The sequence below is a fragment of the Carcharhinus amblyrhynchos genome, unplaced genomic scaffold, assembly GCF_965287045.1.
Source record: "Carcharhinus amblyrhynchos unplaced genomic scaffold, sCarAmb.v2.hapA scaffold_587, whole genome shotgun sequence".
In the NCBI taxonomy this organism is placed as follows: Eukaryota; Metazoa; Chordata; class Chondrichthyes; order Carcharhiniformes; family Carcharhinidae; genus Carcharhinus; species Carcharhinus amblyrhynchos.
The window spans coordinates 28671-100401 of record NW_027650327.1 but is presented as its reverse complement, the minus strand read 5'-3'; the positions used below and the strand labels follow the sequence as shown (position 1 = coordinate 100401).

At 50.4% G+C, this 71731-nt stretch overlaps 1 protein-coding gene and 1 long non-coding RNA gene across 2 annotated transcripts; both read left to right on the top strand.

The window, feature by feature from the left end:
- Positions 1 to 15064: 15064 nt before the first annotated feature.
- LOC145339650 (phosphatidylinositol 4,5-bisphosphate 3-kinase catalytic subunit gamma isoform) lies at positions 15065 to 47405 on the top strand. Its single transcript, XM_080184164.1, has 11 exons — positions 15065 to 15282; positions 16484 to 18455; positions 24451 to 24516; positions 26804 to 27029; positions 29455 to 29549; positions 31028 to 31174; positions 34872 to 34962; positions 38843 to 38973; positions 39958 to 40069; positions 43057 to 43214; positions 46116 to 47405. Exons 2-11 carry the CDS (start codon positions 16494 to 16496, stop codon positions 46377 to 46379), a joined length of 3252 nt encoding a protein of 1083 aa, XP_080040290.1. The 5' UTR covers positions 15065 to 15282; positions 16484 to 16493; the 3' UTR covers positions 46380 to 47405.
- Positions 47406 to 61971: 14566 nt separating this feature from the next.
- On the top strand, positions 61972 to 66586 carry LOC145339652 (uncharacterized). The gene is made up of 3 exons (XR_013886049.1): positions 61972 to 62133; positions 63323 to 63408; positions 66377 to 66586. It is a non-coding gene; the product is annotated as an uncharacterized LOC145339652 (long non-coding RNA).
- Positions 66587 to 71731: the final 5145 nt, after the last annotated feature.

The window sequence follows — 71731 nt, the reverse complement described above, 5'->3', positions numbered from 1 at the left end:
AAAGTTAATGCGTGGAAAGCGACTGGCCTGAATGTGGTACCCTGATGAACTGGTGAGGGTATTCACAGATGTCTAACCTCCCTTGACACCAATGTGAGGTCCTTGCCAGCTTCATCTATGTGACCATCATCCCCATACCAAATAAAAGCCAGCCAGCTTGCCTTAATGACTACCACCCCATGGCTCTGACATCCATCATTATGAAGTGCTTCAAAAGGTTAGTCAAGACATGCATCAATCCCAGTCTCCCCAATTGCCTGGATCCACTACAGTTCACCCACTGCCGTAACAGGTCAAACCTGGAACACCTAGATAACAAGGACATCTATATCAGATTCCTTTTTATTGACTACAGCTCAGCCTTCAACACCATTATTCCCACAAAACTCATCTCCAAACTCTGGGGCTTGGCTCCTCCTTCTGCAACGAGATGAGACTTCCTAACACAGACCACCATCAGTGAGGATAGGCAACAACACCTCCTCCACGATCATCCTCAACACCAGTGTCCCACAAGGCTGTGTCCTCAGCCCCTTACTATACTCCTTATACATCCACAGCCAAATTTCCCTCCAACTCGATTTTCAAGTTTGCTGATGACACCCCCAATGGGTCATATCTCAAACAACGATAAGATGGACTACAGGAAAGAGAGAATCTGGTTAACTGGTCCAATGACAATAATCTCTCAATGTCAACAAAAGGAAGGAGATAGTCATCAACCTCAGGAAGCATAATGGAGGATATGCCCCTGTTAGCGTTAACGAGGATAAAGTGGAAATGGACAAGAGATTCAAGTTTTTAGGTGTCCAGATCACCAACAACCTGTTCTCGGCTCCCACCCCCAACTCCCCCACCCCCATGTCTAAACTATAGTTAAGAAAGCCCAATAACATCTCTACTTTCTGAGGAGACGAGGGAAATTTGGCGCGTCCGTTGCGACTCATCAAGTTTTACAGATGCACCATAGAAAGCATTCTTTCTGGCTGTATCACTAGCTATGACTCTAATACTATGTTCTGCACCCTATACTTTTCCCTTATGTACTCTGGTATGTTTTTGACTGCATATCATGTACAAAATACTTTTCATGTATCCCAATACATGGGGCAATAAATCAAATTAAATACAACATACTGCTGTTGATAGTGTGGGTACACCCACAGTGCAGTTAGGGAATTCCAGGTTTTTGACCCAGTAACTGCAGTGGAATGGCCATATATTTCTAAGTAAGGATGGTGAGTGTCTTGGAGGGAAACATGATGATGGTGTTCCCATGTGTCTGCTGCCCTTGTCCAAAATGATCAAGGCCATGGGTTTGGAAGGTGCTGTCTAAGGAGGCTTGGCTGCTGTAGCGCATCTTGTATAATAGAGATGGCAGCTGTCGTATGCTGATTGTGAAAGGAGTCCGTATTAAAGAATCACTCCTCTACAATTATATACCATTCTGCAGCTTGTTACTGTGCTGTTTAATATCCTCCCCCAGTTTGATTATGAAGTTATTAGTTGCCGTGTTTCCAGCTCCTGACTCAAGGTTATTAACAGGGTTCAGAAATGATTTGGAAATCTCAATGGCAACAGGTGTTCATAGAATAGAATCCGTTGTTCAGAGCCTGGTGGGAATAAGCTGGAGGCTCTGTTAATTAGCTCAGAAGTTCAGTCTAAGCTGTTTTCATTATGCACACAGACCAAAGTCCTTCTAATCACAACTTCCACTCAAGCTGGATTATAATACCTTTCTCCCTCAGCCTGACATTGGCCTTGCCTGTTGCACAAAGCATATTGTTAGCATTCTTTACAGCACTGAATAACAAGAGCAGGGTGCGTGCACTAGCCTTGTACTTCTTTGAGCATAGAACACTAGCTGGATCCACCACATTTCACCTACCGCCGCAACAAGTCCACAGCAGACGCCACTTCCCTGGCCCTGCATCAACCCTGGAACACCTCGACAGTAAGGACACCTATGTCAGAATTCTATTTATTGACTACAGCTCAGCCTTCAACACCATTATTCCCACAAAACTCATCTCCAAACTCCATGGCCTGGGCCTCGGCACCTCCCTCTGTGACTGGATCCTGAACTTCCTAACTCACAGACCACAATCAGTAAGGATAGGCAACAACACCTCCTCCGTGTTCATCCTCAACACTGGTGCCCCACAAGGCTGTGTTCTCAGCCCCCTACTATACTCCTTATACACCTATAACTGTGTGGCCAAATTCCCCTCTAATTCGATTTTCCGGTTTGCTGATGACACCACCGTTGTGGGTCGGATTTCAAACAATGAGGAGACAGAGAACAGGAATGAGATAGAGAATCTGGTGAACTGGTGCGGCGACAATAATCTCTCCCTCAATGTCAATAAAACGAAGGAGATTGTCATCAACTTCAGGAAGCGTAAAGGAGAACATGCCCCTGTCTACTTCAATGGGGATGAAGTAGAAAGAGTCAAGAACTCCAAGTTTTTAGGTGTCTAGATCACCAACAACCTGTCCTGGTCCCCCCACGCTGACACTGTAGTTAAGAAAGCCCATCAACGCCTCTACTTTCTCAGAAGACTAAGGAAATTTGACATATCAGCTACGACTCTCATCGACTTTTACAGATGCACCATAGGAAGCATTCTTTCTGGTTGTATCGCAACTTGGTATGGGCTCCTGCTCTGCCTAAAACCGCAAGAAACTACAAAAGGTTGTGAATGTGGCCTGATCCATCACACAAGCCAACCTCCCATCCATTGTCTCTGTCTACACCCTCCCACTGCCTTGGCAAAGCAGCCAGCACCCAATGAAGGGTCAAATGCACCCTGGACATTCTCTCTTCCACCTTCTTTAGGAAAAAGATACAAAAGCCTAAGGTCACGTACCAACCGACTCAAGAATAGCTTCTTCCCTGCTGCTGTCAGACTTTTGAATGGACCTACCTCGCATTAAGTTGATCTTTCTCTACACCCTAGCTATGACTGTAACACTGCATTCTGCACTCTCTCCTTTCCTTCTCTATGAATGGTATGTTTTGTCCATATAGCACACAAGAAACAATACTTTTCACTGTATGTTAATACATGTCATGATGTGGATATGCCGGCGTTGGACTGGGGTAAACACAGTAGAAAGTCTGACAACACCAGGTTTATGTCCAACCGATTTATTTGATAGTAAACTCACCAGCTTTCCGGAGTCTTCAACATATCATTGATGAAGACGAACATCTCGCTAGGGCCATCCCCACACCCCCACTTCTTGCCTTCAGACAACCACACAACCTCAAACAGACCATTGTTTGCAGCAAACTACCCAGCCTTCAGGAGAACAGTGACCACAACACCACACAACCCTGCCACAGCAACCTCTGTAAGACATGCCGGATCATCGACATGGATACCATCATCACACGTGAGAATACCATCCACCAGGTACACGTCACATACTCTTGCAACTCGGCCAACGTTGTCTACCTGATACGTTGCAAGAAAGGATGCCCCGAAGCATGGTACATTGGGGAGACCATGCAGACGCTACGACAACAGATGAATGAACATCGCTCGACAATCACCAGGCAAGACTGTTTCCTTCCTGTTGGCGAACACTCCAGTGGTCACGGGCATTCAGCCTCTGACCTTCGGGTAAACGTTCTCCAAGGCGGCCTTCACGACACACGACAGCGCAGAGTCGCTGAACAGAGACTGATAGCCAAGTTCCACACGCATGAGGACGGTCTCAACACGGATCTTGGGTTCATGTCGCACTATCTGTAACCCCCGTGACTTGCCTGTGTTGGCAAAACCTCACTTACTGTACTGTCTGGAGACAATACACATCTCTTTAACCTGTGATCAGTGCTCCTTCCACTCACATTATCAGCCACTTCAGGACTTGAACAGCAGGCTAGGTGTAAAGATTCACATTCTAATCAGTAATCTGTAAACTGTCTGTGCTTTATATGCTCTGTCTGAGGCCAGAACTCTCCATTCACCTGACGAAGAGGGAAACCCCTCGAAAGCTTGTGAGTTTACTATCAAATAAATCAGTTGGACTAAAACCTGGTGTTGTCAGACTTTTTACTATTAATACATGTGACAGTAATAAATCAAAGAAATCAAAACCAAAGGGGTGATTTAATTGGGGTGTTTAGGATGTGAAAAGATTTGATAAGGTCGATAGTGATGAGCAGTCCAAAACAATGCCGACTAGCCTTAAAATGGAACCAGACTATCCTGGGGTGGCAGCACTTCCTCTCTCACACAGGAACACCCACCCCTACCCGCCTCCCCTCAATTTAATCTTATTTTTATTTAAGGCAACTAAAGTATATAACCAAGGCAGCTTGAGGGACACAGAGCTTGATCAAGATAGAGATGACTGAATGACAACTGGTTTGAGGGGCCTAATGGCCTCCCCATCCCATTCCAATGCTCCTAAACCCAGTACAAGTGTCACACCCGTGTATTTACATTTGCTTGAGTGTTATTCTAAAATTCAGCAAAGCGCTGGACATGCTGTTAGTGAGGTTTCTCGGGTGTGAGGCAGCACTAATGTAGAACCGAGCCCTGAGACAATGGAGAGTTTGAGGCCTGGCCAACTTTAAATGCCTGCTGGCTGCCATCCAGCCTGGAGTGTGCAGTCTGGGGGAGAGGGGGCACAGACAGAGACCCTGGCCATCAGGTTATTGGCAAGGCGAAGGAGAGAAGACTCGCTCTCTATCGCTCACTCACTCTCACCCACCCTCTCGTTCTCACTCTCTCTCACTTGCTTTTACTTGTTCTCTCCCCCTCTTATTCTCACCCTCACACACACACAGATACACACGTATATTTAATCAGTAAAGGAATCAAAGGTTATGGGTTAATGTGGAATCATAGAATCTCTATGGTGCAGAAGGAGGCCAATCGGCCCATCAAGTCTGCACTGACAAAAATCACACCCAAGCAAATCCCCATAACCCCACATATTTACTCTGTTAATCCCCTTGATGAGCAATTTAGCAAGGCCAATTCACCTAACCTGCACATCTTTGGTGTGTGGGAGGCACAGTAGCACAGTGGTTAGCACTGCTGCTTCACAGCTCTATGGACCTGTGTTCGATTCCCAGCTTGGGTCACTGTCTGTGTAGAGTTTGCACATTCTCCTCGTGTCTGCATGGGTTTTCTCCGGGTGCTCCGGTTTCCTCCCACCGGATGTGTGAGTTAGGTTGACTGGCTACGCTAAAATTACCCCTTAGTGCCCTGAGATGGGATTAGCGTGTAAAATATGTAGGGTTATGAGGGTAGGCCCTAGGTGGGGTTGTGGTCGGTGCATAATCGATGGGCCAAATGGCCTCTTTCTGCACTGTGATTCACCCGGAGGAAACCCAAGCAGACATAGGGAGAATGTACAAATTCCACACAAACAATGACACAGGAGTCTGACACTGTGGGGCAGCAGTGCTAACCACTGTGCTGCCCCAGGGAATGTGGGGTTGCCATTTAGGATCAGTCATGATCTCATTGACTGGCGGAGCAGACTTGATAGGCCAAAAGGCCTCCTTGTGCTCCTATGTCTGATGGTTTTATGGGCAGGAAGTGAGGAGAACTATAAAATTCCATATCCACTTACGAAGAAATCTAAAGACTCACCTGAGCCTGCCCTAGAAATCAAAGCCCCTCCCAGTAGATCTGTACTTGGCGGTAGATAAAGGATGGTGGGGGGGGGGAGGTGATGATGAATCTATCATTGCTCCCTCACTCTAAATTTGGTTTAAATTGTAATCTGAGCTCCATGACATCACTAGCCCTCATTCTGCATCAATTGTGTGCCACCTTGCCCCATAGATTTATATGCAATACTTTATTCACAAAATATCTGGAAGAAACATTACAAAACATTTCAATTTGTTATAAAAGTAATGTGCAGTGATATTCATGTTTTCTCCAGAGATCGAGATGCACTCTGAGGTTCTTCAGGTCGGCAACGAGAATATTAACAGAAATATTGAAGTATCTGTACAGGGAATCCAACTCGGTTCGAACTGTATCCATCAGTCCACTCTGCGCTGATTCAATGCGGTTACATACCAAAGAACAAAGAAAGTTACAGCACAGGAACAGGCCCTTCAGCCCTTCAAGCCTGCACCAACCATGCTAGAAACTATCATTATCACAAAAGAGGTAGCACTGGGCAAGCTAATGGAGCAAAAGGTAGACAAATCTCCTGGCCCTGATGGAATGCATTCCAGGGTACCAAAAGAGATGGCGGGAGACATAGCAAATGCATTAGTGTTAATTTACCAAAATTCACTGGATTCTGGGGTGGTTCCCGCAGATTGGAAAAAGGCAAATGTGATGCCACTGTTTAAAAAAGGAGGTAGACAAAAGGCAGGAAACTATAGGCCGGTTAGCTTAACTTCTGTAGTAGGGAAAATACTTGAACCGGTCGTCAAGGAAGAAATAGTGAGACATCTGGATATAAATTGTCCCACTGGTAAGATGCAGCATGGGTTCATGAAAGGCATGTTTGACTAATTTGGTGGAATTCTTTGAGAACATTATACATTCTGTGGACAACGGGGAACCTGTGGATGTGGCGTATCTGGGTTTCCAGAAGGCATTTGATAAGGTGCCGCACCAAAGACTGCTACATAAGATAAAGGTGCACAGAGTTACAGGTAATGTATTAGCACGGATAGAGGATCGGTTAACTAGCAGAAAGCAAAGATGGTGGCAGATGCCCCTGAGTGCGTCCCTTAGCACGTAGCCCTGACCCAACAGATAGTTAGGTCCAGCCGCATGGGGACAGAAAGAGGTTAAACCACTGCCTTCCAATTGTCTGCCACATCCTCTCCTGAACTGCTTTCTCTCAGGCTTGGCTGCAATGGGTTAAAATTAACCCAACTTCTCTCCAAAATTGCAGCAGGATTTCAAAAATAAGATAGACTGGTAAATGCCAAAAGAAAATGACCAAAATTGTGAGACTTTTTAGAGGAGCATGTTTAGTATTAGTAAAGAAATGTTAACTTGTCCTGAACTCAGAAGCACGATTAATGTCCAGCTCCAAGTAGTTATAGATTTAGAACTTTGGGTTGCAAATTTAAAGATCCAAAAATATCCTCCACTCAATGCGATTTATTTAGTTAACAAAGTTCTTCAAATATTTGTGCACAATTACCATGTTAATGATTAATTCAATGATTTATCTTGTTACCACTTTTAGAGTAACAGAGTTAGTCACTCATTACCAATTGTAGAGTAACAGTGTTAAGGCGTCATTACAACAAAAGGGACCATTCGCGTATCAAGTTCACATCAAGAATCCAACCAGCCGAGTTCCCTCACTCTATCCCCCTGGACCTGCAGGTTTATTTCCCCCAAGTGACCTTTCATTTTGAAATCATTGGCTGTCTCCCTTGTAGGCAACAAATTCCAAACGCAGCATAAAAATGTTCTTCCTCATTTTGCTCTCCTGCATCTCTTGACCAGAGCTTTTATTTTGTCTTCCCCGGTCCTTGTGCTATCAGCCAATGGGAACATTGTCTATCTGATTTAACCCTGTCATTATCTTGGTCATTTCGATCGAATCTCCCTTCAATCTCCTTTGCTCCAAGGAGAACAACCCCAGCTTCTCCAACCCAAGTTTGGAACTAAAATCCCTCATTACTGGAACCAATCGCCCCCTGCACTCTCTCAAGGACATTCACATCCTTCCTGAAGTGTACTGACCAGAACTGGACACAATTCTCTAGTTGTGACCTAACCAGAGATTTATAAAGGTTCAGCGTAACTTCCCTGTCTTCCTACTCAATGCCCCTATTTATGGCAGGCAAGATCCCATTTTCTTTACTAACCACTCAATGTCTTACCACCTTCAATATCGATACACACAAACCCCCCAAACCCTCTGTTCTTACACACTCTTAAGTGTTATTAAGTCCATATTACCTCTTCCCTTCCCTTTTGTCAAAATAAATCACCTCATTCTTCTCTATGGTGGTGCAGTGTTTAGCACTGCTGCCTCACAGCACTAGGACCCCAAGTTCGACTCCTGGTTTGGGTCGCTGTCTGTGTGGAGCCTGCATGTTCTCCCCGTGTCTACGTGCGTTTCCTCTGGCCACTCCAGTTTCCTCCCACAGTCCAAAAGATATGCTGGTTAGGTGCATTGACCATGCTAAATTCTCCCTCAGTGTACCGAACAGGCGACATGGGGATTTTCACAGTAACTTCATTGCAGTGTGAATGTAAGCCTATTTGTGACAGTAATAAATAAACATTGAACTCTATTAAATTCTACCTGACCGCTACCCTGCCCTGCCCTACTCTATGTCATGTTGCATCATCCCCACTGTTTGCTACACCGCCAAGTTTGGCAAACATTTTATGTTTATTCAGTATTCTAATATCCAAGTATCTCTATCTCTATCAAAATGGCAGCGATTCTAACATTGACCTCTGGGGAACATAATTGTTCACCATTCTCCAGTCTGAATAACAACCATTTAACACAACTCATTGTTTTCTGACTTGAAGCTAACTTATTTATCCAAGCTGACACTTTTCTTTTAGAATCACTAGAATCCCTAAAGTGCAGAAGGAGGCCAATTGGCCCATCAAGTCTGCACAGACCACAATCCCACCCAGGCCCTATTCCACCCATATTTACCCTGCTAATCCCCCTGACATTAGGGTCAACTTATCATGGCCAATCAACCTAACCCATTAGCCTCAGTTTCATTAACCAGCCTTCCATGTGGTATTTTATCAGACATTTTCTTGGAAGTCCATATAGACAACATCCACCGCATTCCCTTCATCAACCTTCTCTGTTACTTCACCAAAAAATTCAGTTCAGTTAGTCAAGCTGAACATTTTACAGCCCCTGATTTTTGATTCTACTCTCTTTGCACCCTTTCTCTAATCCTCTGGCACCTCTCCCACATCTAGGGAAGACTGAAAGATTCTGTAGAAACCTGGGATACAGGCCACTCAGCCCAGGTGACTTACTTGCCCCAAGCATAACCACTGTTTCCAGAACCACCTCCCTTTCAATTTTCATACTATCCATGGCTTCCATCTCCATTTCTATCAATATTTTGTCAGATTCCTCTTCCTCAGTAAATGCTGGGATATTCCAGCCTCCAAGTATGGATCAGCCTCTTTGTGCTTGATATGGTACCCACCCCCTCTGCTATCTTTACTATTTTGGTGCTGCACAATGATTTTTGGATCCCCTTACATTCTATTCTCATATGGGGCAGGACAGTGGCACAGAGGTTAGCATTGCTGCCTCACAGCACTAAGTGCCTGGGTTCAATTCCCAGCTTGGGTCACTGTGTGGAGTCTACACATTCTCCCCGTATCTGTGTGGGTTTCCTCCGGATGCTCCAGTTTCCTCCCACAGCCCAGGGATATGTGGGTTACGTTGATTGGCCATGATAAATTGGACCCTAATGTCAGGGGGATTAGCAGGGCGAATAGGGCCTGGGTGGGATTGTGGTCGGTGCAGACTTGATGGGCCGAATGGCCTCCTTCTGCACTTTAGGGATTCTAGTGATTCTAAAAGAAAATCCTCTCTTTGCCAGTGTTATTTTCCACTTCACTTCCTCTCTTGGTTGATTGTATTGAACCTGCCTCTCGGTTAGAAGGTGTGTTGGAAATGTCGCTGTGTCTATTGTGTGGGTGAAGCAAAACAGGACGTGCTTCCTGCTTTGTGTCTGCTTATTTGCTTCTCATTTTCAGCCCACACTGCTGACTGCAGCAATAAGATGACAAATATGTAAGTGTCCCCCTGTCGACACACACAGCCGCCTCATTGGCAAATCCTCCTGTGTGTCCCCTCGGGCTGACACACAGGGACTGGGACCCTCACGACCCGAGAGGAACTTGGAGGACGTTTGAATAATTTAACATTAACGATCCTAATGTGAATGTGGTGGGGGTGGGGGCGACGATCAGTAAGTTCACAGACGACACAAAAATAGTGGGGCAAAAAGTCATACGTTACAGGACGATATAGACGGGGTGCTCAGATTGGCAGAACAGCGGCAAATGGAACTTAGCTTTGAAACTTGTGAGGTGACACACCTTGGGAAGATTAACAAGGCAAGGGAACACACAATGAACAATAAGATGCGAGGAAGTACAGAGGATCAGAGGAACATTGGGGAGCATGTCCATCGATCCCTATTGGCAGCAGGACAGGTAGATAAGGTGGTTAAGAAGGCATATTGGATACTTAGCTTCATTAGCAGAGGCAAAGAATCTAAGAGCAGGGAGGTGATGATGGAGCTGTATAAAATGTCCATTAGGCCACAGCTAGAGTACCGTGTGCAGCCCTGGTTTAGCAATAATACCACTGCACCACTGCCTGCCAAGGCTGGAATTGAGCCCAGGTCCCTGGTGCTGTGAGGCACATCTCTGGGATTTCCCGGCCGCTTTGTGCCCGTCTGTCTCGGAGGCCTATACCCTCAGGAATGTAGCATTTTGTTTTTACTTCTCAACTCCAGCCGCAAGGTTATCCTCTATTTTTGACACCACAACGTGCCCTGATCAGAACTGCTTTCCCTTTGTTACTTCCCTAGTTAGGAGGTTTTGGGATGCCTGACGCTTGAGGCCTGAAGTTGGCCCAAAATGGGGCCTGAGGATTCAGGCCTGGTCAAAATAAACAGCCGAGGACTCGACAGGCTGCCTACCCTTCCGCAGGTGGGCTTATCCCTCTGGAAGTGACCCTCCGTGGGTAGGTGCTGGGTAAGAGAGGATTGGGGGCAATTGCACAGCAATTCCTTGGTCATCTGCGTGTCCAGTGAAATCTTTCACAGCCAGCCCACAGGAAGCGGGGCAGCAATGAGCACATCTGTACTCTGGGAACAGCTGGGCCTGATCCACACTCAAATTTCACAGCTCAAGGTGCTTCACAGCCAATGAATTAGAACCATAGAATTCCTACTGTGGAAAAGAGGCCATTCAGCCCATCGAGTCTGCGCTGACTCTGACTCTGACACCGGCCCTCTTCCCTGCCCTATCCCTGTAACCCCACACATTTGGCATGCCTAATCCCATCAAACCTACACATCTTTCGACTGTCTGTCAGAAATGTAGCTCAGTTTGTGCGCAGAAAGCTCCCACAAACAGCTGTGCGATAATGACCTGATCATTTGATCAGTGGTGTTGAGTGAGAGATAAATTGGCCTCAGGACACTAGGGGTGGGGTGACTAGGATAGCAAAGGCAATCTTCTAAATCCCCCTGGATTGGGCAGACAGGGTGACAGTTTAATAAAAGCAAGATAATGTGGATACTGGAAATCTAAAATAAAAACAGAAAATTCTGGAAAAACCCAGCTGGCCTGTGGAGAGAGTTAACATTTTGAGTCTGGATGATTCTTCTTCAGATCTGTTTAACATTCTCTCCACAAACTATGGTGGCACGGTGGTTAGTGCTGCTGCCTCACAGCGCCAGGGACCAGGGTTCAATTCCTGGGCTTGGGTCACTGTCTGTGTGGAGTCTGCGTATTCAGTCCAACGCCGGCATACCCACATTATTCTCACTGCGTCTGCATGGGTTTCCTCCCGGTATTCCGGTTTCCTCCCACTGCCCAAAGATGTGTGGATTAGGTGGATTGGCCGCGCTAAATTGCCCTTAGTATTAGGGTACTTGCAGGGTAAATATGTGGGGTTAGGGGATAGGGCATGGGTAGCTCAGAATATAAAAACTGATAGCACATTTTTCTACAAATATATAAAACAAAAAAGAGTGACAAAAGTAAACATTGGTCCTTTAGAGGATGAGAAGGGGATTTAATAATGGGAAATGAGGAAATGGCTGAGGCATTGAACAGGTATTTTGTGTCAGTCTTCACAGTGGAGGACACAAATAACATGCCAAAAATTGTTGACAGGAAGGTTATGGCAGATGAGAACCTAGAAACTATCATTATCACAAAAGTGGTAGTGTTGGGTTAGCTAATGGGGTGAAAGGTAGACAAGAAGGCCTACTTCTGCTCCTAGTTCTTATGTTCTTATGGTTGGTGCAGGCTTGATGGGCCAAATGGCCTCTTATGCATGGTAGGGATTCTATGATTCTATGAAACTAGCTCCTGTGCAGCACTCAATGTGAACATAAGAACATAAGAACATAAGAAATAGGAGCAGGAGTAGGCCATCTAGCCCTTCGAGCCTGCCCCACCATTCAATAAGATCATGGCTGATCTGTCGTGGCTCAGTTCCACATTCACACCCTCTCCCCATAACCCTTAATCCCCTCTCCCATCGAAAACCCATCAACTCGCGTCTTAAAAATATTTAGCGAGGCAGCCTCCACCACTTCAACGGGCAGAGAATTCCAGAGATTCACCACCCTTTGAGTGAAGAAGTTCCTCCTCAACTCCGTTCTAAACCGCCCCCCCTTTATCTTGAGGCTGTGCCCCCTAGTCCTACTGTCCTTCCTGAGCGGGAAGAGTCTCTCCACCTCTATCCTATCCATCCCATTCATCATCTTGTACGTCTCAATGAGATCTCCCCTCATTCTTCTAAACTCTAACAAGTACAAGCCTAGTTTATTCAGCCTCTCCTCATAGCTCAACCCCCTCAACTCCGGCATCAGCCTAGTAAACCTCCTCTGCACTCCCTCCAAGGCCAAAATATCCTTGCGTAAGTACGGCGCCCAAAACTGCACACAGTACTCCAGCTGCGGCCTCACCAATGCCCTATACAGCTGCAGCAAGACCTCCCTACTTTTATATTCAATCCCCCTCACTATGAAGGCCAGCATCCCATTCGCCTTCCTGACCACCTGCTGCACCTGCAGGCTGGGTTTTTGCGACTCATGCACAAGGACCCCGAGGTCCCTCTGCACCGTCTCCTGCTGCAGTTTCTCGCCACGTAAGTAATAATCCTTCCTACCATTATTCCTACCAAAGTGGACCACCTCGCACTTGCCAACATTAAATTCCATTTGCCATTTCCTGGCCCATTCGCCCAGGCTATCTAGATCCTTCTGTAGACTCTCCACACCCTCCGCACAATTTGCCATTCCACCAATCTTGGTGTCATCAGCAAATTCCGACACCATACACTCGGTTCCCTCCTCCAGATCATCTATATAAATGGTAAATAGCTGAGGCCCCAGCACCGACCCCTGGGGCACTCCACTAGTCACCATCCGCCAATCCGAATAGCACCCGTTGACCCCCACTCTCTGCCTCCTATTTGACAACCAATCCTCTATCCACGCTAACACCCTACCCCCAACTCCATGTCGCCTGACCTTCTGCAATAACCTCTTGTGAGGTACCTTGTCAAACGCCTTCTGAAAATCAAGAAAGACCACATCCACCGGCTCTCCTCTATCCACCGCCCTAGACACATCCTCATAGAACTCCAGTAAATTTGTCAGACACGACTTCCCTTTAACAAAACCGTGCTGCGTCTGCTCTATCAAGCAATTCCCCTCAAGATGCCTCGCAATTTCCTCCTTGATGACGGATTCTAACATTTTACCTACCACAGACGTTAAACTAACCGGCCTATAATTCCCCGCCTTTTTCCTGGCACCCTTCTTAAACAACGGCGTAACATTAGCCGTTTTCCAATCTTCCGGCACTTCCCCAGAATCCAGCGGCATCTGGAAAATAACCACTAAGGCATCCACTATCACCTCCGCCATTTCTTTCAGAACCCTCGGATGCATTCCATCCGGTCCTGGGGACTTGTCCACAATCAGCCCCTCCAGTCTGTCGAGCACCACCTCTCTAGTAACAGTAATGTCATTAAGACCCTCCAGTCCTACCACCTTTCCATCGCTAACATCCGGCAAATTATTCACGTCCTCCTCCGTGAAGACCGAAACAAAAAAGTTATTCAAGACCTCCGCCATATCCCCATCCCCTACCACTAAGTCCCCCCTCTCATCCTCTAAAGGACCAACGTTCACCCTAGCCAGCCTCTTCCTTTTTATATATTTATAAAAACTCTTGCTATCCTTTTTTATATTAAGCGCCAGCCCAGCTTCATAGTTTCTCCTACCCTTCTTTATCAACTTCTTTGTCAATCTTTGTTGACATTTAAACCTCTCCCAATCCTCTTCTCGCCCACTACTCTTAGCTACTCTAAATTCCTCCGCTTTTAATTTAACACTTTCCTTCACCTCCTTCGTTATCCACGGCTTATTACCTCTCTTCCTACTGTCCTTTTTTACCATCGGAATAAATTTCTGCTGAGCACCAAGAAAGATCTCCTTAAAGATCCTCCACTGCTCCTCAGCAGACCCTCCCTCCAACGCGCTCCCCCAGTCCACATTCGCCAATTCTTCTCTCATCCTACCGTACTCCCCTCTGTTCAAACAAAGGACACGTGACCGGGAACCCACTTTCTCCTCCTCCACCTGCACCAGAAACTCCACCATACAATGATCACTCTCTCCAAGAGGATCCTTCACCGCAAGGTCCCTAATTCTACCCGCCTCATTACATAACACCAATGTGCCCCGGACTAAGGGGGTCAGAATGCCTGCCACCCAGTGAGACGCTTAAAACCTAACAGGTATGGGAAAGACATGATCAAATGTCCTACCTGTACCCACACGGCGGGGTGGGAGGAGGGGGGGGGTCTTCCTCAGGGCAAGGAGTGAAGACCCTCATAATAAGTAAAGAGATCAGTGTGTGAAGAGGGAGGGACTTTGAATCTTGTGAAAGTACTGGGGGGAGAAAGACAAATTACTGCAGATGCTGGAATCTGAAACCAAAAGAGAGAATGCTGGAAAATCCCAGCAGGTCTGGCAGCATCTGTAAGGAGAGAAAAGAGCTGACGTTTCGAGTCCAGATGACACTTTGTCAAAGCTAAAAGGCAGAGAAAGTGGGAGATATTTATACTGCAGGGGGAGGGAATGAAAGATAAGTCATAGCCACAGAAACCAGGGAAAAGACTGCGATTAGTTGTCCCCAGAAAGAATAAAGGGGAGATAAAGGTTCCCAGCTTTATACAAGTAGAGAGGGGAAGAGCTACTGAAATTGGATCTTGTTGTTTAACTGGTAGAACAGGTAACTGATTAACGTGGAATGAGGAAGCTGCAGTGATTTACACCCCAGCTTGAATTCAACTCAACTGGCACATAAATACCAGTTCAGCAGTGATTCCATCCCTAACGCTGTGGAACTTTACAACTCCATCAGGATCCCTGGTTCCCCTCAGCTTAGCTCGGTCTCTTGTTTGAACTTTAATCTTGCCTTGAGGCCGAAAGCAGCTGCCAGAATCTCTCACCCCGCGGTGAAGCCTGTCTCAGAATCTGTTTGAAAATTACAACGCTTTGGATGTCAGGTAATTGGGGTGACAGAAAGCCGGGCGATGTTACACTGGGACCTCGGGGAGGTCCATTCTTTATGAAGCAGCTGCTCTGTTCTCAAAAGGTACCCTGCTTATCCCTTAAAGAAAGTAATGATTGGGACGTGAGCGCCACGGGCTGGCCAGCATTTATTTCCCATCGCGATTTACCCTTCAGAAGGTGGCGGTGAGCTCCCTTCCTAAACCGCTGCAGTGGTGTAGGTGCACCCACAGTGCTGTTAGGGAGGGAGTTCCAGGATTTTGACTCAGTGACAGTGAAGGAACGGTGATATATTTCCAAGTCAGGATGGTGAGTGGCTTGGAGGGGAATCTCCAGGCGGGGGTGTTCCCGGGTATCTGCTGCCCTTGTCCTTCTAGATGTTAGAGGTCACGAGTTCGGAAGGTGCTGTCGAAGGAGCCTTGGTGAGTTCCTGCAGTGCAACTCAAAAATGGTACACACGGCTGTTCATCTGTGGTGGAAGAATATTAGAAATCCTACAGGGCAGAAGGAGCCCATTCGGCCCATCAAGTCTGCACTGACAACAATCCCACCCAGGCCTATCCCCCCTGCTAATACCGCTAACCTATGCATCCCAGGACACTAAGGGACAATTAGCATGGCCATTGCACCTAACCCACACATCTTTGGATCATGGGAGGAAACTGGAGCACCCGGAGGAAACCCACGCAGGCACAGGGAGAACGTGCAGACTCCACACAGACAGTGATCAAAGCCAGGAATTGGACCTGGATCCCTGGTGCTGAGGGGGAGCAGTGCTAACCTCTGTGCCACCATGCCGTGTTTAAGGCAGTGGGTGGGGTGCCAATCAGATGGGCTGCTTTGCCCTGGATGGTGTTGAGCTTCTCGAGTGTAGTTGGAGCTGCCCCCATCCAGGCAGGTGGGGAGTGTTCCATCACACTCCTGACTGATCCACCTCTGTGGATCACTCCGTGCAGATTAACATCAAGCTGTTTAGGCCATCAATGGACCCACAAGTGAAACAGTTACCAGGCATTGACAGTAGGAATAGAGGGAGCTTTGCTCTGATGATAACTCTGTGCTGCCTTGCAGTAGTGTAAGAACAGAATCCATTCCCTTCCTGTTCTCTCTTACCCAGTTAAGGGGCAATTGTCTTGAATTGAAATACTGGAACAATGTCTTTCTGTATTTGCTGATTGGTTTTTGTCTATTTTGTAGCCTACAGAAGATGAACATGGATCCTTTGCCAGATCGACTCAGCACTGACCAGGATAAGAATCAAACTAAACGATGCAACACGGGACCTATCACTGATTCAGGCTCAATGCTCTTCATTTGTGTGTTGCCAACACAACAAGCCTGCAATGGCCACAGTGAGATGGTCAGGGTGGAATTACCCATCAATAGCACAGTGAGAAACCTGCGGTTATTAATATGGATGAAGGCAATTAATGAAAGTGCAACACCTTCCTTCTACAAACTTTCCAATCCTGACTCCTATCAACTCCTCTACAAGAAAGGACCCACTTGGTTTGAGATTTATGATGATCAACAGTTTCTGCTAACTCTGGACTTGGTGAAGTACTGGAAGAATTTGGGTTCCAAGGGGGGTCAGGTTTATGTCAGAAAAAGACACAAGGAGACAGGAGAGGATGTGGAATTCTGGAAGCAGCTGACCTATCTGATTGGCTATGATATAAAGAGTAGCGTTACCAATGACCAGAGTGAGTTGGCCTGTACACGGAGAAAGCTGACTGCTGCGAGGAAGACTGAGGTTCACAAGCGAAACAGTCGGGATTATGCAATGGAACCTTGGCTGGCATCAAACCCTCTCCCCACCAGCTCTGTGAATCAAATTAGCAAGGAGATACTGGTCACTATCTATTACAATGGCACTAGTCATAAAATGAAGGTGGGCATTTATGACACACCAGACATGGTCATTAATGCCTGTACACAGAAGATGGTGGACAGACAATTGCTAATCAGTGATACCGATAGTAGCTTAGTCCTGAAGGTCTGTGGAAGAGAAGAGTACATCACGGGAAACTGGTCGCTGGTTGACTTCATTTGGGTCAGGCGTTGCATCAAGAATAAGGAGGAGCTCCAACTGGCATTGATGCCCTCTCCACCCCTTGTAGATGATAAGGTCAACATTGAGGACTGGCCTTTGGTTGACCCATGCACAGGTCTCACAGCCACCCATGAGCAACTGACACTCAGAGGCAAGGATATTGAGCAGATTCTGGCTTTGTCACTCTGGGATTGTAATCAGTACTTTCGTGTCAAGCTTGTGGGTTTGGACATTCCAATCCTACCAAACAAAAGCCTCCCAAATGTATATGTGGAGGCCACCGTGTGTCACGCAAAGAATGTCCTCTCATCCACAAGGTCTCAATCCATGCCTTTCGGTGAAGAGATTTTGTGGAATACTTGGCTTGAGTTTGACATCTTGGTGAAGAACATCCCCCAAGGATCGAGGTTGAGTTTGTCAGTGTACGGACTGGACTCGGAGAGCTCCAGCTCAAAGGAAGGAAAGTCAGCCCCACCAACCACTAAAGACGGAGATTTGTCCAGAGGGAAAAGCAAGCTGCTCTACTTTGTCAACCTCCTCCTGATAGACCACAGGTCATTCCTTCAGCAAGGCGAACATATTCTTCACATGTGGCCTTACTCAAGTCGTGAGGAAAGTCTTGTTACCCATGAGGTAGATAAACGCTCATCCAAGACTAATCCAGATATTGAGAACTCGACGGCAATCTGTATCGTGCTGGACACATACAATTACCCAGTGGTCTTACCAAGCGGCAGGAAGTCAAGATCCAGTAAGATCGACCAATCGTCAGATGATGAGGACCTCCCAACAAATGAGGAAGTGAAGTATGAAGGTGCTGGGGCTTCCCTGGGCGTTCCAAAGCAGAATAGAATGAAACGATTCACTGAGGCCTGTGGCCAGTACAGCCTTTCACTGCCCAAGTTCCTCAGCACTGTGCAATGGGGGGATCTGAATGCAGTGGAGGAGGTTCATTGGCTCTTTGACCACTGGAATCCCCTGGAACTGGACATTTCGATTGCTCTGGAACTCCTCAGCATTGATATTGCTGATGAGAAAGTGAGGGTGTTATCTGTTAAACGGCTGGAGGAGTTAGACAGTGACCACCTGCTGAGATATCTCCTGCAGCTCGTACAGGTGAGGGCAGTTTCTAATCACTCCTCTTTCCCCTGGGTATGGACCTATGCTGGAGAATGACTCCAGGAGTAAGAATGCAGAGCAGAGGGCAGAGGGCTGAGGTGAGGAGTAAGTGGTTTGGAAGGGATTTGAGAAACAATCTTTTCACTCAGAGGGAGGTGGAAATATGGAACGTGTTACCTGGGAGGGTGGTGGAGGCAGAGACCCTCCAACATTGAAGAAACATCTGGATGAGCACTTAAATCGTCAAGGCATAGTGGGCCATGAGCCAAGTGCTGGTAAGTGGGATTAGTACAGACTGGTATTAGATGGTCAGCATAGACATGGTGGGCCGAAGGGCCTGTCTCTGTGCTGCATGACTATATAAATATATGAGAAATATAATCAGAGGAGACCATTCAGCCCCTTAAGTCTGTCCTATCACCCATGGCTGAACTTTTGAACTCAGATCCATTTTATTCCTTGATTCTCTTAGAAACAAAAATGTATTAATCTCAAACTTGAATCTATTCAACAGCTGAATATGCGTGATTCTCCAGGTGGGATTAATATTGAGAAGATCAAAACAATTTGTCTTGGTTCCTGCTCCAAACTGTGTCCCTGAGCCACCAGCCACACACTCCCACCGTCACAGTCCGCCATGGGACTTTGCTGTCACATTGACCTGGGATTAAGCTCAGTGAAACCTCTGTAACATTACCCAACCTCACCCTCAGCTCAGCCGCTGCAGAAACCCTCACCCATGCTCCCCCCAGACTCCACAAATTCCAGCTACATCCTCCCTGCTGGAAAGCTGAGATCATCCAAAACTCTGGTGGTTACATCTGAATTCACATGGACCCATCCACATACCACTCTGTGTTCACTGACCTGCATAAGACCATAAGACATAGGAGCAGGAGGCCATTCAGCCCATCGAGTCTGGTCTGCCAGTCAATGAGACAATGACTGATCTGATGTGATAATCCTCAACTCCACTTCCCCGTCTTATCCCCACTGCCCTCGATTCCCTTACTGATTAAAAATCTGTCTATCTTAGCCTTGAACTTACCAAACCACCCTGCTTCTCCAGCCCTCTGCAGGAAAGAAATCCCCAGATTCACTCCCCTCTGAGAGAACAAATTCCTCCTCATCCCTGTGTTAAATGGGTGACCCCTTACTCAGTGCCCTCTGACCTGTGACTCACCTACAAGGGGAAACATCCTCTCAGCATCGACCCTGTCAAACCCCCTGAGAACCTGACGTATCTCAATAAGGCCGCCTCTCATTCTTCTAAACTCTAACGAGGACAGACCCAACCTACTCAACCTTCCCCTCGTAAGAAAATCCCTCCATACCCGAGATCGAACTAATGAGCCTTCTCTGGACTGCCTCCAATGCCAAGTTCAAACGTTGCCATCTTGAAAATACCCCTCTTATCCCAACACTCTGTCTTCTATTGAATCGTCAATCCTCTATCCATGATAATATACTATCCCCAACACCATGGGTGCTTATGTTATTAAGCAGCCTTTTGTGTGGTACCTTATCAAACATTTTTTGGAGATCCAAGTATATTACATCGACTAGTTCCCCTTTATCTATCCTGATTGTTACCACCTTACAGAAATCTAATCAATTTGACAGGCATGATTTCCCCTTCACGAAGCCATGCTGTCTCTGCCTGATTATATTGCCTATTTCTAAATGCTCCACTATTACAATGGACTGTAACATTTTCCCAGTGACAGATGTTAAGCTATATTTGATTTTCTCTCCTTCCCTTTTTGAAAAGGGTATTATATTGACAGATTTACAATCTTTTGGGACTTGTCCAGAATTTAAGGGTTCTTGGAAGATTACCAACAGTGTATCGACTATCTCTGTAGCTACTTCCTTCAATATCCTGGGAAGCAACCCATCAGGTCCAGGGGATTTATCAGCCTTTAACCTCATTAATTTTCTAGTATGTATTCTCTAGGGATAATTATTGTATTTATTTCCTGCTCCCTTCTGATTCCTGCTTAATTGTTTAGTATTTTTGGAATGTTATTAGTGTTTTCCACTGTGAAGACTGACGCAAAGTATTTATTTAATTCCTCTGCCATTTCCTCGTTCCCCATTACTATTTCTCCAGTCTCATTCTCGAAGGAGCCTGTGTTCACTTTGGCCTCTCTCTTCCTTTTTATATGTTAAATATTCATTTTATATATTTATATATTACTTGCAAGTTTTTCCTCATAGTTCATCTTCTCCCTCTTCATCTTTTGGGCCTTCTTTTGTTTGTTTTTCAAAATCTCCCCAATCCTCTGCCTTACCTCTATCTTTATCACTTTCTATATATCTATTTTTCTGTTTAATCCTATCCCAAATTCCTTGTTTAACCATAAATGATTTCCCCCCTCCCGAAAATCTTTCTTCCTCACTGGGATTTAGTTGTGAGTTATGAATTATTTGCATAAATGTCTGCCAATCTTTCATGCTGAACCTCTCAGCCTTCCGCATCGATATACATTCGCTTCGTAAACCCACATTTCTCCTCTTCAGAACCATCTGCTACCTATTTAGTTTAAAGCCCTCTCTACTCCCCTAGTTAAGTAATTTGCAGGAACGCTGGTCTCAGCACAGTTCAGTTGTCGGCTGTCTCAGCGCTACAGCCTCTACTTTCCCCAGTACCCCACAAACCAAAACCACTTCTCCCACACCAGTCTCTGAGCCACGTATTCAGCTCTTTAATTTTATGTACCCTTTGCCAATTTGCACACAGTTCAGATAACAATCCAGGGATTATAACCTTGGAGACCCTGTTGTTTAAAAAAGTTAGAGGACATGGGTTAAGGGAAGGGGGAAAAGTTTAAAGGGAATATTGTGGGGGGGGGCTTCTTCATGCAGAGAGTGGTGGGAGTGTGGAATGAGCTGCCAGATAAAGTGGTAAATGTGGGCTCACTTTTAACATTTAAGAAAAACTTGGACGGGTTCATGGATGAGAGGGGTGTGGAGGGATATGGTCCAGGTGCAGGTCAGTGGGACTAGGCAAAAAATGGTTCAGCACAGACAGGAAGTGCCAAAAGGCCTGTTTCTGAGCTGTAATGTTCTATGGTTCTATGGTTTAATTTAGTGCCTCGTTCCTCAAACACTCTATGAAGAACCTCTTTCCTCATTCTGCCTACATCATCGGCACCTACATTGACTATGACAACAGGACCTCCCCCTTCTACTGCAAGTTCCCCTCCAGCCTGGAGCTGATGTCCTGAACCCTGGCATCACAGCCGCCTGGACTCCTAGTCCTTGCAACAGAGTCAATCCCCCTCACTACGCTGTCCCCTCCAACCATGAGTTTCTTGTGTGCTCCCCCCACTTGAATGGCTTCCTGTACCACAGTGTCAAGGTCAGTCAACCCATAAGAACATAAGAACTAGGAGCAGGAGTCGGCCACCTGGCCCCTCGAGCCTGCTCCGCCATTCAATAAGATCATGGCTGATCTTTTTGTGGACTCAGCTCCACTTACCCGCCCACTCACCATAACCCTTAATTCCTTCACTGTTCAAAAATCTATCTTTGCCTTAAAAACATTCAATGAGGGAGCCTCAACTGCTTCACTGGGCAGAAAATTCCACAGATTCACAACCCTTTGGGTGAAGAAGTTCCTCCTCAACTCAGTCCTAAATCTGCTCCCCGTTATTTTGAGGCTATGCCCCCTAGTTCTAGTTTCACCCACCAGTGGAAACAACTTCCCTGCTTCTATCTTCTCTATCCCCTTCATAATCTTATACGTTTCTATAAGATCTCCCCTCATTCTTCTGAATTCCAATGAGTATAGCCCCAGTCTACTCAGTCTCTCCTCATAAACCAACCCTCTCAACTCCGGAATCAACCTAGTGAATCTCCTCTGCACCCCCTCCAGTGCCAGTATATCCTTTCTCAAGTAAGGAGACCAAAACTGTACACAGTACTCCAGGTGTGGCCTCATCAGCACCTTATACAGCTGCAACATAACCTCACTGTTTTTAAACTCCATCCCTTTAGCAATGAAGGACAAAATTCCATTTGCCTTCTTAATTACCTGCTGCACCTGCAAACCAACTTTTTGCGATTCATGCACAAGGACACCCAGGTCCCTCTGCACAACAGCATGATGCAATTTTTACCTTGTAAATAATAGTCCATTTTGCTGTTATTCCTACCAAAATGGATGACCTCACATTTACCAACATTGTACTCCATCTGCCAGACCCTTGCCTGCTCACTTAGACTATCTGTATCCCTTTGCAGACTTTCAGCGTCCTCTGCGCACTTTGCTCTGCCTCTCATCTTAATGTCATCTGCAAACTTTGCCACACTACTCGTGGTCCCCAACTCCAAAGCATCCACTCTGCAGCCCCCATTCTCATCCAAACAAACTGAAAGAGCCTCAACCCTGTTGGACGATTGCAGGAGCTGACACTCCTGCCCAGTGGGTCTTACCTGCCTCAGCTGCAATCACATTCTCCTGTCCCTGACCACTTCCCAAACCGAAAGATTCAATCCTAATGAGTATGACTGCCACCAGGTAACTCCCTCCCTCCCTGATGTATCACAGTGTCTGCAGCTCAGCCTCCGGTTAGATGGCTCTGAGCTGAAGCTTCTCAAGCTGCAAACCGTGTTCACCAAGAATTTCCACACGCTGTAGCCTTGACACATCACCGGTCCCACCATCCTTAATGCATTTTAAATAATTAATTTGTTAAATTATTTCATTATTCATGCTTTAATATATTTTATAAAGTAACCACCATGTTGTGCACAATTTAAAACCCCAGGGTAAGAGTAGAGGCTTCTCACTTACCAGATTCAACAGCAAATTCCTTCCCTGTCATTGAATAACAACCAATTGTAAAGCGTGAGAAATATAGAAAGAGCAAAGGGAAATAAACTCTTCTTACCCCCTCTCACCAAACTCTGCACATACCAAATTCCCCACTTACCAAACTCCAATCTTGCACTCCGAGCCTTGGTGCATTCTGTTTGTCCTTGGCTACATTGAAAAGAGACCTGAACTGGGATTACTATTAACCAGATTAAACCAGTCAACTATTTTTTTAATTGATTTGATTTATTATTGTCACGTGTTAACATACAGTGAAAAGTATTGTTTCTTGCACACTAAACAGACAAAACATATCACTCATAGAGAAGGAAAGGAGAGAGTGCAGTATGTAGTGTTACAGTCATAGCTAGGATGTAGAGAAAGATCAACTTAATGCGAGTTAAGTCCATTCAAAAGTCTGACAGCAGCAGGGAAGAAGCTGTTTTTGAGTCAGTTGGTACGTGATCTCAGACTTTTGTATCTTTATCCTGATGGAAGAAGGTGGAAGAAAGAATGTCCGGGGTGCATGGGGTATTAATTACACTGGCTGCTTTTCTGACACAGTGGGAAATATAAATAAAGTCAATAGATGGGAGGTTGGTTTGTGTATTGGACTGGGCTTTGTTCACGACCCTTTGTAGTTTTATGTGGTCTTGGGCAGAGCAGGAGGCCATACCAAGCACTTGGAAAGGATACTTTCTATGGTGCATCTATGGCGAGAGTTGTAATTGACATACCAAATCTCCTTCGTCTTCTGAGAAAGTAGAGGTGTTGGTGGGGCTTTCTTAACAATAGAAAGTGAATTTCTACAGTTAAGAGATTAACTATAATTAGTTACATATTATTTATGTAATACATATGTTATATATAATAATATATATTCTATAAATATATAATATTTATATTATATATATATTTTTATATACTTATGTAAAATGTATATAATATTTTATTAATTATAATGTATACTATAATATATACTATAATATATTATGTATAATATATATAATGCATTATATATATAATATATGTACATATATATGGGGGGACCAGGATCGGTTGTGGTGATCTGGACATCTAAAAACTGACCAAGGCTGAGACATGGGGGTGGGGAAAGGCTGGCTGATCACACTGCTCTCTCAGCTGTTGTTTATTGTCTGTATTTTTTAGGCGTTGAAGTTTGAACCATACCACGACAGCGCGTTAGCGAGGTTCCTGATTCGCCGTGCATTAAGGGTGAGTGTCTAACACAGCGCAATGACACATCAGCATGTTCATCCCCGTCCCCACTGTAACTCCCTCCCCTGGTTCCCGGGAAAACCTGACGTTCCAATTCACACTTCCACCAACTCACCTCATCCCGAAAATATACTTCTCGGAAGTGTCATCACTGTCATAGTGCAGGAAACACAGCAGAGAAACGGTGCACAGCAAGATCCCAGAAACAGCAACGAGGTAATCAATTTTAATGACATTAAGCAGGGGATAAACAGGGGGAAGCACGGTGGCGCAGAGGTTAGCACTGCTGCCTCACAGCGCCAGGGGCCTGGGTTCGATTCCCAGCTTGGGTCACTGTCTGTGCGGAGTCTGCATGTTCTCCCCGTGTCTGCGTAGGTTTCCTCCGGGTGCTCCAGTTTCCTCCCACAGCCCGAGAGATGTACGAGTTAGATTGATTGGCTGTGCTAAATTGCCCCTTAGTGTCGGGGGACTGGCTAAGGTACATTCATAGGTTACAGGGTTAGAGCCTGGGTGGGATTGTGGTTGGTACAGACTCAATGGGCCGAATGACCCCCTTCTGTCCTATGGGATTCTATGATTCTATCAACTGACAGTGCGGCGCTCCCTCAGCACTGACCCTCTGACAGTGCGGCGCTCCCTCAGCACTGACCCTCTGACAGTGCGGCGCTCCCTCAGCACTGACCCTCTGACAGTGCGGCGCTCCCTCAGCACTGACCCTCTGACAGTGCGGCGCTCCCTCAGCACTGACCCTCTGACAGTGCGGCGCTCCCTCAGCACTGACCCTCTGACAGTGCGACACTCCCTCAGCACTGACCCTCTGACAGTGCGGCACCCCCTCAGCACTGACCCTCTGACAGTGCGGCACTCCCTCGGCACTGACCCTCTGACAGTGCGGCGCTCCCTCAGCACTGACCCTCTGACAGTGCGGCACTCCCTCAGCACTGACCCTCTGACAGTGCGGCACTCCCTCGGCACTGACCCTCTGACAATGCGGCACTCCCTCAGCACTGACTCTCTGACAGTGCGGCACTCCCTCAGCACGGACCCTCTGACAGTGCGGCACTCCCTCAGTACTGACCCTCTGACAGTGGGGCACTCCCTCAGCACGGACCCTCTGACAGTGCGGCACTCCCTCAGTACTGACCCTCTGACAGTGCGGCACTCCCTCAGCACCGACCCTCTGACAGTGCGGCACTCCCTCAGCACCGACCCTCTGACAGTGCGGCACTCCCTCAGCACTGACCCTCTGACAGTGCGGCACTCCCTCAGCACTGACCCTCTGACAGTGCGGCACTCCCTCAGCACTGACCCTCTGACAGTGCGGCACCCCCTCAGCACTGACCCTCTGACAGTGCGGCACTCCCTCAGCACTGACCCTCTGACAGCGCGGCACTCCGTCAGCACTGACCCTCTGACAGTGCGGCACTCCCTCAGCACTGACCCTCTGACAGTGCAGCTCTCCCTCAGCACTGACCCTCTGACAGTGCGGCACTCCCTCAGCACTGACCCTCTGACAGTGCGGCACTCCTTCAGCACTGACCCTCTGACAGTGCGGCACTCCCTCAGTACTGACCCTCTGACAGTGCGGCGCTCCCTCAGCACTGACCCTCTGACAGTGCGGCACTCCCTCAGCACTGACCCTCTGACAATGTGGCACTCCCTCAGCACTGACCCTCTGACAGTGCGGCACTCCCTCAGCACCGACCCTCTGACAGTGCGGCACTCCCTCAGCACTGACCCTCTGACAGTGCGGCACTCCCTCAGCACTGACCCTCTGACAGTGCGGCACTCCCTCAGCACCGACCCTCTGACAGTGCGACACTCCCTCAGCACCGACCCTCTGACAGTGCGGCACTCCCTCAGCACTGACCCTCTGACAGTGCGACACTCCCTCAGCACCGACCCTCTGACAGTGCGGCACTCCCTCAGCACTGACCCTCTGACAGTGCAGCATCCCTCAGCACTGACCCTCTGACAGTGTGGCACTCCCTCAGCACCGACCCTCTGACAGTGTGGCACTCCCTCAGCACTGACCCTCTGACAGTGTGGCACTCCCTCAGCACTGACCCTCTGACAGTGCGACACTCCCTCAGCACTGTGCCTGTGACCTTGTGGTCAGGAGTTAGTTGTCCAGTCACTGGGATGGGTGTTGAGCCCCCTCGCTGACTGTGAGGAGGGGATTACCCGGGTAGTGACTTTCTGAAGTGTTGAATTGATGGAGATACAGAGAGATTTCCGAGTATTTTTTTGTCCCTCTGCTATCTCAGTTCCCTGTTTCCCGCAGAGTAAGTGGATTGGCCATTTTTTCTTCTGGTACCTGCGGTGTGAGGTGACCGGATCCCCCTATTTCTGTGACCGTTTCGCTGTCATCCTGGAGGCTTATCTGATTGGCTGTGGGAAGTCCATGTTGGAGGGGTTTCGCAAACAGGTTGAGTTGGTCCAAGGTCTCAGCCAGGTGGCCACCGAGATCAAAAAGATCATTCCGGAAAAGAGTGACCTCCCACCCAATGGTGAGTAGCCTCTCAGAGAGGTCAGGGGTCACCCAGAATAAAAGTTTGAGCTGCCTGTCTCACTGAGACCCCCCCGGGAAGAATGGGTGGGGAGGGAATGTGGGGGGTACGGGGGTGGGGAGGGAATGTGGGGGGGTACGGGGGAGGGGAGGGAATGTGGGGGGGTACGGGGGTGGGGTGGGAATGTGGGGGGGTACGGGGGTGGGGAGGGAATGTGGGGGGTACAGGGGAGGGGAGGGAATGTGGGGGGGTACGGGGGTGGGGAGGGAATGTGGGGGGGGTACGGGGGTGGGGAGGGAATGTGGGGGGTACAGGGGAGGGGAGGGAATGTGGGGGGGTACGGGGGTGGGGTGGGAATGTGGGGGGCGTACGGGGGTGTGGAGGGAATGTGGGGGGGTACGGGGGTGGGGAGGGTATGTGGGGGGTACGGGGGCAGGGAGGGAATGTGGGGGGGTACGGGGGTGGGGTGGGAATGTGGGGGGGTACGGGGGTGTGGAGGGAATGTGGGGGGTACAGGGGAGGGGAGGGAATGTGGGGGGGTACGGGGGTGGGGTGGGAATGTGGGGGGGTACGGGGGTGGGGAGGGTATGTGGGGGGTACGGGGGCAGGGAGGGAATGTGGGGGGGTACGGGGGTGGGGAGGGTATGTGGGGGGTACGGGGGCAGGGAGGGAATGTGGGGGGGTACGGGGGTGTGGAGGGAATGTGGGGGGTACAGGGGAGGGGAGGGAATGTGGGGGGGTACGGGGGTGGGGAGGGAATGTGGGGGGGGTACGGGGGTGTGGAGGGAATGTGGGGGGGTACGGGGGTGGGGAGGGTATGTGGGGGGTACGGGGGCAGGGAGGGAATGTGGGGGGGTACGGGGGTGGGGAGGGTATGTGGGGGGTACGGGGGCAGGGAGGGAATGTGGGGGGGTACGGGGGTGGGGAGGGTATGTGGGGGGGTACGGGGGTGGGGAGGGTATGTGGGGGGGTACGGGGGTGGGGAGGGTATGTGGGGGGGTACGGGGGTGGGGAGGGAATGTGGGGGGTACGGGGGAGGGGAGGGAATGTGGGGGGTACAGGGGTGGGGAGGGTATGTGGGGGGGTACGGGGGTGGGGAGGGTATGTGGGGGGGTACGGGGGTGGGGAGGGTATGTGGGGGGGTACGGGGGTGGGGAGGGTATGTGGGGGGGTACGGGGGTGGGGAGGGTATGTGGGGGGGTACGGGGGTGGGGAGGGTATGTGGGGGGGTACGGGGGTGGGGAGGGTATGTGGGGGGGTACGGGGGTGGGGAGGGTATGTGGGGGGGTACGGGGGTGGGGAGGGTATGTGGGGGGTACGGGGGCAGGGAGGGAATGTGGGGGGGTACGGGGGTGGGGAGGGTATGTGGGGGGGGGTACGGGGGTGGGGAGGGAATGTGGGGGGTACAGGGGAGGGGAGGGAATGTGGGGGGTACAGGGGTGGGGAGGGAATGGGTTGGGGTACGGGGGTGTGGAGGGAATGTCGGGGGTACAGGGGAGGGGAGGGAACGGGTTGGGGTTCAGAGGCGGGGAGGGAATGTGGTGGGGGTTCAGGGGCAAGGAGGGAATAGGTAGGGTAGAGGGCAGGGGTGTGACTGCAGAGGAATGGGACTGCTGATTGTTTGGGGGAGTTGGGGGGGTCACTGTGTGTATTGGGAAGGGCAGGCTGTAGAGCACCAGGGAATCCAGGCTGTGTCCACACCTATGAGGCCGAGAGGAATAGGCCCCACCACCTGCTGCATTTCCCAACTATTCCCCAACTATAGTCGGGGAAACAGGCCTCGGGCCTCTGGACAGGTGTTGGTAGAGTGGTAATTTTTGGGCCCTGTATCTAAGGAAGGATGTGCCGGCCTTGGAAAGGATCCCTGGAATGAAGAGCTTGTTGTATGAGGAATGGTTGAGGACTCTGGGTCTGTACTCGATGGAGTTTGGCAGAATGAGGGGGGAATCTTATTGAAACTTAGGATACTGCGAGGCCTGGATAGAGTGGACCTGGAGAACATGTTTCCACTTGTACAAAAAACTGGAACCAGAGGGCACAACCTCAGGCTGAAGGGACAATCCTTTAAAACAGAGAGGAGGAGGAATTTCTCCAGCCAGAGAGTGGGGAATCTGTGGAAGTCTTTGCCGCAGAAGGCTGTGGAGGCTGGGTCATTGAGTGTCTTTAAGACAGAGATAGATAGGTTCTTGATTAATAAGGGGATCAGGGGTTATGGGGAAAAGGCAGGAGAATGGGGATGAGAAAAATATCAGCCATGATCGAATGGCGGAGCAGAGTCGATGGGCTGAGTGGCCTCATTCTGCTCCTATATCTTATGGTTTGGCTCCTGACACAAGCTGACCAGCCGCAGTGAGTTGTGTGGGAGAAGGGAAGAGCAGCGCTGCAGCCTCACAGCCCACATTGACCTTTCTCTTTCTCATTGCAGCGAACAGCCTGCTCCAGGAGATGTTGAGGAACACGGAGCTCCCCCAGGACTTCCTAGCTCCCTATAACCCCCACATCAAGGCTGCCAGCATCCTGGTGAGAAACAAAACCATCACTACACAACCTGGGTGACACAGTGGGTTCGCGCTGCTGCCTCACAGCACCGGGGAACAGGTTTGATTCCCGGCTTGGGTCACTGTCTCTGCGGAGTCCGCACATTCTCCTCGTGTCTGCGTGGGTTTCCTCCCAGAGTCCGAGAGACTTGCTGGTTAAGTACATTGGCTGTACTAAATTCTCCCTCAGTGTGCCGGAACAGGAGTGTGGCAACTGGGGGATTTTCACAGTAACTTCATTGCAGTGTTAATGTAAGCCCACTTGTGGCACTAATAAATAAACTTTAAATGTGACACAGTTCAGCAAGATCCCACACGCTTGATGCTGATTGCGCAGAGGGCTGGAAGCCAGGATTGCTGCTCTGGATCCTGTCTCGGAGAGATTGGGCAGAGAACAGGCCACTTGTTCCTTGTGCCTCTCCCACTGTTTTGTTAATGTTGTATCAGGGGCAGGGTCTCTCCTCAGTCACCTGGTTAGAGTCTGAGCCCAGTCACGGACTAGGGAACCATTCCAGGAGATCAGTGATGCCTCCCGCAGTGGACTGACTGTTGGGGTTTCTCACCGTTTCTCTCCTTGTGTGACTGACATTCACAGCAACACCGGGGTCTTTAATATTCTCTCCCATGTCTTTGCCCCTCCTTTGTTCTGTAAACCCCCTCCCCTTCCGGCCCCACATCCCTCCCAGATCGCTGCACTCTTCCAACTCTGACCTCTGCCTCCAACCAAAGCAAAATACCGCGAATGCTGCCAATCGGAGATAAAAACAGGAAACCCTCAGGCCCGGCAGCATCTGTGAAGAGAGAAATTTACCGTCCCACCTGCTCCGGGAATCGGAGCGAGTGAGGGGTGGATCATGGAAAGGATTTCCCGGTTCCGGGGGTGAGAACAACTGGAAAATCCTGCCTGGTGTTTCAAGTCTGTGTGAGCCTTCAATAGAATTGAAAAGGCCAGAGACTCATTTTGGACTCGAAACGTTAACTCTGTTTCTCTCTCCCCCCGAGACACTGCCAGAGCCTTCCCAGCATTTTCTGTTTTTATTTCTGATTTTAACCACTGGCTGCCGTGCCTTCAGCTCCCTGGACCTCAGGAATTCCCTCCCTAAACCTCTCCAATCCTGACCTCACTCTCATCCTGTGAAACTGATCTTTCTCTGCACCCCAGCTATGGCTGTAACCCTACATTCTGCACTCTCTCCTTTCCTTCTCTATGAACGGTATGTTATGTCTGGAGAGCGTGGAAGGAACAATATTTTTCACTGTATGTTAATACACGTGACAATAATAAATCCAATCAAACCATCATCCAGAATCGTGGTCACTGGTTGTAACGTTTCGTTTTATTGGCCCGATATCAAATATTTGATATTCGTTTCTGTGATACAAATTCTGTTTTCTGACAATGTCCGGGATGCTATATAAATGTAAGTTATTGTTGTTGACTGTTCTCCTGTCCCTCCATAGATTGGCCGCTGTAAGATTATGGCCTCCAAGAAAAAGCCTCTGTGGCTGGAGTTCACCTGCGCCGATCCCACTGGCGCTCAGTGCCAACCTGTGGGCATAATCTTCAAACACGGTGATGACCTGAGGCAGGACATGCTGATTATCCAGGTATAGCCGCCATGGCCACAACTCACTGACTGCCTGAGAAACCCGGGTCCAGGGTTAGCAAACTGACAGAAGGCAGAGAGCTGGGATGAGAGGGGAAGTTTCAGGATGGTGAGCTGTCACTAGGGATCAGCGCTGGGTCCACAGTTATTTACAATATACATTAATGGTTTGAACTAGGGGAGTGAATGTACTTCTGAGAATGACGCACAGGTAGGCAATGGCCTGGTGGTATTATTGCTAGATTATTAATCCAGAAACCCGGTTAACGTTCCGGGGACCCGGGTTCGAATCCCACCACAGCAGATGGTGGAATTTGAATTCAGTGAAAAGTGATCTGGATTTAAGAATCTACTGATGACCATGGAACCACTGTCAGGATAAACCCATCCAGTTCACTTATTTATTTATGTGGACTTACATTAACACTGCAATGAGATTACTGTGAAAATCCCCTAGTAGCGACACTCCAGTGCTGTTCGGGTACACCGAGGGAGAATCTAAGCACAGCCAATGCATCTAACCCGCACATCTTTGGATTGTAGGAGGAAACCGGAGCACCCAGAGGAAACCCACGCAGACACGAGGAGAATGTGCAGATTCCACACAGACAGTGACCCAAGGCCGGGAATCGATCCCGGGTCCCTGGCGCTGTGAGGCAGCCGTGCTAACCCACTGTGCCTCTTCAGGGCAGGAAATCTGCCATCCTTACCCAGTCTGGCCTACATGTGACTCCAGAGCCACAGCCAATGTGGTTGACTCTCAGCTGCCCTCCAGCAACTAGGGATCAGTTTTGGTTGCCGCACCTGCGCAAGGATATTTTGGCCCTGGAGGGAGTGCAGAGGAGGTTTACTAGGCTGATACCGGAGTTGAGGGGGTTGAGCTATGAGGAGAGGCTGAATAAACTAGGCTTGTACTCGTTAGAGTTTAGAAGAATGAGGGGAGATCTCATTGAGACGTATAAGATGATGAATGGGATGGATAGGATAGAGGTGGAGAGACTCTTCCCGCTCAAAAAAGACAGTAGGACTAGGGGGCACAGCCTCAAGATAAAGGGGAGGCGGTTTAGAACGGAGTTGAGGAGGAACTTCTTCACTCAAAGGGTGGTGAATCTCTGGAATTCTCTGCCCGTTGAAGTGGTGGAGGCTGCCTCGCTAAATATTTTTAAGAAGCGGGTTGATGGGTTCTTGATAAGAGAGGGGATTAAGGGTTATGGGGAGCGGGCGGGAATGTGGAACTGAGCCACGACAGATCAGCCATGATCTTATTGAATGACGGGGCAGGCTCGAAGGGCTAGATGGCCTACTCCTGCTCCTATTTCTTATGTTCTTATGTAAATACTGACCCAGCCAGAGACACCAGGAATGAATAAAAAAAGATGGGAATGGAAATGGTGAGGATTCCACAAAGAGAGATATAGACGGGTTAGTGAGTGAGCAAAAACTTGCCAGGTGGAATATACTATAGGAAAATGTGAAGTGATGCACTTTGGTAAGAAGAATATTATTTAAATGGAGAAAGACTGCAGAAAGCTGCCGCTCAGAGGGTTTTGGGCAGGGTCCTTGTGCATAAATGACTAAAGTTCAGATGGTAACAGGGAAGGCAAATGGAATGTTGCCCTTTACTTCAAAGGAAATGGAATATAAAAATAGTGAAGTCTTGCTAAAACTATACAAGGCACTAGTTAGACCACACCTGGAATACTGGGAAGGGTTTTAATCCCCTTAATGAAGGAAAGAGATTGAGCCTGTACTCATTGGAGTTTAGGAGAATGAGAGGTGACCTTATTGAGATAGATCAGATTCTCGGGGTGGGGTGGGGGGGGGCGCGGGGAGTGGGTGGCAGGGTCGATGCTGAGAGGTCGTTTTCCCTTGTGGGAGGGTCTGGGGCCAGAGGGCAGAATCTCACAGTGGGGGGGGCGTTAGGGTTAGGGTTAGGGCTTGGGTAGGGGGGTGGGGGGGGGGCCACCCATTTAACACAGAGATGAGGAGGAATTTCTTCTCTCAGAGGGTAATGAACCTGTGGAGTTCTTTACCGCAGAGAGGATGTAGAGGCCGGGTGGTTCAGTGTGTTCAAGGCTGAGATAGACAGATTTTTAATCAGTTAGGGAATCGAGGGTTATGGGGACAAGATGGGAAAGTGGAGTTGAGGATTATCACATCAGTCATAATCTCATTGAATGGTGGAGCCGACCAGATGGGCCGAATGGCCTACCTCTGTTCCTACACATGATGGCCTTGTGGAGACTCTGAGCTCAGAGGGTAATGAGTGGACGCAGAGACAGATTTGACTGGGAATTTTAGTGATGGGTCCAGCTGCCTGTGATACTGCAGGAAACCATCAGAGGGCAGCGTCACACAGCAAACACCAACTCACCGAAATCAGGGTTCGGGGCTGGGGTTATTTATTGGGGTTCAGGGCTGTGTATTGGGGTTTGAGGCTGTGTATTGGGGTTCCCGGGCTGTGTATTGAGGTTGAGGGCTGTGTATTGGGGTTCCAGGCTGTATGTTGGGGTTCAGACTTGTGTATTGGAATTTGGGGCTGCGTATTGGGGTTCAGGACTGTGTATTGGGATTCTGGACTGTGTATTGGGGTTCCAGTCTGTGTATTGGGGTTCGGGTTGTGTATTGGGGTTTGGGGCTGTGTATTGGGGTTCGGGCTGTGTATTGGGGTTTGGGCTATGTATTGGGGTTTGGGGCTGTGTACTGGGGTTCAGGCTGTGTATTGGGGTTCGGGCTGTGTATTGGGGTTTGGGGCTGTGTATTGAGGTTCCGGGCTGTATATTGGGGTTCAGGGCTGTGCATTGGGGTTCGGGTTGTGTATTGGGGTTCGGGCTGTGTATTGGGGTTCAGGGCTGTGTATTGGGGTTCAGGGCTGTGTATTGGGGTTCAGGTTGTGTATTGGGGTTCGGGCTGTGTATTGGGGTTCAGGGCTATGTATTGGGGTTCGGGCTATGTATTGGGGTTCAGGGCTATGTATTGGGGTTCCGGGCTGTGTATTGGGGTTCGGGGCTGTGTATTGGGGTTCAGGGCTGTGTAATGGGGTTCGGGTTGTGTATTGGGGTTCAGGGCTGTGTATTGGTGTTCGGGCTGTGTATTGGGGTTCAGGGCTGTGTATTGGGGTTCAGGGCTGTGTATTGGGGTTCAGGTTGTGTATTGGGGTTCGGGCTGTGTATTGGGGTTCGGGCTATGTATTGGGGTTTGGGGCTGTGTATTGAGGTTCCGGGCTGTATATTGGGGTTCAGGGCTGTGCATTGGGGTTCAGGGCTGTGTATTGGGGTTCGGGTTGTGTATTGGGGTTCGGGCTGTGTATTGGGGTTCAGGGCTGTGTATTGGGGTTCAGGTTGTGTATTGGGGTTCGGGCTGTGTATTGGGGTTCAGGGCTATGTATTGGGGTTCGGGCTATGTATTGGGGTTCAGGGCTATGTATTGGGGTTCCGGGCTGTGTATTGGGGTTCGGGGCTGTGTATTGGGGTTCAGGGCTGTGTATTGGGTTTCGGGCTGTGTATTGGGGTTCAGGGCTGTGTATTGGGGTTTGGGTTGTGTATTGGGGTTCAGGGCTGTGTATTGGGGTTCGGGTTCTGTATTGGGGTTCGGGCTGTGTATTGGTGTTTGGGACTGGTGGGGAGGATTGTCCGGGGCCCCCTGTCCGATCTGTACCAGTCCCTGTGTGTACCTAACCCTGCTGCATCTTTTCACAGACACTGGTGATTATGGATTCCATTTGGCAAGAAAATTCGCTCGATTTGAACCTTATACCGTATGGATGCATCGCCACGGGATATAACATCGGTACGGTCAACCTCACACAATCCCTGTCTCTACTGCGCTCTATCCCCTTCTCTCTCTCTCTATCCCCCAGTCTCCCTATCGCTCTCATTCCCCCCCTTCTCTTTCCCTATCCTGTTCTCTCTCTCCGTCTTCCCTATTCTGTTCTCTCTATTCCTCTCTCTTTCTTTCCCTCTCCCTCTCTCTGTCTCTCTCTCTCTCTTTTTCTCTCTCTTTCTCTCTCCTTCTCTCCCTATCCTGTTATTTCTCTCTCCCTTTCTTACCCTCTTCCTCTCTGCCTCTTTCCCTCTGTTTTTCTCTCTCGTTCTCTTTCTTTCTCTCTCTCTCTTTCTCTCTCTCTCTCGCCCATCCTCGCTACGTCTCTCCCTCTATCTCTGTCTCTTCCTATCTCTCTGTCTCTTTCTTTCACTCTGTTTTGGTCTCTTATTTAAGAAAATGTAGAGTTGAGTCAGAGGTTCAGTTCTGAGAAGGTTCCTGGGGTGTGGGGGTTGTCCAGTGAGGAAAGGTTTGATAGGTTGGGCCTTCACTCATTGGGGTTTATCAGATTGAGGGATGGTCTTATTGAAACCTTTGACCCTGAGGGAGTTTGGTAGGGAGGGTGCTGAGGGAATGTTTCCCTGTGTGGGGAGCTGAGAGCTGGGGGAATACAGCTGAAAATAAAGGGTTTGTGATGTAAGACAGAGATGAGAAGTTTTTCTCTGGGAGGCGGTGAGCTTGTGGAGGTCTCTTCCCTGGGGATCAGGTTGGTGAATGTTTGTGTGGCCGATTTACATCAACTCTCGATCGACAGTGGAGAGAATCGGGGACAGAGAATAAAATGGAGTTGAGGCCACAGTTAGATCAGCCAAAGTCTTATTGAACGATAGGGTGGTCTCGAAGGGCCAAATGACCTTCTCCTGCTCTGAGTTTGTATGTTTGTGTAAAGCTGTGTGTAAATGAGCACGAAAGGGGGTAGGATGCTACCGGGACTTGATGGATTGAGTTATAAGGAGAGGCTGGATAGACTGGGACTTTTCTCTCTGGAGGATTCCGGGGAAGTGCCGGAAGATTGGAAAACGGCTAATGTTACGCCGTTGTTTAAGAAGGGTGCCAGGCAAAAGGCAGGGAATTATAGGCCGGTTAGTTTAACGTCTGTTGTAGGTAAAATGTTAGAATCCGTCATCAAGGAGGAAACAGCGAGGCATCTTGAAGGGAATTGCTTGATAGAGCAGACGCAGCACGGTTTCATTAAAGGGAAGTCGTGTCTGACAAATTTACTGGAGTTCTATGAAGATGTGTCTAGGGCGGTGTATAGAGGAGAGCCGGTGGATGTGGTCTGTCTTGATTTTCAGAAGGCGTTTGACAAAGTACCTCACAAGAGGTTATTGCAGAAGGTCAGGGGACATGGAGTTGGGGGTAGGGTGTTAGCGTGGATAGAGGATTGGTTGTCAAATAGGAGGCAGAGAGTGGGGGTCAATGGGTGCTATTCGGATTGGCGGTTGGTGACTAGTGGAGTGCCCCAGGGGTCGGTGCTGGGGCCTCAGCTATTTACCATTTATATAGATGATCTGGAGGAGGGAACTGAGTGTATGGTGTCGAAATTTGCTGATGACACCAAAATTGGTGGAACGGCAAATTGCGCGGAGGGTGTGGAGAGTCTGCAGAAGGATCTAGATAGGCTGGGCGAATGGGCCAGGAAATGGCAAATGGAATTTAATGTTGGCAAGTGTGAGGTGGTCCACTTTGGTCGGAATAATGGTAGGAAGGACTATTACTTACATGGTGAAAAACTGCAGCAGGCGACGGTGCAGAGGGACCTCGGGGTCCTTGTGCATGAGTCGCAAAAACCCAGCCTGCAGGTGCAGCAGGTGGTCAGGAAGGCGAATGGGATGCTGGCCTTCATAGCGAGGGGGATTGAATATAAAAGTAGGGAGGTCTTGCTGCGGCTGTATAGGGCATTGGTGAGGCCGCAGCTGGAGTACTGTGTGCAGTTTTGGTTGCCGCACTTAGCAAGGATATTTTGGCCTTGGAGGGAGTGCAGAGGAGGTTTACTAGGCTAATACCGGAGTTGAGGGGGTTGAGCTATGAGGAGAGGCTGAATAAACTAGGCTTGTACTCGTTAGAGTTTAGAAGAATGAGGGGAGATCTCATTGAGACATATAAGATGATGAATGGGATGGAGAGGATAGAGGTGGAGAGGCTCTTCCCGCTCAGAAAGGACAGTAGGACTAGGGGACACAGCCTCAAGATAAAGGGGGGGCGGTTTAGAACAGAGTTGAGGAGGAACTTCTTCACTCAAAGGGTGGTGAATCTCTGGAATTCTCTGCCCGTTGAAGTGGTGGAGGCTGCCTCGCTAAATATTTTTAAGACGCGGGTTGATGGGTTTTTGATAAGAGAGGGGATTAAGGGTTATGGGGAGAGGGCGGGAAAGTGGAACTGAGCAGTGACAGATCAGCCATGATCTTATTGAATGGCGGGGCAGGCTCGAAGGGCTAGATGGCCTACTCCTGCTCCTATTTCTTATGTTCTTATTATGAGTGTAGGAGACTGAGGGGTGATCTTATAGAGGTTTATAAAATAATGAGGGGCCCAGATCAGCTAGATCGTCAATATCTTTTCCCCAAATGTAGGGGAGTCTAAAACTAGAGGGCAGAGGTTTAAGGTGAGAGGGGAGAGATACAGAAGTGTCCAGAGAGGCAATATTTTCACCCAGAGGGTGGTGAGTGTCTGGAATGAGCTGCCAGAGGCAGTAGTAGAGGCAGGTACAATTTTGTCTTTAAAAAGCATTTAGACAGTTACACGGGTACGATGGGTATAGAGGGATATGGGCCAAATGTGGGCAATTGGGATTAGCTTAGGAGTTTAAAGGAAAGGGCAGTATGGACAAGTTGGGCCGAAGGGCCTGTTTCCCTGCGGTAAACCTGTATATCTTTAACAGCTTAGTAACTGAATCATTCGATAGCGCTTACCTGCTGTGACCATCACCGTGAGGGGGTGACTCTCCAGCCCCTTCCTCACAGCACCTCCCCTACTGGCACTCCTCCTCCCCTCCGACCCCTCACCCACCCCCACAGCCCCCCCTACCCTCACAGCCCCTTCCCCCTCCCCCAGAGCCCCTCCCCCACAGCCCTTCCCCCTCCCTCACGATCCCCCTCCCCCCGGCGCAGGTTCCCTGGCAGTATGTAAACAAATGCCCATCCTGCAGTGTGAATGTCTCCCCTCTCATTCCCCTTCCCTCTCTCTCCCTCTCCCTCTGTCGCCCAGGAGAGCAGGGCTGGGGGTGGGGGGTGGGGTGGGGGTGGGCACGGGGAGGGGCACGAAGGCAGCAGGTTGGGGGAACTGGGTCTTCACTGTGTCCTGGGCCAATATCTTTTCCAGAACCAACATCCCTTTAAAAACGAATACGGTCTGTGGGATCTTGCTGTGTGTAAATTCACTGCCATGTTTCCCACATTACAGCAATTTCTCATCAATAAGAAACCTGATTAAATCACCATCAAGCAATTTGGGATATTGGAGGTGGGGACCAGTGGGTGGCACAGTGGGTTAGCACTGCTGCCTCACAGCGCCAGGGACACGGGTTCAAATCCAGCCTCGGGTCACTGTCCGTGTGGAGTTTGCACATTCTCCCCATGTCTGTGTGGGTTTCCTCTGGTTGCTCTGGTTTCCTCCCACACTCCAACGATGTGTGGGTTCGGTGGATTGGCCGTGTCAAATTGACCCTTAGTGCCCCAATGTATGTAGGTTTGGGGGATTAGCTGTGTAAATGTGTGGGGTCACGGGAATAGGGTGGGGAGGAGGGCCTGGGTAAGATACTGTGTTAAAGAGTGGGTACAGATTCAATGGGCAGAATGGCCTCCTGTAAGGATTCTATAGAAATGCAGTTCCTTGTGCGATCCTCCAGGAATGATCGAGATCGTGAGGGATGCGACAACGATCGCGACAGTGCAGCGGAGTAAAGGCGGGCACACGGGGGCATTTAAAAACGATGCCTTGTGCGATTGGCTCAAATCCAAGCTGGAGGTGGAGGAATTGGTGAGTCTCGGTGGGAATTCCTGCGGAGTTTGTCCTCTCAGTAACCGCTCCTCCCAGGATTGCCAGGGGTCGGCTCCTCACTTGGTTTCGGAGTCGGTGTGAAGATCCCCTTTTTCAACCTCCGAAAATCCCTCGACCTTGAGTCTCAGCTCATCAACTGCTGAAGCCCTCGCCCACACCCTCACCACCTCCGGACTCCAGAATGCGTGATGTGGAGAACCTGGGGTAAAACAGAAAGAAATCCCACAACACCAGCTTCAAGTCCAAACAGGTTTATTTGTTGCAAAAGCCGCAAGCTTTCAGATGTCCCTTCGTCAGGTGGCTGGGAGCTCTCCCAACGAAGGGACAGATTGTCCCGGAAGCTTCCAGAACGCACTCAGTGGTTTGTTAGATATGTGATTTTAAAATGACAAGTTGTCCTGTGCAATCCCGATAGGTTTCAATCGAGGCAAATTCTATTAAAAAGCCTCCTGTGGGTTTGGAAGGTGCTCTCGAAGGTTTGCCGAGGCTGCAGTGCATCCTGTAGTCGGTGTACACAGCTGCCACTGCGTGCTGCTGGTGGAGGGAGTCTTTAAGGTGCTGGGCTGCACTGTCTGAGAGTGTGGTGGAGGCAGCCTCGATCGAGACAGCGTCCCTCACTCACCCGCTGCACCCGCAGTGCCCCCACACACCCCACCCCCCAGCCCTGGCACCCACAATACCCCCACCCCCACCCAGCCCCAGCACCCAGAATACCCGCACCCAGATCAGCCATGATCTTATTGAATGGCGGGGCAGGCTCGAAGGGCTAGATGGCCGACTCCTGCTCCTATTTCTTATGTTCTTATGTTCTCACAAACAGCCACCTACAGGGCAGTGAACTCAAGCTGGGTTGTGGAGGTGAAACTTATTGATGCATTTCTACATCAGTCACTGAATTGAAACCTGTGTCTGACCAATAATCACCTGCCCTCTCTGTCTCTCTGTCTCTGTCTCGGTGTCCAGTACTATCAGGCGATGGAGACCTTTGTGACTTCCTGTGCAGGTTACTGTGTCGCCACTTACATTCTTGGCATTGGCGATCGTCACAATGATAACATCATGATAACAGAGCAAGGTACAATTCTCTAATCTGTTCATAGCTTGGATTTGATTTATTATTGTCACATGTATTAACACACAGTGAAAAGTATTGTTTCTCGTGCACTGTACAGACAAAGCATACTGTTCATAGAGAAGGAAAGGAGAGAGTGCAGAATGTAGTGTTACAGTCACAGCGAGGGTGTAGAGAAAGATCAGCTTAATGTGAGGTCGGTCCATTCAAAAGTCTGACAGCAGCAGGGAAGAAGCTGTTCTTGAGTCGGTCGGTACGGGACCTCAGATGTTTGTATCTTTTTCCCGACGGAAGAAGGTGGAAGAGAGAATGCCCAGGGTGCGTGAGGGGGGTCCTTAATTATGCCGGCTGCTTTTCCCGAGGCAGCGGGAAGTGTAGACAGAGTCAATGGATGGGAGGCTGGTTTGTGTAATGGATTGGGATACATTCATGACCTTTTGTAGTTTTTTGCGGTCTTGGGCAGAGCAGGAGCCCAGACCGAGCTGTGATACAACCAGAAAGAATGCTTTCTATGGGGCATCTGTAAAAGTTGGTGAGGGTCGTATCTGAAAGGAGAATGATAACTTTCAGAACAGGGGAGGCCATTCCACCCCCATCGCGATTCTCTTCTCTTCAATGTAAACCTACCAATCACATGGAAGGATTAGTGAAATAATCACAAGAGTTCTTTAGTTGAGGATAAGATTATTTACTGGTCACAAAGGAATTACAGCCCAGGGACAGCCTTCGGCCCTCCAAGTACAGCACAGAAACAGGCCCTTCGGCCCTCCGAGTACAGCACAGGAAAGGCCCTTTGGCCCTCCGAGTACAGCACAGGAACAGGCCCTTTGGCCCTCCGAGTACAGCACAGGGACAGGCCCTTCGGCCCTCCGAGTACAGCACAGGAACAGGCCCTTCGGCCCTCCGAGTACAGCACAGGAAAGGCCCTTCGGCCCTCCGAGTACAGCACAGGAACAGGCCCTTTGGCCCTCCGAGTACAGCACAGGAACAGGCCCTTCGACCCTCCGAGTACAGCACAGGAACAGGCCCTTCGACCCTCTGAGTACAGCACAGGGACAGGCCCTTCGGCCCTCCGAGTACAGCATGGGGACAGGCCCTTCGGCCCTCCGAGTACAGCACGGGAACAGGCCCTTCGGCCCTCCGAGTACAGCACGGGGACAGGCCCTTTGGCCCTCCGAGTACAGCACAGGGGCAGGTCCTTTGGCCCTCCGAGTCTGCGCTGATTAAAAAAAACCTTCTGTCCTTACTCGGTCCGTATCCCTCTATTCCCTCCCTATTCATCTAAGAACATAAGAACTGGGAGCAGGAGTCGGCCATCTGGCCCCTCGAACTCCGCCATTCACTAAGATCCTGGCTGATCTTTTCATGGACTCAGTTACCCACCCACTCACCATAACCCTTAATTCCTTCACCCATGTATCTATCCAGCTGTTTGCTGCTGGCTGTGATATATTCTCACGATGCTGCTTAGGGTCGCTGTGTTTGTGTCTCAGATTGTGGTCCAGTCCCAGTTCAGTTTACTGGCTGTTTCTGAGTCGAGATGACTCTCGACTGAGAGGTGGTGAGTGAATGGAATCGGCTGCCGTCAGTGGTGGTGGAGGCGAACTCGCTGGGGTCTTTTAAAAGACTCCTGGATGAGTATATGGGGTTTAATGAGATTGAGGGTTATAGATAGGTCTGTAGGTTGGTAGGTGATGATGTGATCGGCGCAACTTGTGGGCCGAAGGGCCTGTTTGTGCTGTAGTGTTCTATGTTCTATGTTCTATGTTCTATGAGATATTTTTCTGCTTTGTCGCACTGTTGTGCCGTTTGTTGTTTGTAGTTGATGTGATTTTAGTTCTGGGCTCAAAGTGAGAATTTCTGCTGGATTCCAGGTTGGATGATTACAGAATCCCTACAGTGCAGAAGGAGACCATTTGGCCCATCAAATCTGCATCCCTGGCCATATCCCTGTAACCCCATGCACTTACCCTCGCTAATCCCCCCGACACTACAGGGTAAATTAGCACGGCCAATCCACCTAACCCACACATCTTTGTCCTGGAAATTTCTGTCCGCTGACCAGATTGGGTCATTTGTTATCCCCGTGTGAGTCATGAACTTTTTCCCTTGTTTTCCGGTTAAAACGTCCCGTATCCCTGGGAATACGGACCCAGGGATAGCTGCGGAGTTTGTCTACACTTGCCGGTCAGACAGTAATTGTGAGACGGTTCCACAGTGTGAAGTTAGCAGGTTTGGAATGGTGTATATATCCGGTTCAAAGTGTGTCGCACATTGCAGAGTGAGAGGTGATCTTCCCTCGGTGAAGGCACGAGGTCTCCGGCAGTGCTCCCCGTGAGCTCTGAACCTCACCAAAACCCTGACACTACCATTGGCTATTTACATGATGGAAAGTCTCTGGTTACCGTGGAGTCCTCCATATAAAACATCTGGAGGGACCAGGGTGAGGTTTGGAGCGTAATGGGTCTCACAGCTGGAATCTCGGAGCCATTGGATGCGCTGAGTTAGGCAATGGTTGGCTGAATCACATCTTGCCAGCTCTGTGGGTGGGTACGTTACGGTGTAGGAATGATGTAGAGACGCCGGTGTTGGACTGGGGTGGACAAGACAAGAGGTCACACGACACCGGGTTCAAATCCAACAGATTTATTTGTTATCACCAGGTTTCGGAGCACTGCTCCTTCACCATTTCAGTCACCTCCCAGTGTACAGGAAGGGAAAGAATATTTGTACCCACGGTGGTACACAGTTCTACAAATAGATTGACCCACCGTCTGTGGGTGTATAATCTGGACAGAGCAACGCCAGTAATAATCTGAAAATATCCAGCCTCGGAAGTGAAGCAGATTCCGACCGGATTAGCAGGAAACTGCCTGGGAATACCGGCTGCAGTCAGCTCCGACCAATAGCTTCTTCTGAGGATTGTTGACGAGATGCGATTGGGTGGGAACAACCTGATTGCTCCTTGTTTCTCTTCCCTCTTTTCCCAGGGAATTTATTCCACATCGATTTTGGCCACATTCTGGGCAATACAAAGCGAATTCTGGGTGTAAACCGGGAGCGAGTCCCCTTCGTTCTGACCCCGGATTTTCTCTTTGTGATGGGACGTGTAAACAGGAGACCCAGTCTCTACTTCCAGCGATTCAAGGTGAGAGAGTGACTCCAGACACTGCTCCTGTCCATTACAGAAGGGTTAATGTTTGATTTGATTTATTATTGTCACGTGTATTAACACACAGTGAAAAGTATTGTTTCTTGAGCACAGTGCGGCACTCCCTCAGTACTGACCCTCTGACAGTGCGGCACTCCCTCAGCACGGACCCTCTGACAGTGCGGCACTCCCTCAGCACGGACCCTCTGACAGTGCGGCACTCCCTCAGCACTGACCCTCTGACAGTGCGGCACTCCCTCAGTACTGACCCTCTGACAGTGCGGCACTCCCTCAGCACGGACCCTCTGACAGTGCGGCACTCCCTCAGTACTGACCCTCTGACAGTGCGGCACTCCCTCAGCACGGACCCTCTGACAGTGCGGCACTCCCTCAGCACTGACCCCCCCGACAGTGCGGCACTCCCTCAGCACTGACCCTCTGACAGTGCAGCACTCCCTCAGTACTGACCCTCTGACAGTGCGGCACTCCCTCAGTACTGACCCTCTGACAGTGCGGCACTCCCTCAGTACTGACCCTCTGACAGTGCGGCACTCCCTCTGTACTGACCCTCTGACAGTGCGGCACTCCCTCAGCACTGACCCTCTGACAGTGCAGCACTCCCTCAGTACTGACCCTCTGACAGTGCGGCACTCCCTCAGCACTCACCCTCTGACAGTGCGGCACTCCCTCAGCACTGACCCTCTGACAGTGTGGCACTCCCTCAGCACTGACCCTCTGACAGTGCGGCACTCCCTCAGCACTGACCCTCTGACAGTGCGGCACTCCCTCAGCACTGACCCTCTGACAGTGCGGCACTCCCTCAGCACTCACCCTCTGACAGTGCGGCACTCCCTCAGCACTGACCCTCTGACAGTGCGGCACTCCCTCAGCACTGACCCTCTGACGGTGCGGCACTCCCTCAGCACTGACCCTCTGACGGTGCGGCACTCCCTCAGCACTGACCCTCTGACGGTGCGGCACTCCCTCAGCACTGACCCTCTGACGGTGCGGCACTCCCTCAGCACTGACCCTCTGACGGTGCGGCACTCCCTCAGCACTGACCCTCTGACAGTGCGGCACTCCCTCAGCACTGACCCTCTGACAGTGCGGCACTCCCTCAGCACTGACCCTCTGACTGTGCGGCACTCCCTCAGCACTGACCCTCTGACAGTGCGGCACTCCCTCAGCACTGACCCTCTGACAGTGCGGCACTCCCTCAGCACTGACCCTCTGACTGTGCGGCACTCCCTCAGCACTGACCCTCTGACAGTGCGGCACTCCCTCAGCACTGACCCTCTGACAGTGCGGCACTCCCTCAGCACTGACCCTCTGACTGTGCGGCACTCCCTCAGCACTGACCCTCTGACAGTGCAGCACTCCCTCAGCACTGACCCTCTGACAGTGCAGCACTCCCTCAGCACTGACCCTCTGACAGTGCGGCACTCCCTCAGCACTGACCCTCTGACAGTGCGGCACTCCCTCAGCACTGACCCTCTGGACAGTGCGGCACTCCCTCAGCACTGACCCTCTGACAGTGCGGCACTCCCTCAGTACTGACCCTCTGACAGTGCGGCACTCCCTCAGCACTGACCCTCTGACAGTGCGGCACTCCCTCAGCACTGACCCTCTGACAGTGCGGCACTCCCTCAGCACTGACCCTCTGACAGTGCGGCACTCCCTCAGCACTGACCCTCTGACAGTGCGGCGCTCCCTCAGCACTGACCCTCTGACGGTGCGGCACTCCCTCAGCACTGACCCTCTGACGGTGCGGCACTCCCTCAGCACTGACCCTCTGACGGTGCGGCACTCCCTCAGCACTGACCCTCTGACGGTGCGGCACTCCCTCAGCACTGACCCTCTGACAGTGCGGCACTCCCTCAGCACTGACCCTCTGACAGTGCGGCACTCCCTCAGCACTGACCCTCTGACTGTGCGGCACTCCCTCAGCACTGACCCTCTGACAGTGCGGCACTCCCTCAGCACTGACCCTCTGACTGTGCGGCACTCCCTCAGCACTGATCCTCTGACAGTGCGGCACTCCCTCAGCACTGACCCTCTGACAGTGCGGCACTCCCTCAGCACTGACCCTCTGACTGTGCGGCACTCCCTCAGCACTGACCCTCTGACAGTGCGGCACTCCCTCAGCACTGACCCTCTGACAGTGCGGCACTCCCTCAGCACTGACCCTCTGACTGTGCGGCACTCCCTCAGCACTGACCCTCTGACAGTGCAGCACTCCCTCAGCACTGACCCTCTGACAGTGCAGCACTCCCTCAGCACTGACCCTCTGACAGTGCGGCACTCCCTCAGTACTGACCCTCTGACAGTGCGGCACTCCCTCAGTACTGACCCTCTGACAGTGCGGCACTCCCTCAGCACTGACCCTCTGACAGTGCGGCACTCCCTCAGCACTGACCCTCTGACAGTGCGGCACTCCCTCAGTACTGACCCTCTGACAGTGCGGCACTCCCTCAGCACTGACCCTCTGACAGTGCGGCACTCCCTCTGCACTGATCCTCTGACAGTGCGGCACTCCCTCAGCACTGACCCTCTGACAGTGCGGCACTCCCTCAGCACTGACCCTCTGACAGTGCGGCGCTCCCTCAGCACTGACCCTCTGACAGTGCGGCACTCCCTCAGCACTGACCCTCTGACAGTGCGGCACTCCCTCAGCACTGACCCTCTGACAGTGCAGTGCTCCGTCAGTAATATCCTGGCAGTGTTGGCCTGGATTGTGTGCTAATGTGTCGAGGGTGGTCCGTGGAGTGATTGAACGGCGAGAGATTCCACCCATTGGTTCAAACTGTCCTTATTTGGTGGAAGACCCTGGGACCTGAGAGAAGAAGCCCCGGCCTGTGGGGAAGCTGTAATCTGAAAGTCTGACTGTTTGCTTTGCAGGATATTTGTATCCAGGCGTACATGAGTCTCCGCAGCCACTCCAACCTCCTGGTGACACTCTTCTCACTGATGACGTTAACTGGAATTCCTGAGCTGAGCTGTATGAAGGACATTGAGTACCTGCGAGAGGCACTGGCTGTTCATAAAGATGAGAAGACAGCGCACGAACACTTCCTGAACCAGATCACTATCTGTGAGAACCTGGGCTGGACTGTCCAGGCTAACTGGTGGATTCATATGTTCATGGGTATTAAACAGACCTGAGGAAGATGGGCTGAGTGGTCACACAATCATTATCGCACAGAGGAGACCAGTCAGCTCTTTGAGTCCATGCTGATTCTCACATCCCTGTGGGAGTCTGCATGTTCTCCCCATGTCTGTGTGGGTTTCCTCCAGGTGCTCCAGGTTCCACAGTCTGAAAGACGTGCTGATTAGGGTTCATTGGCCGAGCTAAATTCTCACTTAGTGTAACCCAAATAGGCACTGGAGTGTGGCGACTAGGGGATTTTCACAGTAACTTCATTGCAGTGTTAATCTCTTGCTGAAAATCTTATTCTGTGTTGTCTAGTCACTGGCAGCCAATGGGAACAGTTTTTCTCTGTCGATTTAACCCAGTCACAATCGAGTTCCCCTCGATCGAGTCTCCCCTCAACCTCCTTCACTCAAGGAGAACAATCCCAGCTTCTCCAACCCAACCTGGGAACTGAAACCCCTCAGTGCAGGAACCAACCTGGTAAATCTCCCTCCCCGCTCTCTCAATGATCCTCTTTCTGAAATGTAGTCTTTTTTTAGCGTATCTTTACACCCACGTTGCTAGTTTCCCCTTTGGGGGATAGTGGGGAGGTGGGGGAAGGATTCTCGAGCTGATGAGAATGTGTTTGAACCATGCTGAATGCTTCCTCAGTGACCAGCAAGCGCTGGCAATGGACATGAATCGAATTTCGTAACCAGAAATGGGCACACAATTCCTCTACATCCTGTCACCCAGCCTGGGAGTTTCATCCTGAACCACCTCAACCCCCCCTTTGTACAGGTGGGAAAAACACTCCTTTTGATGAAGACATTACTCCCTCAGTATGAACACCTCCTCAACTTGGACACTGCTCCGTGTCTGACCCTGGTTCACTGCACATGCTCCATGTACCTGCTGCCTCACTGGGACAGCATGGGGCGATGTTTGGATGCCATTCGTGGCCCGGAGGCAGTTGATGGGTCCTGGGGAGGAGACGGGGAGGGAGTGGGTGCACCCTGGATAGCCCAGCCCACATGCTGACTGAGATATTTGGGAGGGTGCAGGGCGGAGGCAGTGACTAGGAAGCCGGCGGGGGGGGGGGCGGGGGGGGGTGCTCGGCGAGAGGCCATTGACAGCCTGAGGTTGTAAGGTGGAGCTAAGAGGAACCAATCCTGATCATAGAACCATAGAACCCGACAGTGCAGAAAGAGACCATTCGGGGAGAATGTGCAAACTCCACACAGGCAGTGACCCGAGCCGAGAATCGAACCCGGGTCTCTGGCGCTGTGAGGCAGCAGTGCTAACCACTATTCCACTGTGCCGCTATCGATGATTAAAGTATCTCGGCTAGGAGACCCACAATTTCCTCCCTAGTCTCCCACAGTGTCCTGGGATACACTTCATCAGGTCCCGAGGATTTATCTACCTTGATGCGCTTTAAGACTTCCTGCACCTCCTTCTCTGTAATATGTACACTCTGCAAGACATCACTATTTATTTCCCCAAGTTCCCTAACATCCAGGCTTTTCTCAACAGTAAATATTGGTGAGAAATATTCATTTCGGATCTCGCCCATCTCTTGTGGACCCACACATAGATGACCTTGTTGATCATTAAGAGGTCCGACTCTCTCCCTTGTTACTCTTTTGCCTTTTATGTATTTATAGAAACTCTTCAGATTTTCCTTTGTATTATCTGTCAAAGTATCTCATGTAAGTGTAACTCTTTGACATCAGTGCTCTGTTCCTCTATTAAATGATTGATTAAAGTTAACTTGGCATAACGTCCTTGTTTTTGTACGCTGTGATTCCATTGATAAAGCTTCTCAACTCGTCCCGTCTTTTCCAAAGATTGTACAAACGCCCCAGGCCTCTCCGTTCCTGCATCATCTTTGAAATTGTGTTTTGAGTTCATACAGCCTCCTCTGTGTGTTAAATTGCCACGTGACTGCCCACCCCGTACTGGGATGTGGTGTTAATGGCAAAGCCCAGTCTCCATTGCCTTTGGACGGAGAGATTTGTCTTGTCCGCTGCAGAGACCACATTGCCATGACTCTGGAGTCACATGGACGCCAGACTGGAGACGGGCAGCAGATTTCCTTCCCTAAAAGGACCAGGAGGGGTTTTTACATCATTTCATGATCACCATTACTGAGACTAGCTTTATATTCCAGGTTTATTCACCGAATTTTAATTCCCCAGTTGATTTGACCCCGTGATGTCACAGAGCATTAGCCTCGGACTCTGGGTTACTGGTTCGGTTACATTGCCACATCACTATTTTTAACCAGTCTCTGTCTTTCTGAAGTCCATTACTGTTCACCTCATTGCTCACCACATGCCTGAGTGTCAACATTCCATACTTCATCCAATGGTTATAGCACAGGAGACCATTTGACCCATCACATCCATACAGGCTCTCTGCAAGAGCAATTCCCCTCATCCCCATCTCCTGCTTTTTCCTGTAAACTTTCCTCTTCAGATGTTTATCCAGTTCCTCTTCGAATGCCTTGGTTGAGTCTGTCTCCCCCACACTCTCAGACAGTGCATTCCAGACCCTAACCACTCGCTGTGTGAATCTGTCTCCACCACACTCTCAGACAGTACATTCCAGATGCTAACCACTCGCTGTGTGAATCTGTCTCCCCCACACTCTCAGACAGTACATTCCAGATGCTAACCACTCGCTGTGTGAATCTGTCTCCCCCACACTCTCAGACAGTGCATTCCAGATCCTAACCACTCGCTGTGTGGATGTTTTTCTTTGTGTTGTCAATACTTCTTTTGCCAGTTCCCTTAAATCTGTGTCCTCTCATTCTCAATCTGTCCACCAGTTTCTCCCTGTTCAGTTTCTCTGTTCAGATCCCTCGTGGTTTGGAGAACCTTGATTAAATCTCCTCTCAATCTCCTCTTCCCCAAAGAGAGTAGATCCCGATTCTCCAATCTATCTTCACAAATAAAGTCCCTCAAATCTGGAGCCATTCTTGTGAGTCTCTCCTGCACGCTCTCTAATATCGTCACGTCCTTCCTGATGCGTGGTGTCTCTAAGCTGATCAACTGTCCAGTTTATTATTAAACACCGAAAGGTGTGGCTTTGTGCTGTTTGATGGTAAAGACAGTGTGATTTGGCAAGGTGCTGCCTCGATGAATTCCTCTCTACACCTTCCTCCTGTCCCACAGTGAGTTCAGCACTCACAAGAACAAAACCAAAGCTAAAGATTGGGGTCTCAGAGTGTGAAGTGCCTTGCGGGTGTTTGTGATTAAGGATGCTACCTAAAAGTGAGTTGTTGTTGGTGTAGAGTCTCAGGCAGGTGGACGAGAAGCTTTGCAGAACTTCCTCCTTTTAATTAATCATTACTCAGGACCCAGGTGGGAGAATTACAGTTGCCTTGACAACTGTGGAAGGGGGAAGGGCCTGTGGGGGGGTTTCCAAATACCTAAATTCCTGAGAGTTAGTCAGACTCCTGGGGAGAGAGCAGAACCCGAGAGAGAGAGAGAGAGAGAGAGAGCACGGGGATTTGCCAGGTAGATGGACGGTGAGATTTCTCACCCAGAGGAGACAAAGGGTGCGTTTCTGTTGCTTGAACTGCCTTGCGATTTCCCCCAGGGTTGGGGAAGGCCATTCTTTAACAGAGAGTTATGAGGGGGAAGGTGAGATTGGAGAGAAGTCAGAGCCTGGAATAAGAGAGTGCTGGAAGTAGAGGGTAGAGCAGGTCAGCACGGAGAGGGAGGGTTGTGGGGAAGACAGGGAGATGTACACTTCAAGACAACGCCATTGTTTGTCTGAGGGGAAAAAAGCAACAAACTGTTGATCGTAAAGGATCAAAGCGATTCCCTGAGGCACCCAGAGAACCAGAGACGCTGGGCCAGAGAAACAGACAGTAACAACAGGTGAGAGAGTCTGCAGAGAGAGGCTTAAAGGAGAGTGAGCGGGAGGATTAAATTGTATTTTAATAGCACCCTGTATGACCACAGGTTGTCATAAAGCAGCTCACAGCCAATGAAATACTTTTTAAAGTGTAGTCACTGTTTTAACGCGGGAAACACAGTAGCCAATTTGCGCGCAGCAAGATTCCCATGCACAGCAAGATCCCACACATAGCAGTGTGATATTTATCTGTTATTATGTTTTTTGTGATGATGTTTGTCCAGGGCACCAGAGAGAACCTACCCTGAAATAATGTCCACCTTTTACCCGGGAGACCACATGTGGGATATGTGGGCAACACGGTGGTTAGTGCTGCTGCCCCACTGTGCCAGGGACCCGGGTTCGAATCCGGCCTTGGGTGACTGCCTGTATGGAGTTGGCGCATTCTCCCCGTGTCTGTGTGGGTTTCCTCCGGGTGCTCCGCTTTCCTCCCACCCACTCCAAAGATGTGCCGGTTAGGTGGATTGGCCATGCTAAATTCCCCCTTAGTGTCCAAATGTAGGTCGGGGTGATTAATGAGGTAAATGTGTGAGATTACAGGGATAGGGACAAGGTCAGATGCTGTGTCAGTACAGATTTGATAGGCCGAATAGCCTCTTTCTGCACTGTGATATTCAGTCTAACATCTCATCGGAAAGGTGCTGTCTCTGACAGTGCAGCATTCCCCCAGTACTGCACCGAGTGTTGTGTTCAGGTCTCCGGTTCTAGCCCAGTTGGGAGAGAGCTACCTAACGGAACCATGGATTGGGAAGAGAATTCCAGAGACTCGGTGCAGTGATGGGAGATGGGGGTAGGGGATGGAATCACAGGCCAGAGCGGGAGGAATGGGAAGGCCAGGATGGAGGTGGGTCCTCACGGGCGATGAATGAGAGTAGAATTGTTGTTTTGTAACTCAGCCTGAGCTGGACGGCCAATCGGCAGTGAGACACATGGTCAGCTGACTGGTTTTTGGTGGTGTGGGTTGAGACAGGAATGTTGACCAGGACAGAGTTTTCGACAGTGAGTTCTGTTGAAAGTTCTTGCCGTCTGTTCCAGTTAGACACAGTGCAGGATGTGAGCTTGTGGATCTGGGCCTGTTATTGAGGCGCTATATTCATATCCGATAAATACTCGTGTCTTTGTGTGAATGTAGAAGCTGCTTCCAGTTCAGTTTCTCTCGAACTTTCTCTGTTGATATAAGACTCAATATAAGAGAATATTAGAATGTCATTGCTGCAATTTATTTGTGAGTAACTCACCTCCTGGCTCCCCAAAGCCTGTCCACCATCTACAAGGCACAAGTCAGGAGTGAGATGGAACATTCCCCACTCGCCTGGATGGGGCAGCTCCAACAACACTCAAGGAGCTCGACACCATCCAGGATAAAGTAGCCCCACTTGTTCCATGCCCCGTCCGCAAACATCCACTCCCTCCACAATCAACGCACATTAACAGCCGTGTGTGAACCATCTACAAGATGAACTGCAAGAACTCAAAAAGGCTCCTTAGGCAGCACCTTCCAAACCCACAACCTCGACCATCGAGAAAAACAAGAGCAGCAGATACCCGGGAACACCCCCCACCTGCAACGTCCCCCCTGAGTCACTCACCACCCTGACTTGGGAAATATATCTCCGTTCCTTCACTGTCGCTGGGTCAAAATCCTGGAATTCCCCCCCTAACAGCACAGCGGGTGGACCTACACCACATGGACTGCGGCGATTCAAGAAGGCAGCTCACCACCGCCTGCTCAAGGGGCAATTAGAGATGGGCAATAAATGCTGGCCCAGCCAGTGAGACCCACACCTCATGAATGGATAAATTAGAAAGCTTTGAAATTAAATTCAATAAATAGAATAACAAAAGCTTATTGGGTTGTTAGAACTTTCCAGCTGCATTATTAATGTGTTTAACATAGGGAACCTCTGCTGCGGTTACCAGGTATATTCCTGGAGATTCCATCACAAGACTTTGGGGTGGCACAGTGGTTCACGCTGCTGCCTCACAGGGACCCGGGTTCGATTCCCGGCTCGGGTCACTGTCCGTGTGGAGTCTGCACCTTCTCCCCATGTCTGCGTGGGTTTCCTCCGGGTGCTCCAGTTTCTTCCCACAGTCCGAAGATGAGCGGTTTTGGTTGATTGGCTGTGCCAAATTGCCCATAATGTCCCGGGATGTGTGGGTTAGCGGGTAAATGTGTTGTGGGGATTGGGGCTGGGGTGGGATTGCTGTCGGTGTGGACTCGATGGGCTGAATGGCCTCTTTCTGCCCTGTAGGATTCTATAATTTCTGGGATTTCTATGACTTGCCCCAACACTCCAGCCATTGGTTGGTCAACACGTCCATCCACACTGACTTCCTACACCAATCAGAAAGCACAAAGACTCATGACCCAATCTGTCAGACAAACGGCCTTTTTTATTCCATTTTTAATATTTTTACACCTGGTGAAAAGCATTGGTTAAAGAAAATTCTAAACATCCTGATATTTGTCTCCAGGGACACAGACAGCACTGTCCTGGGGGTCAATCTTCCTGGAGACTCCAGGCCAGTCCTTGGGAACCCTCCCTGGAGCCTCGATCCAGTCTGGGCCAGTACCTGACCCCAGGACAGTGCGTGTGGCCTTTGGCCAGGGTTGACCGGCTGCAGAGGGCTGCTCTGCACCGAGCTTGATTCTTCAGCAAACCCTGACTCACAATGTACCACCAGGACGTCAGTACACGTTCCCCAGATATAACACATCAATCATTACTTCAATAATGTCAGCAGGCAAGAACAAAAGTCCAATTTAAAAAACAAAATGTGATTGGCCACGTCTGACCCTTTCAAAGAGCTGACAGTAATCTCTAACATTGCCGCCTCACAACACTACTCTTGGTTATTGATGCCTGGGTCAATGGTTTCAACTGAACTGGTGGTTGGAATAATTGAGAAGGTTCGTTAACTCTGATATTCCAGACGTAAGGAATAGGTTCCTCAATTCTGTTCGCCTCTTGGTTTCTTCAGAGGATGTTGATTTACTGAGGCCCAAATCCATCAACTTTGGGGCACAGATCCACAATCGTACAGCTCAGGATTACTGGATACTGTATGAGTTACTGGGGTACATGTTTTAATCTGCTGGGGTACAGATCCCCTGGTTGTTGGGGTACAGATCCCCTGGTTGCTGGGGTACAGATCCCCTGGTTGTTGGGGTACAGGTCCCCTGGTTGTTGGGGTACAGATCCCCTGGTTGCTGGGGTACAGATCCCCTGGTTGCTGGGGTACAGATCCCCTGGTTGTTGGGGTACACATCCCCTGGTTGTTGGGGTACAGGTCCCCTGGTTGTTGGGGTACAGGTTCCCTGGTTGTTGGGGTACAGGTCCCCTGGTTGTTGGGGTACAGGTCCCCTGGTTGCTGGGGTACAGATCCCCTGGTTGCTGGGGTACAGATCCCCTGGTTGTTGGGGTACAGATCCCCTGGTTGCTGGGGTACAGATCCTCTGGTTGTTGGGGTACAGATCCCCTGGTTGTTGGGGTACAGATCCCCTGGTTGTTGGGGTGCAGATCCCCTGGTTGTTGGGGTACAGATCCCCTGGTTGCTGGGGTACAGATCCCCTGGTTGTTGGGGTGCAGATCCCCTGGTTATTTGGGTACAGATCCCCTGGTTGTTGGGGTACAGATCCCCTGGTTGCTGGGGTACAGATCCCCTGGTTGTTGGGGTACAGATCCCCTGGTTGCTGGGGTACAGTTCCCCTGGTTGTTGGGGTACAGATTCCCTGGTTGTTGGGGTACAGATCCCTTGGTTGTTGGGGTACAGATCCCCTGGTTGCTGGGGTACAGATCCCCTGGTTGCTGGGGTACAGATCCCTTGGTTGTTGGGGCACAAATCCCTTGGTTGTTGGGGTACAGATCCCCTGGTTGTTGGGGTACAGATCCCTTGGTTGTTGGGGTACAGATCCCTTGGTGGTTGGGATACAGATCCCCTGGTTGTTGGGGTACAGATCCCCTGGTTGTTGGGGTACAGATCCCTTGGTTGTTGGGGTACAGATCCCTTGGTTGTTGGGGTACAGATCCCCTGGTTGTTGGGGTACAGATCCCCTGGTTGTTGGGGTACAGATCCCTTGGTTGTTGGGGTACAGATCCCCTGGTTGTTGGGGTACAGATCCCCTGGTTGTTGGGGTACAGATCTCCTGGTTGTTGGGGTACAGATCCCCTGGTTGTTGGGGTACAGATCCCCTGGTTGTTGGGGTACAGATCCCCTGGATGTTGGGGTACAGATCTCCTGGTTTCTGGGGTACAGATCCCCTGGTTGTTGGGGTACAGATCCCCTGGTTGCTGGGGTACAGATCCCTTGGTTGTTGGGGTACAGATCCCTTGGTTGTTGGGGTACAGATCCCCTGGTTGTTGGGGTACAGATCCCTTGGTTGCTGGGGTACAGATCCCCTGGTTGCTGGGGTACAGATCCCTTGGTTGTTGGGGTAAGATCCCCTGGTTGTTGGGATACAGATCCCCTGGTTGCTGGGGTACAGATCCCTTGGTTGTTGGGGTACAGATCCCCTGGTTGTTGGGGTACAGATCCCCTGGTTGTTGGGGTACAGATCCCCTGGTTGTTGGGGTACAGATCTCCTGGTTGTTGGGGTACAGATCCCCTGGATGTTAGGGCACAGATCTCCTGGTTTCTGGGGTACAGATCCCCTGGTTGCTGGGGTACAGATCCCTTGGTTGTTGGGGTACAGATCCCCTGGTTGCTGGGGTACAGATCCCCTGGTTGTTGGGGTACAGATCCCCTGGTTGTTGGGGTACAGATCCCCTGGTTGTTGGGGTACAGATCCCCTGGTTGTTGGGGTACAGATCTCCTGGTTGCTGGGGTACAGATCCCCTGGTTGTTGGGGTACAGATCCCCTGGATGTTGGGTTACAGATCTCCTGGTTTCTGGGGTACAGATCCCCTGGTTGTTGGGGTACAGATCCCTTGGTTGTTGGGGTACAGATCCCCTGGTTGTTGGGGTACAGATCCCCTGGTTGCTGGGGTACAGATCCCTTGGTTGTTGGGGTACAGATCCCTTGGTTGTTGGGGTACAGATCCCCTGGTTGTTGGGGTACAGATCCCCTGGTTGTTGGGGTACAGATCCCCTGGTTGTTGGGGTACAGATCCCCTGGATGTTGGGGTACAGATCTCCTGGTTTCTGGGGTACAGATCCCCTGGTTGTTGGGGTACAGATCTCCTGGTTGCTGGGGTACAGATCCCTTGGTTGTTGGGGTACAGATCCCTTGGTTGTTGGGGTACAGATCCCCTGGTTGTTGGGGTACAGATCGCTTGGTTGTTGGGGTACAGATCCCCTGGTTGCTGGGGTACAGATCCCTTGGTTGTTGGGGTACAGATCCCCTGGTTGTTGGGGTACAGATCCCTTGGTTGTTGGGGTAAGATCCCCTGGTTGTTGGGATACAGATCCCCTGGTTGCTGGGGTACAGATCCCCTGGTTGTTGGGGTACAGATCCCTTGGTTGTTGGGGTACAGATCCCCTGGTTGCTGGGGTACAGATCCCTTGGTTGTTGGGGTACAGATCCCCTGGTTGTTGGGGTACAGATCCCCTGGTTGTTGGGGTACAGATCCCCTGGTTGTTGGGGTGCTGATCCCCTGGATGTTGGGGTACAGATTTCCTGGTTTCTGGGGTACAGATCCCCTGGTTTCTGGGGTACAGATCCCTTGGTTGTTGGGGTACAGATCTCCGGGTTTCTGGGGTACAGATCCCCTGGTTGCTGGGATAGAGATCCCCTGGTTGCTGGGGTACAGATCCCCTTGTTGCTGGGGTACAGATTCCTTGGTTGTTGGGGTACAGATCCCTTGGTTGTTGGGGTACAGATCCCCTGGTTGTTGGGGTACAGATCCCCTGGTTGTTGGGGTACAGATCCCCTGGTTGCTGGGGTACAGATTCCTTGGTTGTTGGGGTACAGGTCTCCTGGTTGCTGGGGTACAGATCCCCTGGTTGCTGGGGTACAGATTCCTTGGTTGTTGGGGTACAGATCCCCTGGTTGCTGGGATAGAGATCCCCTGGTTGCTGGGGTACAGATCCCCTTGTTGCTGGGGTACAGATTCCTTGGTTGTTGGGGTACACATCCCCTGGTTGCTGGGGTACAGATCCCCTGGTTGTTGGGGTACAGATCTCCTGGTTTCTGGGGTACAGATCCCCTGGTTGTTGGGGTACAGATCCCCTGGTTGTTCGGGTACAGGTCTCCTGGTTGCTGGGGTACAGATCCCCTGGTTGCTGGGGTACAGATTCCTTGGTTGTTGGGGTACAGATCCCCTGGTTGTTGGGGTACAGATCCCCTGGTTTCTGGGGTACAGATCCCCTGGTTTCTGGGGTACAGATCCCCTGGTTGCTGGGGTACAGATCCCCTGGTTGCTGGGATAGAGATCCCCTGGTTGCTGGGGTACAGATCCCCTGGTTGCTGGGGTACAGATCCCCTGGTTGCTGGGGTACAGATCCCCTGGTTGCTGGGGTACAGATCCCCTGGTTGTTGGGATACAGATCCCCTGGTTGCTGGGATACAGATCCCCTGGTTGTTGGAGCTCTCCAGTAGCTTATCCAAACACTGTGCAGGGCCATGGGGAAAAGGCAGGGGAATGGCACTGAGTCACCATGCTCGTTTGGAGAGCTAGTGCAGACATGATGGGCCGAATGGCCTCTTTCTGCAGCGTCACAATGCTGTGATTCTGTGAACACGCTACAGAAGATCTCCATCAAGGGGGTGGGACAAGGGGACAGGTCCCAAATCCACCACAACCAGAATAGGAATCAATCCCAGGCTACTGCCAATAGTCTAATCCACTCCGGGTGTCCAACTAGCTGCAACCCCCCCCAACCCACCCCCCCTAACATTTACCAGCTGCCAGTGTGAGGTGTTGGAAAGATCGGCGTGTTGGTACATTGCCAGTTTTACCACGTTATAAACGCACCTTCCTCGGCCATCCTGGAACGGGACTCAGACGCAGAGTTTCTGGTTCAGAGACAAAGATGCTACTCACCAGAGGAGCTCCCCGACTGGGGGGGATACAGCCCAGAATGATATCCGGGACACCGAGAATTACATTACAAAGAGAGATTACAGAATTCAGAGAGAACTCACAATCCCAAAGCAAGGAGTGGAAACCTTAAAACGAGAGTCAGACCATTGAGGAGGGCAAAGATCGGAGAACAACACAGCCCAGGAAACTGGCCCTTCGGCCCAACGAGCCCACACCGCCATCTCATTGTGAGTCCCCTCTTCCTCCCATGACCCTTGTCTGCGCTTGTGGCACTCCACATCGGAAACCAGATTGAGGGGAGACTAATCTAGGGACAATTTGTGACACCAATCAGCCTAACAGCACATCTTTGGGGTGTGAGAGGAAACCGGAGCACCCGGAGAAAACCCACGCAGGCACGGGGAGAATGTGCAAACTCCCACAGACACAGGCCCAAATCCATGTGTCTGTGATGTCACAAAGCGGGACGTGGAAATCCGGAACTCTCCCCCTCAAAATAACTGAAATTTTCAGAACTGAGGTTGAAAAATATTTTTGTTGGGGAGGGGGAAATGAAGGGAAAATATCGAGCGAAGGACCATAGATCAGGTCGAGATGCAGACCCGATCTGATCTGGTTTAATGGGGCAACAGTCTCAAGGAGCTGAATCTCCTCTTCCCATTCCTACACAACGCGCTCAAGGGGCTGAATGGCCTCCTGCTGTTCCTACATAACAAACTGTTGGGGCTGAATGGCCTCCATGGTGACTGTTTCTTTAAGGGCAACATAGCAGAAGAGAGTCTCCTGGCTTGAGGGACCAATTGGGACTGAGAGTGAGTGATCACCCCAGGGGCTGGAGCTCTCTCTCAGGCAGAAGGCACTTAGAAGGTATGTGGAAGACATGTAGAGATTGGAGCAGACGGTGGACAGCTGGGATGAGGGTTGGGGGTGGGGGTGGGGAGGAGTCTGTTAGCTTCTGTACAGTTTCCTTTGTGTTCCTGACAAAATCTGTGAGAGTGCGTCATGATATTGGAGACGGGGATGGGATGGGTTATTGAGGACACTGCCTGTGGCCTGACATTAATGAATCAAATTGACTGGAGCCCGATATCTGTGACACTGGGGACCACCTGAAGCTGGGGGTCTCCAGAGGAGGTCAAGATGGCTCATCCACTTGGCACTCCTGTCTGAAGATTATTGCAAACACTTCAGCCTCATCTTTTGTACTAATGTGCTGGGCTCCTCCATCATTGAGGATGAGGTTATTTATGGAGATTCCTCCTCCAATGAGCTGTTTAATTGTCCACCAACATGGCTGGAAGTGGCCGGACTGCAGAGCTTAGATCTGATCCTGTGGTTGTGGGATCGCTGAGCTCTGTCAGTTATTTGCTGTTTGTGTGGCTCGGCACACAGGAGTTCCTGAGTTATAGCGTCACAAGATTGACACCACATTTTTTAGTTCTGCCTGGTGTTGCTCCTGCCATGCCCTGCTGCACCCTACACTGAACCAGGGTTGATCCCCTGGCTGGATGGTAATGGTAGTGTGGGGGACATGCCGGGCAGGAAGGTTACAGGTTGCGGTGGAGTAAAATTCTGCTGCTAATGGCCCACAATTGCTTCTCAGTTTTCAGTTGCTAGATCTGTACAAAATTTAGCATGGGAGCAGGAGGGTTGCGTGTCCATGCTAACCCTGGTACCATGAGACTTCCCAGGGTCCAGAGTCAATGTTGAGGACTCCCAGGGTGTGATGCCTTCAGCCAGGCTAATGAGGTTGGTTTACGAGAGTATGAACTGCCTGGGAGCTGCCCCTTTTAATTTGCCCCAGAGTTAATCTGATTTTGAATAATTAGTTGGTACCAAAAAGAACTACCTGATGGGTCCCTAATTGATGGTTAAATCAGGGAGCCTCATGCTCCCTATTTAAAGCAGGTCTGTCAGACTCCCAGCCTGCATCCAGCACAGAGCAGCTGGAGAGCTGGCTGTGTACAGATGTATGGCGTAAATAAAGTAACTTGGTGATGGGATTTTTGCCTCCGTGGGGTTATTACGCAGGGTAATTCCCTCCTGACTGTATACCACTGTGCCACCTCTGCTGGGTCTGTCCTGGTGGTGGGACAGGACATACCCGGGAACGGTGACAGTGGTGCCTTGACCGTATCCATTAGGAATGATTCCTTCAGGACGATGACATCAGGCTGTTGTTTGACTAGCCCGAGAGACATCTCTCCCAATTTTGGTACAAGCCCCAGGTGTTAGTCAGGAAGATTTTGCAGTGTCGACAGTGCTGAGTTTGCCCTGTTGTTATTCCTGATGCCAGGTAGTCGGGTCAGTTTCATTCTTTTTGTTGACTTTGTGGCGGTTTTGATACAATTGAGTCGCTTGTTGGACCTTTTCCAGGGAACATTTAAGAGTCAACCAAAATGACTCAGTGTACAATCCCTCCCTGACCTACCCCTTTCCTACCTCCCTCCGCTCCTCCAACCACACAGCCCTCCAAGATATCCGTGCCTCTTTAATACGGTTACACACCCGGATTGTAACCACTCTGCTGCTCCTGAGTTTGGGCCCTGAGCGATTTAACATCCCTGTCTAAACCTCTCCATCTCTTTTCCCACCACGGAGACGTTGCTTTAAATCCATCCCTTTGACCAAACTCTTCATCAACCGTCCAAACGATCTCATCCCAGGTCTATGTCAGATTTTATTTGGTAACGTTTCCGTGAAGCAGCTTTGAGGTTTCACTGTGTTAGCATCGCCAGTAAGTACAAATTGTTGTTGTTTCGTACCTTCTCCAGCTCTTGGGGAACCTTCCGGAACTGGCCAAAATGAACGGGAGCAATGAAAGATGGGGGGAGGGAAGCGACTCCCCATCAGACACTGAAGGCCCAGGCTCGGGAAAGGAGCGAGGCTGCAAACAGGAACTTCACGATGAAGCTGACTACAAGAAGCAGCTGTACAGGCAAGTGTGCGGGAACGGGGGGACAAACATCACCTCAGTCCCGGGGCAGGAACAGGGGGACAAACATCACCTCAGTCCCGGGGCAGGAACGGCCGAGTGGCATCATCACCAGAGCATTAACCCAGAAATTCAGCTCATGTTCTGGGGACCCGGGTTCGAATCCCGCCACGGCAGCCGGTGGAATTTGAATTCAATTAAAAAAATATCTGGGATTAGGAATCTGCTGATGGCCCATTGCCGATTGTTGGAAAATCCCATCCAGCCGTTTAGGGAAGGAAATCTATCCTCCTAACCCACTCTGGCCTACACTTATCCAGAGCCACAGCAATGTGGTTGATTCTTAACTGGCCTCTGAAATGGCCTACCGGGCAACCAGGGATAAATACCGGCCCAGGGATAAATACCGGGCAACCAGGGATAAATACCGGGCAACCAGGGATAAATACCGGGCCAGGGATAAATACCGGGCAACCAGGGATAAATACCAGCCCAGGGATAAATACCGGCCCAGGGATAAATACCGGCCCAGGGATAAATACCGGCCCAGGGATAAATACCGGCCCAGGGATAAATACAGGCCCAGGGATAAATACAGGCCCAGGGATAAATACCGGCCCAGGGATAAATACCGGCCCAGGGATAAATACAGGCCCAGGGATAAATACAGGCCCAGGGATAAATACCGGCCCAGGGATAAATACCGGCCCAGCCAGCGAGGCCCGGGCCCCACAAATAAATTTTTAAAATTACTCAATGTCTTTGACAGGGTTTGTTATGGAGGCCTGTCTGCTGCCTCGGGGAATAGAAAGATCCCACAGCCCTCATTTTCTGGGCAGGGGAGTTCTCTCTGGCCAATATTCATTCAAAGGAACAGATTGAATTGTCATTATCTCATTGCTGTTTGTGGGATCTCACTGTGCAACAATTGACTGTCACATTTCCTACTTTATGACAGTGACTGTAAATTGACATGTATTTTCATCATTTGAAAACATTTGCAGCCACTCTCCCCTGCCTTGCCTCGCAATTCCTGACACTCCCCAACTCTCCCTGCACTCCCCTACTCTCCCCGATACTCCCCAACTCTCCCCGATACTCCCCAACTCTCCCCGATACTCCCCAACTCTCCCCGATACTCCCCTACTCTCCCCGATACTCCCCTACTCTCTCTGACACTACCCAACTCTCCCTGCACTCCCCAACTCTCCCCGATACTCCCCAACTCTCCCCGCACTCCCCAACTCTCCCCGATACTCCCCAACTCTCCCCGCACTCCCCAACTCTCCCCGATACTCCCCAACTCTCCCTGACACTCCCCTACTCTCCCCAATACTCCCCTACTCTCCCCGATACTCCCCTACTCTCTCTGACACTCCCCAACTCTCCCTGCACTCCCCAACTCTCCCCGATACTCCCCTACTCTCCCTGACACTCCCCAACTCTCCCTGCACTCCCCAACTCTCCCTGACACTCCCCAACTCTCCCTGACACTCCCCAAGTCTCCCCTGCACTCCCTCACACTCCTTGACTCTCCCCTGCTCTCCCCCACACTCCCACACTTTCTGACACTTCCCGACTGTCCCCGATATCCCCGACTCTCCCCTGCACTCCCCTACGCAGACTCTAACACGTAGTGTCCAGCAGGATGGCTTCCCCCCGGACCTCACTCTTCCAGCGATGAAGTGGAGAATCTGGAGAATATTTTCTCTAAATCTTCCCGGTCGAACTCTCATTATCTGGATTCACTCTGCCTTGTTTTCCAGTGGAGTGGCCTGTGCTGAGCAGTGGAACCTCTTGGTGGATTCAGTCTGAGTTTATTTTCCTTTCTGTTTTTGCAAAGGCTTTTCAGTCCCAGTGTAGCTGAATACTTTCTCCAGCCGCAGCTGGCAAACTCAGTGGCAAAGCCCTGGATTCAGCAGATACTGGAGAAGATAAGAGGTGAGTGAAGGACATTTCCCTGGGACTGTGTGTGTGCCAGGGTTTGTAAAAAGGCATTCTCAGGACGTGGGCATCACTGGCATTTATTGCCCTTCCCTCAGTCCCCAAGAACCTGGTGACCGTGACCCCTCCACCCCCCACTCTTCCTCGACCGCTGCAGTCCACGTGGTGTAGGTACACCCACAGTGCTGCTAGGGAGGGAGTTCCAGGATTTTGACCCAGCGACACTGAAGGAACGGTGATATATTCCCAAGTCAGGATGGTGAGTGACTCGGAGGGGAAGTTGCAGCTGGGGGTGTCCCCAGGTATCTGCCGCCCTTGTCCTTCTAGATGGTAGAGGTGGTGGGTTTGGAAGGCGCTGTCGAAGGAGCCTTGGCGAGTTGCTGCAGTGCGTCTTGTGGATGGTGCACACAGCTGGCTCTGTGCACGTGTTTAGAAGGTATTGCCTTGTCGTATCAGACTCAGAACTTTCTAGACCTGTGACAGATTATAGTCCACACCTTAACCTGTCGGACAAATTGTAAGGATACGGATTAGGGGCAGCACGGTGGCACAGTGGGTTAGCACTCCAGCCTCACAGCGCCAGGGACCGGGGTTCGATTCCCGGCTCAGGTCACTGTCTGTGTGGAGACTGCACGTTCTCCCCGTGTCTACGTGGGTTTCCTCCGGGTGCTCCGGTTTCCTCCCACAGTCCTGGTTAGGTAGATTGGCCAGGCTAAATTCTCCCTCAGTGTATCCGAACAGGCACTGGAATGTGACACTAGGGATTTTCACAGTAACTTCATTGCAGTGTTAATGTAGCCATGATGTGGAGGCGTCAGTGTTGGACGGGGGTGGGCACAGTAAGAAGTCTCACCTGATGAAGGAGCAGCGCTCTGAAAGCTCGTGACACCAAATAAACCTGTTAGGTTTAACCTGGTGACGAGAGACATCTGATAGTAATTAATGTAAACCTTCTTGTGACACTAACAGATAAACATATTCAAGCTCAGATCCGTGAGATCGATTTGAAATCAGGATTATTTACTGAGCTGTTGGGAATGTTGATGGTGTTCGGAACAGTGCAGTGAGTTTTGGTGATGGATTTACATAAACTGATTATCTCTCTGTCCGTTTACCCCGAGCTGCTCAGCGCTGAGTGACTGAAACCTCTCAAGAAACTCTGACCTCATTCATTTCATTCCCTCAGGAAAGGTGACGGCTGAGGATCTGTGGAGGACCCTCAGAGAAGATTCCGGAAGCCAGTTGCCTCTGGCCTACTCACAGCGGCTGCAGGTAAAGGAACGATGGAGGAACCAGAGAATGTTCATCAGCTAGTGAGGCAGCTTCTTCTCCAAATCGGTCACAGTCCACGCCATCGGGGAACCTGCCCAAATATCCCCATTCCCCCTCTAAAAGAACCAAGATAATCTCAGGAGGCTATTCAACAATGCAGGCATCGTAACCAGATCTGATCCTGTCTCATGGGGCAGAGCAGAGGGTGGGTTTAAACCCTCCCCCTTGGTGGGTTTGGTGCTGGTTGGGAATTCTTAATTAGGTGGGAGGTGGGGGCCCTGGTGCATCGCCGGGGTGGGGGCCCTGGCTCGTTGCCGGGGTGGGGGCCCTGGCGCGTTGCCGGGGTGGGGGCCCTGGCTCGTTGCCGGGGCGGGGGCCCTGGCTCGTTGCCGGGGTGGGGGGCTGGTGTGCTGCCACCTCCACGCCAATTAAGCCACTGAGAGGAAGAGTCCTCTGTCAGTTGAGGCCCTTGGTGGACAATTCTTTAAAAATTCATATCTGGGACATGGGTGTCACTGACTGGTCAGTATTTATTGCCCATCCCTAGTTGCCCTTGAACTGAGTGGTTTGTGAGGCCATTTCAGAGGGACAGCTGAGAGTCAACCACATTGGCTGAGGCTCTGGAGTCACATGTAGGCCAGACCGGGTAAGGACGGCAGATTTCCTTCCCTAAAGGACATTAATGAACCGGATGGGTTTTTCCAACAATCGACAATGGTTTCATGGTCATCAGTAGATTCTTAATTCCAGATAATTGTATTGAATTCAAATTCCACCATCTGCCGTGATGGGATTCGAACCCGGGTCCCCAGAACATTAGCTGAGTTTCTGGATAAATAGTCCAGTGATAATAATATGAGGCCATCGCTTCCCCAATTAATGCCCAATTCAGGCCTCACCACAACACGCTACGCTGAACCCAGCGACAAGTCGGGGTCTCGCAAAGAACACGGGAAATAAACCCATTCGGAGATGTTTATGGATTCCGGGGAGTGGGGGGTGGAGAAGGGGAATCTGCAGAGAGCCACCCATTGCCCTGAACCTCTTGCCCCCCGCCCCCCCTTGGCCCTGCACCCTGAGACAGCCTCCCTGCCATCCCTGACCTCTGGGTGAGGCCCAGTGATGATCCGCGGCTTCGGGTGGGCGTCACACTGGTGTCTCCCCGGTGGCACTTGCTGGCATTTGATGGGCCGACAGCTCTTGCTGGGCAGGACCTCTGCTTCAGGAGAGGCCAAGCATTGATTAAATGCCTGGATGGCGTCTAATTGGACAGCCTCGGTCCGAAAGGAGGTGAGTTGGGCATCTCAGCAGCTTCTCAGTGGGTGGGTGAGACCCCCCCCACTCCCTCCCTCCCCCACCTCTACTTACAGACAGAGGATTCCGGCCACTCTCTCTCTATCACCTCACAGAGATCTGAGCCCATAATCCAGGCTGAGCCTCACAGTGTAGTACTGGGGGAGTGTCACACTGTCAGACGGCTGGGCTAGCTCTCAGGTGCGATGTTAACCTGAGGCTTTTTCTGACACTCAGTTAGAGCTTACAGGTCACTATTCGAAGAGTAAGGGAGTTTGTATCCTTCAAACAACATGGATCCAAAAGAGAAAATGCTGGAAATCTCAGCGGGTCTGGCAGCATCTGTAAGGAGAGAAAAGAGCTGATGTTTCGAGTCCAGATTAACCTTTGTTAAAGCTAAAAGGCAGAGAAAGTGGGAGATATTTATACTGCAGGGTGAGGGAAGGAAAGATGAGACATAGCCACAGAAACAAAGGGAAAGGCTGCTAATGGCAGCCCATAGAGAGAATAGAAGGTGTGAATGGCCAAACGGCAGAGAAGCTGAAATCAGAGGATAAACTGTGACAGATAAAGATGTGGGGGGGAGGGGGGGAATGGGCAGGAGAGAGAAAAAATGGAGAAAAAGAAGAGGAGCAAATGGGAAGAAAGGGATGGAAAGGTCATTTGTTTTTATTCAATGAAATGGGTGTTGTGTTTATTGTCACATGAACGGAGTTCTGTCACTGATTCGGAATCTCTCTCTGAGCTTTGATTCTCTCAGTAAGACTCCTGCACTCAGCTGGTCTGAGCTGTGCCGAGTTACAGAGCAGGCCCAAAGCTGGGACTCACAGAGGAAGGACACACGCTCTTTCAGACGTCCCACTGGCACAGGGATTATTTGGCTGTGGTCTCCCCACATCACCGTGTGAGGCAAAGGGAGCGCGGTGCATCAGTCAGGAATAATCCACACAACGTGAGTTCAAACTGGGACAGAGAAATCTGGGAATGTTTAGATCGTTCAGTGACCAGGAACCCCATTGTCGATTGTTGTAAAAACCCATCTGGTTCACCGATGTCCCTCTAGGGAAGGAAATCTGCCGTCCTTGCCCGGTCTGGCCTACACGTGACTCCAGAGCCCCAGCGATGTGGTTACTCTTCATGGCACTCTGAAATGGTGCCACGAACACCTACTGAACGCTCAAGAAGGCAACTTACGCCCAACTACTGAGGCAACTCTGGGTGGGAAACGAATGGTCCGTGAAAGGTTAGAAAAGCAGCAACTTCAGATACTGCAAGCGGAATTCAGCACTCTCCTCACCGAGACACAGGATATTAGATTCACATGAGGCTAAATTGATGGAACCTATTGGATTTATCGTACATAGAAACATAGGATAGGAGAGCAGGAGAGGCCATTTGGCCCTTCAAGCCTGCTCCTCTATTCATCACGATCATGGCCGATCACCCAACTCAATAGCCCAATCCTGCTTTCTCCCCATAACCTTTGATCCCATTTGCCCCCAGTGCTGTATCCAGCCGCCTCCTGAATACATTCACTGTTTTAGCATCAGCTACTTCCACAGGCTCACCGCTCTCTGGGTGAAGAAATGTCTCCCCATCTCCGCTCTAAACGGATCCCCCCCCCCCCGAATCCTCAGCCTGTGACCCCCGTCCTGTTCCTCTGCTCCTGCGCCAGGACAAGTGGGACGGATCGAGGATTCTCAAACCCCCGTGGCTGGCGATTGGGAGAATGCGGAGGTCTGCAGAAATTCAGCGAGGGCAGGCTTCGGCAATCCTCAGCGCAAACCCGCTGCACGATTAAACGACAGTCTCGGCCAAGAGGGGCCAACGAGGTTCCTCCCACCAGGACTCGCAACCACCCTGACAGACACCTGTGCCCAAGGCAACAAGGTAGGGTTTAGAACCAGCCGGGGGTGAGGGAGTGAGAGGGCGGGGGGTTGGGGGTGGGGGGGGGGGGTGGTAGGGAGGAGGGGGCTGGGGGGGAGGGGAAGGGTGTGGGAGGAAATTACCAGTGGGGGGAGGAGGGGCACAATTCATTCAACTTCTTTGATGAAGCTGAAATAACTCCGCTTCATTGAGTTCACCCTTCCTCAATTCTCCGAGTCATAGAGTCGCAAGTGTGCCAGACTCTCACTGAAGTACAGCACAGAGGGAGTGCCGCACTGTCAGAGGGTCAGTGCTGAGGGAGTGCCGCACTGTCAGAGGGTCAGTGCTGAGGGAGTGCCGCACTGTCAGAGGGTCAGTGCTGAGGGAGTGCCGCACTGTCAGAGGGTCAGTGCTGAGGGAGTGCCGCACTGTAAGAGGGTCAGTGCTGAGGGAGTGCCGCACTGTCAGAGGGTCAGTGCTGAGGGAGTGCCGCACTGTCAGAGGGTCAGTGCTGAGGGAGTGCCGCACTGTCAGAGGGTCAGTGCTGAGGGAGTGCCGCACTGTCAGAGGGTCAGTGCTGAGGGAGTGCCGCACTGTCAGAGGGTCAGTGCTGAGGGAGTGCCGCACTGTCAGAGGGTCAGTGCTGAGGGAGTGCCGCACTGTCAGAGGGTCAGTGCTGAGGGAGTGCCGCACTGTCAGAGGGTCAGTGCTGAGGGAGTGCCGCACTGTAAGAGGGTCAGTGCTGAGGGAGTGCCGCACTGTCAGAGGGTCAGTGCTGAGGGAGTGCCGCACTGTCAGAGGGTCAGTGCTGAGGGAGTTGCCGCACTGTCAGAGGGTCAGTGCTGAGGAGTGCCGCACTGTCAGAGGGTCAGTGCTGAGGGGAGTGCCGCACTGTCAGAGGGTCAGTGCTGAGGGAGTGCCGCACTGTCAGAGGGTCAGTGCTGAGGGAGTGCCGCACTGTCAGAGGGTCAGTGCTGAGGGAGTGCCGCACTGTCAGAGGGTCAGTGCTGAGGGAGTGCCGCACTGTCAGAGGGTCAGTGCTGAGGGAGTGCCGCACTGTCAGAGGGTCAGTACTGACGGAGTGCCGCACTGTCAGAGGGTCAGTACTGCGGGAGTGCCGCACTGTCAGAGAATCAGTGCTGAGGGAGTGCCGCACTGTATGTACTGTCTGAGAGTGTGGTGGAGACAGATTCACAGCGAGTGGTTAGGATCTGGAATGCACTGTCTGAGAGTGTGGTGGAGACAGATTCACACAGCGAGTGGTTAGGATCTGGAATGTACTGTCTGAGAGTGTGGTGGAGACAGATTCACACAGCGAGTGGTTAGGATCTGGAATGTACTGTCTGAGAGTGTGGTGGAGACAGATTCACACAGCGAGTGGTTAGGATCTGGAATGCACTGTCTGAGAGTGTGGTGGAGACAGATTCACACAGTGAGTGGTTAGGATCTAGAATGCACTGTCTGAGAGTGTGGTGGAGATAGATTCACACAGCGAGTGGTTAGGATCTGGAATGTACTGTCTGAGAGTGTGGGGGAGACAGATTCACACAGTGAGTGGTTAGGATCTGGAATGCACTGTCTGAGAGTGTGGTGGAGACAGATTCACACAGCGAGTGGTTAGGATCTGGAATGTACTGTCTGAGAGTGTGGTGGAGACAGATTCACACAGCGAGTGGTTAGGATCTGGAATGTACTGTCTGAGAGTGTGGTGGAGACAGATTCACACAGCGAGTGGTTAGGATCTGGAATGCACTGTCTGAGAGTGTGGTGGAGACAGATTCACACAGTGAGTGGTTAGGATCTAGAATGCACTGTCTGAGAGTGTGGTGGAGATAGATTCACACAGCGAGTGGTTAGGATCTGGAATGTACTGTCTGAGAGTGTGGGGGAGACAGATTCACACAGTGAGTGGTTAGGATCTGGAATGCACTGTCTGAGAGTGTGGTGGAGACAGATTCACACAGCGAGTGGTTAGGATCGGAATGTACTGTCTGAGAGTGTGGTGGAGACAGATTCACACAGCGAGTGGTTAGGATCTGAAATGTACTGTCTGAGAGTGTGGTGCAGACAGATTCACACAGCGAGTGGTTAGGATCTGGAATGTACTGTCTGAGAGTGTGGTGGAGACAGATTCACACAGTGAGTGGTTAGGATCTGGAATGCACTGTCTGAGAGTGTGGTGGAGACAGATTCACACAGCGAGTGGTTAGGATCTGGAATGTACTGTCTGAGAGTGTGGTGGAGACAGATTCACACAGCGAGTGGTTAGGATCTGAAATGTACTGTCTGAGAGTGTGGTGGAGACAGATTCACACAGCGAGTGGTTAGGATCTGGAATGTACTGTCTGAGAGTGTGGTGGAGACAGATTCACACAGTGAGTGGTTAGGGTCTGGAATGCACTGTCTGAGAGTGTGGTGGAGACAGATTCACACAGTGAGTGGTTAGGGTCTGGAATGCACTGTGGCGGAGGCAGTTTCAGTCAAAGCTGGAATGCAATTGGACAGTTATCTGAAATGAAAACAATTGCTGGCCTATGGGGAAAGGGCAGGGGGTTGGGACTGGATGGGTTTCTCTTGCAGTAAGCTAGCATGGAGACATTGGGCTGAATGGCTCTCTTCAGTGCTGTCCCCATTCTGATTCTATAAAATTCCTTTTGAAAGCTGTTATTGAATCTGAAATCCAGCTGCACATTCCAGATCCACAATAACCTGCTGTGTTTAAAATCACCTCTGGCCGCCGGGCCAGTTATCTTGTACCTGGATCCTCCAGTCTGTAACCCTCCTATCACTGGAAACAGCTTCTCTTTATTTAGTTCACTAACACTGACAGAATGTGTAAGAATCATAGAATCCTTCAGTGCAGAAGGAGCCATTCGGCCCATCAGGTCTGTACCGCCCACAATCTCACCCGGGCCCTACCCCCATAACCCCATGCATTTACCCTAGCTGGTCCTCCTGGCAATTAGGGCAATTTAGCATGGCCAATCCACCTAATCCACCTAATGTCTTTCTAACTGTGGGAGGAAACCGGAGCACCTGGAGGAAACCCACGCAGACACGGGGAGAATGTGCAGTCTCCACACAGACAGTGGCGCAAGCTGGGATTTGAACCCGGCTCCCTGGCATTGTGAGGCAGCGGTGTTACCCATTATGCCACCGTGCCACCATACGAGTTCCTGTGGCGCAGTGGGTAGTATCCCTGCCTCTGAGCCAGGAGCTCCAGGTTCAAGTCCCAGCCTCGGACTTGGTGGCCAAGGGAGCTGCGTTTGTAATGGGGCCAAAGAGGTTGAGTGTCCTGATGTGGAGTGGTGCCTCTCGAGCTATAAACCCCTGACGGAGTGGCGACCTGTTCTGTGAATGGCTGGCTATGGGAGCAGACAAAGGTCGGACTTAGTGCACTGTAAAGGTGCAGAAAGAGAATTGGAAATAAAAAAGAATGTGTGATAATACGTGAAGCAATTAAGTAAACACTACCTTTGCTTGGAGGGTAATTTTTTGAGAATATCGACATGCCTTGAACCTTTAGAAATGTCTATTTGGGCGGAAGGAAAGGCATTGGTATCTCCTTCACTCAGGGAGATATAAGTGACAGGATCTCTTTGCAGCCAGCGCTGTGAGTGATCTGCAAACTGTCATCCAGGACAATGGTTTCACTCACATCCTCTCCATCCCCAGGGACTCAATCGGGAATCGACGCATAACAAGATAGTCCAGCAATCCCCGACATCGAGTCCGCGTGGGATACAGTGGAACGGAAAACGATGCTGGTATGAAAGGGAAAGATATCCGTGACACAACTTTTAGAACGCACCCTAGAATCTGCAGGAGGAGGCCATTCGGCCCATCGAGTCTGCACCGGCCCTCTGACGGAGCATCTTATCCAGGCCCTATCCCTGTAACTGGCCACAGAAAGTCTCCCAACCTCAAACACAATTCAATCCTTGTAACAGGTTTCCGGTTTGGTGCTGCTCCTGTCCCGTGTTTGGGACCAGATCAGAAACCCCTAAGGTATTTTATGAAGTTAGCCTAGACCTCATTGGCATTAGGGTGAGGTGTGATTCTATTGAGCCACTCGGAAGCTTTTATCAAAACAAACTTTATTTAACACAGTTAAGATGTAACAAAAAAAATTTGCAGAATTTTTTATCAATTCAAATACTCAAACATGTCAAAGTATAATTGTTAACAGCTAGTTTTCTCCATTGTTCCAATGTAAGCAATATCCCCACAGACATAAATCCATCTTCAGACTAAGTTAGCACAAAAAAAATTGGCTCAAGTGAATGCAGATTTCCAGCCTTTTGACCTCTCCAGACAGGTATATAAAGATATCTGATTTCTGACTCCTATACAGCAGCTTCTAGAGAAAGATCTGCTTCAAACAACAGAACTTTAAAGAAAAAGATACTTTCTGGCAAATCCCAGCCTCTAAATCCAGAGAGATCAGATCAGCCATGATCTTATTGAATGGCGGGGCAGGCTCGAAGGGCTAGATGGCCTACTCCTGCTCCTATTTCTTATATTCTTAAAATGAAAGGCACTGCTCTCCAACAATTCCAAGCAGCAACTAAACTTATTTTTCTGCGTAAACCTAATCCCACCCATTCACACCACTTTTCTGTCATTCAACCTAATCAAGCTCTACTCTGAAAAACCCCATGGGAAAACACCATTACAACAGAACTGCCTTAGTCCAGGTTAAAACAAACAGTCTAGCAATTAGGATTAATTATCATTCCGCAGTAACAACAGGGGATGCCATTTACAGACAAAGCGGCACTGGGTGAAAATAACACACTGCTTAAAACATCCTGTACAAGAAACATGACACAAATACATTTACTAAAGGTACAGTACCATCACAACTGGGAATGTTTGATGGGGGACAGTGTAGAGGGGGCTTTACTCTGTATCTAACCCCGTGCTGTACCTGTCCTGGGAGTGTTTGATGGGGGGACAGTGTAGAGGGAGCTTTACTCTGTATCTAATCCCATGCTGTACCCTGTCCTGGGAGTGTTTGATGGGGGGACAGTGTAGAGGGAGCTTTACTCTGTATCTAACCCCGTGCTGTGCCTGTCCTGGGAGTATTTGATGGGGACAGTGTAGAGGGAGCTTTACTCTGTATCTAACCCCGTGCTGTACCTGTCCTGGGAGTGTTTGATGG

Coding starts and splice junctions, on each gene's coding strand:
- LOC145339650 (XM_080184164.1), top strand. CDS start 16,494: ATGAACATGGATCCTTTGCCAGATCGACTCAGCACTGACCAGGATAAG. Junction 29,550..31,027: donor TCAAGGCTGCCAGCATCCTG/GTGAGAAACAAA, acceptor GTCCCTCCATAG/ATTGGCCGCTGTAAGATTAT. Junction 31,175..34,871: donor AGGACATGCTGATTATCCAG/GTATAGCCGCCA, acceptor ATCTTTTCACAG/ACACTGGTGATTATGGATTC.